Raw genomic sequence first — 72,089 nt, forward strand, 5'->3', positions numbered from 1 at the left:
TTATTTGACCGTAATAGATAAACAGTTAAATTCGTCCGTTTGTCCATTCATTTTTCATGTTTGCGAGCAAAATGGACAAATCTCAATCCACAAAAGTTGCCCTTGTCCTCTGAACATGAACATTCTTTCTTCACCCCTAAAATAGAGTAAAAATCATCTATGCTCCAAGCATAAAATCCTAACTAATGAGTTTAGCTATCGTCCATGGACTACTGTACTATGCAATAAAAAAAGACAACTATACTATGTAATAAAAATAAAGCCCTCGATCCGTTGTAATTTCGACGATATTGGTTCCAAACCCATTAAGAGCATTTCCAATGGAAGATGAAAGTTTTATTTTTTTTACGACACATAGGATTTTAGATCTTCATTTACATTGAATTCATCTCCAACAGTGGGTCCTATTAAGTAGGAAGAGTATCAAAATAAATATGAAGGTCTTGGAGAAAGTCTTATTTAAACCTTGGGAATGACCTCCACGTCATCTTTTTAACCATATTTTAAATTTTTACTTTTAAATAATTTTTTCTGAACCAATAGAAAAGAGGAAATCAATTTTATCATTATCCAGAAAATTAAATTCTCAAAATAAGATAGTCCATGAAAAAAACGGTGCTATTTTTGCCACATACATATGACCCCATAAATAAGGATCTAAATAAAAACTCCACGTAGGAGTTTTAGCACCTACTGTGTCGGAGATGCTCTAGGAATAAACGATGGATTGAACTAAAACTGAATCCAAAAACTGCATCTTCTCGGAAAGTAACTAAAAGCGAAAGCAATTAGGTTGATGGTTGTGATGGTTAGTGCTAGATACTGTTTTGGTGACTATCTACGAAATCGAGAAGGTTTTCTTTTTCATTTGTGTAAATTGCACGTGAGAAATTAAAGCCGAAAAAAATATCTAGTGCAGACTGCCGACCGATGATTTTGGTTTTGGGTTCATGAATTTTGCCATTTAGGGCTTTGGTTGTTGGTCTTAGGAAGAAGATGGGTAATAAAAAAGACTCCTGTACTGTGTAATAAAAAAAAACCCCGGTCTGATTTTGTCACCAACAAAGACTAGCACCGTGTTTTTCCTTAGGCGCTCTCCACCACCATTTTTGAATGTTCAAGTGCTTTAAGCTTCTAATACCTTCAACCTTGAAAGATGCATATGTGCCGATTCTGGCAGAGAATTATTTATTTTATTTTTTTTGTATCACAATTTAAGCAATTTTAAAGAGGACAACTGTCCACACTTAGTTCCATACTTCCCTGTAGCTCCATCTTTACTGTAAGTCTTAAAAGTAAATTGGAATGAACAAGCAGTGCATATATTATAATCAGAGAAAGCCATGATCATGCTTTTCTTACATTTCATACTTTCTTGCAAGTGTGCCCGTTATTGAGCAGCAAAGTATTTACGAAAGTTGTAAAGAAGAAGCTAACATAGGCATATGTTCTTGGAAGAAATGGTTGACCCTTGACACCATATGTTCCCAGTAAGAATATTACCACATGACCATTTGTTCCCTTATATTATTATATGCTCGTACCACTTTCTTTATTTCTTAGGCCATGTAACCCCTACAAGGAACAATTCGTTCCACGATAACGACGAAGTCTCCCAACCCAAAATAATAAATCCCGACAGGACATTTGAATTCACGATAACAACAAACTAAAAGTCTCAAATGGTCCAATGTTTCTCATGTTCCCTCCCATTGTGGAGGTAGGGTTGAAACTCCCTAATTGCCAAACAAACTCCCATTTGTAGGAGTTTGGATGCAGTCTATGGACCGACCATTGTTCTACCCAATCAAAGAGAGAAAACAAACTGAAACTAATCAGAATAATAAAAAATAAAGGGTTTGGAAAGGAAAACCCAACCCGTTAACGGGAACTTGGTTTCCTTTTACTTATCATACTTTTTCTCCCCCCTAATCCTGTAATATTATAGCAGGATGCATCATGTGGCAGTTGATTTTCACTTTGACGGAGAGTGGGGGCAGTCTAAAGCTCTACTAGCACTTGCTGATGTCTTCACGAAAAGTTTGGCTATAGTTCACGAATTGGATTTCTACTAAACAAGCTCAAACTGTTTCCTTCACACACAAAGGGGCTAAACAGTTAACACATACTTAATCTGACACTGTCTTTGTTATGCATGTGTTGTACTATTAACATGTGTGACTCTGCGATTAGTTGTGTTGATTACAGCTGTTTATCTCTTCTGTGTTATCAGTCCTACGTGAACGGTTTATTTCAACTACACAAAAACTGTCGAGTCACAAAGAGTGAGCCTCGCCCTCCAGGATTTGGAGCGAAACTGATTTTTGGGGCTCATTTATGAGTGGGAAATTTCTACGTTGTCTTCATCTACAATTTTTGTATACTTATATAAATAAAAACGCACGAGCAAATCCACTTTTGCATTTTCGGAATATTTTTCCATGCGTTAGTGAGACCTATATCCACGTACCCCACGTCTAGTTATTCCCAAAAGCTTGTGGGTTTAATAGTGGGAAGAATAGAATGATTGCTATAAATGTTGTAAGAGAGAATTAGTAGCAAGTGTCAAGTAAGTTTGAATAAGCAAGTTGTAATCAGGATTTCATGTTTGAAAAAGTTCTAATAAGCACCAAAGTAGAGTGCGACTCTTTTTAAACCTATTGAATCATATCAAAGGAGAAAAAAAATGGAGAATGGGGATGGTGTTCATAAGAAATGGGGTTTTAGTGCAAATAATGAGATTGATTCAGCTTCTGGCATTACGGTTAGAGGGGTTCTAAATACTTTAATCAATTGTAGAAACCCTGAAGATGAAAGACAAACTATTCGTCTTGGTCATGGTGATCCTTCCTCTTTCCCATGTTTTAGAACAACTCAAATAGCAGAAGATGCTATAGTTGATTCACTTCGTTCAGCCAAGTTTAATGGTTATTCACCTGGTGCTGTTAGTATTCTTCCTGCTAGAAGGTACATCATGCATACATCTTCATATTAAGATTTAAGTTTTTTTTTTTTTTCATTTCAGTTTTTTCATATAGAATCCTACTGCATTTTTTAGTTCTTAATTGCGAAAAAATTGGTGCAAACGCATGCTGCATACACTTGACAGGTCTATAGCAGATTATCTATCTCGTGATCTTCCATACAAGCTTTCACCTGACGATGTTTTTCTCACGGTTGGTTGCACACAAGCAATCGAGATTGCAATGATGGTGTTGGCTCGACCTGGTGCTAATATATTGCTACCTAGACCAGGGTATCCGTATTATGAGGCCTGTGCTGTTTTTAGGAAGCTTGATACTGACATTTTGATCTTGTACCAGACAAGGGTTGGGAGGTCGACCTTCAAGCTGTACAAGCTCTTGCTGATGAGAATACCGTCGGAATGGTTATTATCAACCCAGGAAACCCTTGTGGAAGTGTCTACACGTATGAGCATTTGAAGAAGGTGAATAGCTAGTCACCCTATTGACTCTAAATTATGTTGTGGATTATCCTAATTGTTTCCACTGTATTGCATTAGGTTGCTGAGACTGCAAAGAAACTTGGAATTCTTGTGATCGCCGATGAAGTTTATGGTTATCTCACTTTTGCTAGTAAGCCGTTTGTGCCAATGGGTGTTTTTGGGTCCATAGCTCCTGTCCTTACACTTGGGTCTATATAAAAGAGATGGCTAGTACCTGGTTGGCTACTTGGCTGGCTCGTTGTAAGTGATCCCAATGGCGTTCTCAAAGAAACAAAGGTAAGTTCTTACTATAATTTCAGTTTCCCCTTTCAGTTGTCTAATTACTTATTGTTGAAACTCAAAAAGAGTACATATCTCAGGTTGTGGACTCCATTATACACCGCGTCATGTTCTCTGGGGACCCTGCAACTTTTATCCAGGTTTGCATCTTTCTGTATTTGATTCCAAAAGGGCGTTCGTCTAGATGATTGGTCTTGTGACAAGGCCGCCACACTGCTGTACCTTTGCTTATTTTTCTAGTAATTGCGCGTCTTAAACAATGTCATCCATTCTTTCACAGGCTGCCATTCCCCAAATCATTGAAAAAACAACTGACGATTTTTTCAACAATGTAATTACTATCTTAAGGAAATCTGCTGAAATTGTGTATGATCAAATCAAGGATATTGACTGCATTACTTGTCCCCAGAAACCAGAAGGATCCATGTTTGTGATGGTACGTACGTGCGCGCGACGTAGACCCATTACTGATGACAGTTTATTCTTCTGTAAATTTCGAGCCTGCTTTGCTTATAATATTGCTGACTCACTCGGGTAAAGTTCAATTCAATTCTGTTGGAAGACATAAATGATGATACAGAGTTCTGTTTGAAATTAGCTAAAGAGGATTCCCTCATTATTTTGCCAGGTGAGAATTCTACATTACACCAGTATGCAAACACTTGTTGTAAGATTTTATGCGAGCACCCTATTAATTAATTCACATTTTCTTTCTTGTAGGAACTGCGCTTGGACTGAAAAATTGGCTGCGTATAACTTTTGCTATTGAACCAACTTCTCTGCAAGATGGTCTTCTGAGGTTAAAAGCTTTCTGTCAGCGACATGCCAAGAAATAAATATATCTACGTTTATCCAGTAATAGCAATGATCTGTAGTTGCTAGAGATTGTTATCCAATGCAGTATTAGTTACTACAGTATTAGTTATTGATACCTTGACCAGAAGTTGACCGCCCAAGACTTGGTTTGACTTAGCTGGGCTTTGACATATGAGGCGTTAATGAAAGAACCGTGTATAACAAAATTTGATATGGGTGTGTATCATGTATGGATAGCATTCACATTTTCATTTGTCGGCCGGTGTTTTATTTTATATTGGTAATAAGGTAAACTTGAATACCCGGTGTCTAGCTTGCTGAAAAAGTTCCATTGAAGATAAAAACTTGAATACATGGTGGTGGAATATCAATATCAAAAAGTAAAAATCATACTAGAGAAGACATAAGAAGGCTTACAGTTGGGGCAGTTATGAGAAACTTGAGATTTTATTACTATAAGATTAGACCGAAAGTTAAATACTGCCTTAAAAAGTTGTAAACGAGGATTAAAATGTATACTAAATGTACTCTTGAATACTTCCAAAAAAACAAAAAAGTATTCTCGAAGGATATATAAAACTTGAGACCTGAGAGTCTTATCTTAGAAGTGAAAGACCATTTGTTCCAATAATAGTGTCACCAAATGACCATCTGTTCTTAGATTTATTATATGACCTTGATCATCATGATCACTTCTTTTCTTAAGAAATTCCAGATCTTTTGTTTCACATGTGTACAATACATAATATATTTTTACCCTATTTACTGGCACAGCTTTCCTATGTATAGAATTTTTATGCATTAAAAAAAATAGGCTAGAAACCAAAATCGCAGAAAAATTATATGCATGGTGCTCAAGATTTCAATTGGATATGGCACACACATAAACGCCTCTCGCCAACCTACAAAATGAAAAGGTAGAAACGTCAATCTTGCTAGTATTTCGTACAATTGAAAGGTGGTAATCCCGGTAACAATCTTGAGAAATGGAGTACTTGAGTTCTACCCTTCCCACGGAGGAGTAGAATTGAAGTGGAACGTATAGGGTTCTGGACAACATGATTTAGACAAGCTTGAAAACGAACCATGCATGCTTTTTAGCAAAACAAAAATGAGTGGTGGTAGACCTTGACTATCATAAATAAACACCACAGAAGCAAACTTTGTCGAATAAAAGATGATGCCACTTATGATTGTCATTTAACCCCTTCAAACATTGGATTCCCCCACACTTTATTAGAATGCATGACCAAAAAGAACAAACGATATTGACAACTAGTATTTCTTTCCTAAATATTGATATTTCGTTTTGTTTGAGTTAGAGCAAGGACTATGGGAGATTGAGAGGGAGTTCCAATCCAACATACTACGGAAATAACAACCCATACGGCAAGGAACCATGGAAAAACAAGCCATGTTTCTACCCTTTTCATGATAAGAACTGACGAACGAGGTAGAGAAAAAAGAAAAGGCCTCATGGATTCGAAGTATCTAACTAGCCTGAGCAGATAATCATTCTTGAGTCGGATACCAAATATTTTTCTAAAGATAACTATAGCAGTTGCTTTCTGACTCCTCTTAAAAACTGACTTGTGAGGTAACAAGGCAAGGAATTCCCAACATTCATACCTCACCACAGTGCTTGCACTTTCTCAAGTATGTAAGGCTCCATGCTTAGTTGTTTTTAATAATTTCTTTTAGGAAAAAGAAGTAACAGATACAAATACTTTTAAAAGTTTATAGACTTGATAATATCTATAGACAAAATTTAAAGCTAAAAATTTGATTATTTTTGTATTTGTTGGTCTCTAGACTCTCTACTTTATTTCACCTAAAGTACTTACACTCCGCAGTAAACAAAAACCAAAAGAAATCAAAAGGAAAAAGATTCACATTATCCTATCATCTGGTGTCTGTTGTTGTACATTGAATTCAGTCTAACCAGCTAGCTCGGCTTGAAAAATGTTGCAGCAGCATGCAGCCGTGTGCGGACTCGTTCTCATTTTAATGGGTCAGGTCACGTTTTCTGGATAGATACGCATAAATTACCGTTGTAGTCGTAAACGGAAGGTACCATAGTATTTTTAGGACTTGGCAGCAGGTAACGTAATCATTTTGGATTGAATGTTAGGTACATTTAGGCTGTCTTTTCTCCATCGTTTCAATTTTAGGGGTCATCTCATCGTGCTACTTTTAATTAGCATATTCACTCATCTTTTAAGTCGAAACAAATCTTCCAATCCATAATAATGGAAAAAAATTTATTGCTGGCCCCTGCTTAACAACTGGTTTGTTACTCCCAGATCTTACTTATATTGTAATGTGACTAGCCATCTACATTCACAGTTCACAAAGGTGAATTTCACGGAAAAAAAATATTCGCAAATATAATATTTTGTGATACTGCTAGATCAAAAATATTTGAACAACACCCACGTTAATATCACCGTAGAAAACTTCACTCGTGCGCTGCTTTCCAATCTTATAATTTTATATATAATTTGAGTGGAAATTGCTGGCCTCATATTGAAAGTTAGACCAAAAGCTCGAATTCTAGAGCTCCTGGGCCACGACCAATAAGAATCAAGGATTGACGTAGCAAATTATAATGGATAGGTAAATGAGCGCCGAATCATGCTCTTCCTGGGCCACGACCAATAAGAATCAAGGATTGACGTAGCAAAATAGAATGGATAGGTAAATGAGCGCCGAATCATGCTCTTGGCCCCCGACCAATAAGAATCAAGGATTGACGTAACACAGTAGAATGGGTGGGTAAATGAGCGTCGAATCATGCTCTTCATGGGCCACGACCAATAAGAATCAAGGATTGACGTAGCAAAATAGAATGGATAGGTAAATGAGCGCCGAATCATGCTCTTGGCCCCCGACCAATAAGAATCAAGGATTGACGTAGCACAATAGAACGGGTGGGTAAATGAGCGTCGAATCATGCTCCGACCAATAAGAATCGAGGGATTGACGTAGCAAAATAGAATGAGTAGGTAAATGAGCGCCGAATCACTTTCAATATACATAACCTATTTTTTACATAAAACCTATACGCTTACATGGATTAATTACCTTTGGGACAACCAATTTGAACCCGTGCAATGGACGGGCGCACATCTATTTACCATTGTATTCGGCGATTTTCCTTTCACGCTACATTATAAGGTGATGATTACTCCCACGGATTGTGAGTGCCATTAACAGATACCTAACTGCATAAGGTGATGATTACTCCATAAACCATAAACCATAAACAGATACCTAAATTGTAATTTATTTGGAACTGTTGACCATTCAGGCTAATGAATCTGGGAAGCTTTACATAAATATAGTGCTCGATGTGATTAGTTTTTTTTAGTTGATCTGTATAACGGTTACACTCTCAATTTACCCATTGCAGAACAAAAAATATATGTGATGTAGGGAAAGACACCTGTTGGCAGTCACATGGGAGAGGATCAAAAGAGCAACGAAGAAATGCTAACATTTTTCGACATAAGTTAAAACGAAGACGAGGGAGAGGAGACTGATGACAAAACGCCACCGCTGGTTGAAGATAGTGATGGCGAAATTCCGATATTTATCGACCATAGCAATGGTAAAAACGAAGGTGATGAGAGTGATGACGATTTAAGTATTTTATAATTTTTTATGATAGCAACTTTTAATTTGTTACTGTTGCATTTTTTCCTTGGATTAGAACTCGATAGAAACATTAATTAGATTCCAAACTGATAATCTCTCCAAACCAATAAGAATCAAGGATTGACGTAGCACAATAGAACGGGTGGGTAAATGAGCGTCGAATCATGCTCTTGGCCCCCGACCAATAAGAATCGAGGGATTGACGTAGCAAAATAGAATGAGTAGGTAAATGAGCGCCGAATCACTTTCAATATACATAACCTATTTTTTACATAAAAACCTATACGCTTACATGGATTAATTACCTTTGGGACAACCAATTTGAACCCGTGCAACGGACGGGCGCACATCTATTTACCATTGTATTCGGCGATTTTCCTTTCACGCTACATATAAGGTGATGATTACTCCCACGGATTGTGAGTGTCATTAACAGATACCTAACTGCATAAGGTGATGTTTACTCCATAAACCATAAACCATAAACAGATACCTAAATTGTAATTTACTTTGAGTTGTTGACCATTCAGGCTAATGAATCTGGGAAGCTTTACATAAATATAATGCTCGATGTGATTAGTTTTTTTTAGTTGATCTGTATAACGGTTACACTCTCAATTTACCCATTGCAGAACAAAAAATATATGTGATGCAGGGAAAGACACCTGTTGGCAGTCACATGGGAGAGGATCAAAAGAGCAACGAAGAAATGCTAACATTTTTCGACGTAAGTTAAAACGAAGACGAGGGAGAGGAGACTGATGACAAAACGCCACCGCTGGTTGAAGATAGTGATGGCGAAATTACGATATTTATCGACCATAGCAATGGTAAAAACGAAGGTGATGAGAGTGATGACGATTTAACTATTTTATAATTTTTATGATAGCAACTTTTAATTTGTTATTGTTGCATTTTTTCCTTGGATTAGAACTCGATAGAAACATTAATTAGATTCCAAATTGATAATCTCTCCAAACCAAGTTGAATCTGTAAAAAAAAATAATAATTTTTTTTTTATTACGAAAATCTAATCATATCTTGATGAAACTGATAGAAGAGAAAATATTTGTCAATTGGTAACTGAAGATGATTAGTACAATTTCAGAACTGGGAAAAAATTACAAAATTTAAGAAAAATCCCCGAATATAAAAACATTGAATTACTTAATTTATGCATTTATATCATAGTAACAAATTCGGTATGACAGATTTAAACCCGTGCAACGCACGGGCTCAACACTAGTATATATAAAGTTGAAACAAAAAATCTCCCAAGATGCCTAGAGTCACCTTGAAAGGTGCCGCAAGTTTGACAACGCTAAACAGCAAGTGGGTTCCACAGAATATATACAATATCATTGTACTTTCTTCTCTTAAGATATTGTGTTTAGGTCATATGATGATGATCATCATCATAAAAACATCCAAGTGGAGTGTGAAGTTTAATAAACAATCGAAGTCCGAAAGTATAGAATCAACATGGTAAGCTGATAACAGAAAATCCTCATAAATATTGACCAAAGCCATTCCATATTCATTTCATCACTATAAATAAACAAAAAAACCACCTTAATTAGATCCAAAAACTCAATCTCAATCCTTAAACAAACCGAAAAACCCGACTCACATTCATATTCTTCCATAATTATCTAGAAACCGAGAAAATAGTCCTCACATTCACTCCGTTTTAATTTCCGATTAGAGAGCTGAGAAGATATAGTTTCATCCTCTGGAATAATTCAGTTAAGATTAGAGATTAGAGAGCAAATCTCTGTGGTTTATAGAAAAGTTTGATATAAGAATAGTAATCAAGTTTGTTAGAGAACAAGGAAAATCTTTTTTGAGAGAGAGCTAAAACTAAATTCTCATTTTCATATAGAGAGTTTTCTTTTTTTTTTCAAGAAAAAGAAAATATGCTTCCGGAGCTCTAATGGTGGTGGAATTTTTTCTTGTCATTGCTGTTGATTGATGAAGGTTACTCCTCCATTTTCTTTCTCAGGTACTCCCCCGGTCTTTAGATCTATTTGTTGTTGTTCGGATATTCATTCAGACTACTTCGTAATAATCTTGTGTAACATGTATCATATGACAGAAATAACATGCACATATTCACTCAAATCTAAACATATTTGGATGATCAAAGCTATAATTTGTTTTACAAGATATTTTATTCAAGTTTTTGAGTTTTGTTTTTTGTGTTCTTCAATGGAGATTAACGAAAATTTTAATGTTGAAGATAAACGTAAAATTAGGGAAGTAATTAATGGCACACGTTAGTGATATCAGGGAATACAGGCGCACTTTATGGTTCTTTGTTTCTGTTCCTGTGTGCGTGTTCTCATTTTTTGAACGGATCTGGAAATATTTACAAAGTAAATATTTGTGAATGTGTGTTTACCATGAAATTGTTTTTCATTTTCATTCTACCTAACATTCTGGCTACAGTCATGCACGTGATAAACAAATGTTTTAAACTTTTTTTTTTCTTTTTTGAATTTCATATTATTCTTTGGTTGAATTTGTTTGGGGTATATCCTTATAGGCCAAAAGCAATGAAGTTTTAAAAGCCACCTTTTTCTTCTTACTATTGGCTTGTCAATTTAAAGCTGAGAATCTAAACATATCGGATGATCTGATATGTATTGAGTTGATTGAGTTTGCCCTAGGATGCTTTATTTGGTATAATATGCATGTTGATTTTGTATTTAATCTTCCTATATTTTGAAAATGTTTTGTGTAATCTATTGATTTATTACATTTTGCATAATGAATAAAAGCGCTCTCTAGCTGATTTGAAAGTGGGTAAAACACGCGTATAAACTCATCATCATCAACGTAGTGGATTAATCAAAGGCTGTTATTAGTTCATGATGGGTGACGATGAGGGAAGCAGCAGTACAACAGGAAGGGTAACAGGAATTCGACACATAGTAAGGTTAAAGGAAATGCTACATAAATGGCAATCTATTGCTCTTAGTCCGAGAGGAAACAGTCCCCCTCGAGACAATGAACATGGTAGAGGTATTGGAGGAATAGCTCCTGTTGTTAATAAACGACTTCATAACACTTACATTTTGTGTGATTCTGACGAAGAAACCTGTCATAGTCCCGACCCACCAGCAGATGTACCAAAAGGATACCTCGCAGTGTATGTCGGTCCTGAGCTCCGGAGGTTTATTATTCCCACCACTTATCTTGCTCACCCTTTGTTCAAAGTTTTGTTAGAAAAGGTGGAGGAAGAGTTTGGGTTTGAACACAAAGGTGGCCTCACAATCCCTTGTGAGATAGAAACCTTCAAATACCTCCTCAAATGCATGGAAACCAACCAAACTCCTCCCACGACGACAACGGATGGTGAAAATGCTAGTAAGTCATTGTCTTAATCGATTTGTTAACATTAAAGAATTATTTATTTTTTTGTTACAACTTGCCAACATAACCAATCTAACATTTTATTGTTATCCTCGTGCAGATGAGGATGTTGATAGCGTAGAAGAATAAACAATAAGGGGTGGGTTTGTATAGACGGTTAGCTTTTTCTGGTGGGAAGTAAAGGAATCTTTAATTATTATTATTGTAAGCAACAATTGTTTTTCTAAGTATTGTTTTTGCATTATATCCGGTGAGAGCAATTTTTAGTTAGGATTAAAAAATGTTATTTCGAGACGGTTTTTCACCATTACGTGAAATTTGATTGAAAACATTTGTTTATGTTCTTCATCTCTTAATATATTTTTTTCCGTTTCATATTCAAATTTTATTGCATTATCTTGAAACAAGTGATAGGTGGCAGCAATATAGCCGAGTACATTAACAAATCTATTTTTTTTTTTTGGTTTTTGTAAATCAACGTATTTCAATTCATTCAATCAAAATCATGATTACATATTCGCTTACAAGAATAACCAAAACATCAAAATACAAATAAGAACATCAATTACAACTAGATCGTGAAGAGAAAGAGCGATAAACAACAAATATATCGTTGTTTTAAACATCAAATTATATACATAAAGATAACTTTATTTATATAATTTTGAAAATTGGATGATTTATTCTTATTATTTATTTATGTCTATTATACATCATTGGTGACATGATAAGTATATGGTTATAGATATTGTCTGGGAAAAAAAAAGGATATCCAAAAGAATTTTATGTAGAAGGGGGAGATTATATAAGGTATGTCCAGAAATAAAAATATGACCATTTAAAAAATTTAAAAGATAATAGTTATTGTGTGTGTTTAAAAGATATCCAAAAGAATTTATGCTCTAGTTATTGTGTGTGTTTATGATTTGTCTATTACAGTAAAACTTCTTAATTAGACAATAGTTATTTTTGATTTTTTTTTGTTTTGATACGATCAGCTAGGTTAAAAAAAAAAAAACATTAACAAAATCTAAGGGCCTGTTCGGTTCAATAAAAAAAAAAAATTGTTTTTTACTGTTTAAAAACATACTCTTTTTTTCTTGTTTTCATTTTCTAAAAATTTGTTTGGTGGGGTAAAAACTGTTTTTGAAAATTTGTTTGCAGCGATTTTCCCCGATCTCTTAGTTTATTCTAATAAGAAGAAGAAGAAGGAAGAAAAAAGAAAAAGACACAGAAAACTATTATTTGTCTTTTTTTTTTTTTTTTTAAAACAGAAAACAAATGGAAAACTTTTTCTCGTTTTTGGTCTTTTATGTTTTTTAAAACAAAAAACTGTTTTTAAAACTCATACTAAACACATCCTAACTATTTCTGGCCTTTTTCTTTCTTACAAAAACTTGCTGAGACTTGAAAACGGGAGAAAAATCTCCATCTCTTATCTCCTCCAAAAGGCTATAGGAAATGCAAGCTAGTTAGATAGTCTACAGCTCTATTAGTCGCTTTACAACACTGAGACACTTTCCAACCTCGAAAAGCTCTTCTCAACACTTTCATCCTACTTTTATCCTTCTCTGAATTTGCTAAACGCTCCATGAAGGCTTCAACTCAAGGTACACAAGTAACTTATACACAGGCATGCATGGAGTCAATGGAAATATGAACTCTACCAATTCCTCTCTCTTAGCCATCTTACGACCCAACTCCAAGCCAAGCAATTAATTCACAAGAATTGATATAGGTGGACCTCCTACACTAGAAGCAACAACCACATCACCATTAGCTTTTCTGAGTAGAGCACCAAATCAACCAGAATCATCCCTATAAAACCGATTAGAATCATCCCTTGCCATGAACAAGTATCACCTTAGGTAAAATAAAAAAGAAATCCACCTTCCACCTCTGCATAAACGACCTTGCATTTATGTTTTCAACTCCCTTATGGATATAAGAAAATATTTTAAATCAAACATCCTGAACAAGGAGAAAATTAACAACATATGCAGAGGAATACCAAGCGCTGAAAATTCTGCCATTCCTTTCTGTAGAAAATCTAATATCAAAGATTTAATGAAAGAACACAAATATAAACTCAAACAAACTTCTCTTAATTGATGTGTTTCGACTCAGGGCTCAACAACCTATTTATATGATTAACAAACTTGACTCTCAAGCAAAAAGACTTTCCTAACATAATTAAACTCCAACAAAGAAACTTTTAGACAATTCTCACGTAAACATACTCTTAAAACTTGTAATACTTGCAACCCAAGTAAACTTATAAATACCGTACCACTGATTCAACAATATTTGTTGATCCATTCACATCGTGTCAGCTGTACCAGTTGATCCAACCACATTCTGTCAACTCTCATAGTTGATCTACACTACTGGATCAACAACACTTGTTGATCCCTTCTGTCTTCTTCATAGTATCTTGGTTTATTCTTCAACATCCTCCCTTAAACCAAGATAATCTTTGCTAATCATTCCCAATTTTCCACGCAAGTAAATGAAAGTGTTAGACTTCAAAGACTTGGTGAAAATATCAACCACTTGTTCTTCACTTTCAACAAACTCCACAACTATCTCCTTGTTATTGACAAGATCTCTGATGTAATGATACTTAATATCAATGTGTTTACTTCTCCCATGAAGCACATGATTCTTAGTTAGTGAAATTGTCGACTTATTATCACAAATTATTATTGTTGGTGTTATTTGTTCTTGAAACAATGACTTCAGCATCATTCTTAACCATACAACTCGTGTAGCACATTTGCTAGCATCTATATACTCAGCTTCTGTTGTAGATAATGCAACAAATTGTTTCTTCTTAGATGACCAAGAGAAAAAACCAGTTCCCAACTGAAAACCATAACCTGATGGACTTTTTCTACCTTCTGTGTCTCCATCCCAATCACTATCAGTGAAACCAACCAACTTTGGATCTTCTGAGACAGTATAAAAAATTCTCATGCTTGTTGTTCCTTTTACATACTTCAGAATACGTTTTGCATCTTGTAAATGTGATTGTCTAGAAGATTCCATAAACCTACTAACCAAACCAACTGCATACATGATATCAGGTCTTGTAGCAGTCAAATATTTTAAACATCCAACAAAACCTTTAAAGTCTGTTGAATTCACAAGCTCTCTTGATCCATGTTTTGTCAATTTCAGTCTCTCTTCTAGTGGTGTTAAAATTAGATTACAATTATCCATCTTGAAATGCTTCAAAATTAACATCTCTACTTATAACTATCTTTCTAGTTTCTGGGTTATATAGATTGTATCCTTTAGTCACTGAACTGTAACCAACAAGAATACATTTTTCACTCTTATCATACAACTTCTTTCTCAATTCTTTTGGCACATGTGCATATGCAATGCATCCAAAAATTCTTAGATGTCTTACACTTGGTCTTACTTCTCTCCATGCTTCTTCTGGTGTCTTGTTATTCAAACTATTTGTAGGACATCTGTTAAGTAGATACACTGTTGTATCAACTGCATAACCCCAGAAATTCTTTGGTAAATCTTTTGTTCTTCTTATAGTTCTTGCCATCTCCATTATAGTTCTGTTCTTTCTTTCAGCTACACCATTCTGTTGAGGTGTATATCTTGTTGTTAGCTGATGTAGAATACCATGTTCTTCCATGAAACTATCAACAACAGTATATTCTGTTCCTCTATCAGTTCTTAATATCTTGATGTTTTTACCAATTTGTTTCTCAGCATATGCTTTAAAACTTCTAAAAGCATGAAAAGCATCACTCTTTTGTTTAAGCAAATATACCCATGCTTTCCTACTAAAGTCATCAATGAAAGTTATGAAGTAGTTATTACCTCCATGCGATGTAACTTCTAGCTATAGGACCATAGAAATTACTATGAATGATCTCCAACTGTTGTTCAGCTCTTCTTGCTTTGTTTACTGGAAATGGATCTTTATGCTGCTTGCCAAAGATACAATTAATTCTCACATCTTTATTCTGGAATTTGAATGAAAGGTAATCCTGACACCATCTCCTTTTTTGCTAAAATTTGTAAACTGTTAAAGTTCACATGTCCCATCCTCTTATGCCATAACCAAGTATCATTATGCACACTAGTATTGTAACAACTTTCCTTTTGATGCTGAATATTCAAAGGAAATAATATGTGTTTTGGTCATCTGTACTTTAGCAATCAATCTTCTTCATCTATCTCTGATGAAACACAAACCATTGTAAATATTCATAGAGTATCCTCTTTCAGATAGTTGGCCCATACTCAGCAAGTTTTGATGTAATCCTGGTATATAATACACATCCATGATATATGCTTTTGAACAATTCTTAAGAACAATTCCAATTATTCCTTTTCCTATAACTGGAATTGTAGAACTGTTGCCAAACTTTCCTGTTGATCTGACAGACTCATCAAGCTTATCAAACAAATCTTTTCTGCCACACATATGATTGCTGCAATCTGTATCTAAGTACCACTTAAGTTGAGGTTGTTTTGCTGCTGTATGACATGCTAGTAACATGTTTTCAGCCTTCTGCTTCTTTTTCTTCTCTACTTTCAGCAATATTAGCTTTGAAATTTGATTTATAATTATTTTCAGTAGTGTTTCCAGGTTTTGGACACTCTGGGGCAAAGTGCCCAAAATCTCCACAGTTATAACACTGAACTTTTGATTTATCAACTGGTTTTCTTCATTGATAACTTCCTGTATTAGATCTTCCTCCATTATTATATCTTCCTTGAAACCTTCCAGCATTAGGTTTTCCATGGTTTCTTCTCCAGCTAACTTATCTTTGAAGTTCTTCTTCAACTTGTTTTGCAGTAACTTTTTTCTCAAGCAATCTTTGTTCATAGGTTTGTAATGAACCCAAAAACTCATTAAGAGTCATAGTTGCAACTTTGTTGCATTCCTCTATAGCAGTCACCTTTGATTCAAATTTCTCAGGCAAACTTCTTAATATCTTCTCAACAACTGTTGAATCTTCTACAGTATCACCATTAGCCTTCATCTCATTGATAAGATTCAAAGTCTTTGAGAAAAAATATGATATTGTTTCTGTACTTTCCATCTGCAATAATTCATACTTTTTCTTTAGGGTTTGCAATCTAACCTTCTTGACCTTGTCAGACCCTGTGTAGTAGCTAACCAAACCATCCCATGCTGCTTTAGCTTGCTTAATATAGATAACTCTGTCCATGAGAGATTCATGAACACCTTTATGAAGAATATATGTAGCTTTAGAATTATTCTTTCTGTTTTCAGTTAATAGAGTTTGCGCAGCTCCTTCAACTACAGCTCCTTATGCTGGTTCTACATAACCATCTTTCACAATATCCCATACTTCTTGATATGTAAAAATATTCTCTATCTGTAACCTCCAATGTTCAAAAAAATTTCCTTCAAACACTGGCACCTTGATTGAACTTAAACTCGTCATCTTCTTCAACTTAACTTCTCATGCCCACGGCCCTATAATCTGATACCAGTGCTATGATACCAGATGTAGAAAATCTGATATCAAAGACTTAATGAAAGAACACAAAACTAAACTCAACCAAACTTCTCTTAATTGATGTGTTTCCACTCATGACTCATGGCTTAACAAACTTGACTCTCAAGTAAAAAGACTTTCCTAAAATAATTAAACTCTAACAAAGAAACTTCTAAATACTGTACCACTGTGTCAACAATACTTGTTGATCCATTCACATCGTGTCAACTGTACCAGTTGATCCAACCACATTCTATCAACTCTCGTAGTTGATCCACACTACTGGATCAACAACACTTTTTGATCCCTTCTGTCTTCTTCATAGTATCTTGGTTTATTCTTCAACACTTTCCCTCCACAAATAATAAATAAAACCGTTAGGCACCAATTTTTTTTATAACAGTGGCACAAGAGTCACCTCTAAAAAGAATTAGTACACCAGTCAACTTCCCCCTCCCGACTGCTTTCCATATCTTTCATATAGCCCATTTTAAATACGAGACTCTCCAAATGATAGCAGTAAATTGGCAATCATGAAAAATATGATCTTCATCCTCATGCCCACTATCACAAAGGATACATCTAGCATCCTGAGTTACTTTCCATTCAAGAAGTTTACTTCTGGTTTTTAACCTTCTTTAAAAAACTAACCAAGCTATAAAAGCGTGTATGGGAATATGATTCTTGAATCAAAGCAAACTACCAGTCCCATCTAGTCTTAGGATTATGTGTAGAAATACACTTATGAGTTTCTTTTATGGAGAACTGACCTGATACTCCTGGTTTCCAGATGAAGAGATGCTCCCAGCTACACTAATTTCAACACTAGATAATTGAGTTACTGCCTCCGCTTCCTCCTCCTCCATACAGTCTGGAAAATCCCACCATCTCTGATAAAGTAAGCTATTATACTAGAATTTGAGATGCCCAACACTTCCAACACCTGAGGTTCAATCCATTCCCCGACTTTCCCTTTAGGATGCTACGGATATTCAAAAAATTAAGAGAAGAAACATAACCAAACCGCCACTCCAATATGCCATCTAGCAAGATATTTGTGCTCTAAAATTCTCTTCCAACACTGAGAGGAGTCTTACAGAACTTTTAAATACAAAAAACTTGACCCTTGATTAAATTGCACTTCACCCATTCAGTCCGATGGTCACATTCCCAGAAACGAGATCCCAGATATGTCTTAGATAAGCTGTAACATTTGTTAACTCCAAATCTTTAATTCCCAAACCCCATTCATCATAAGGGATTGAGAAATAATTGAATATAACTGGCTAATAAATTTGCACTTTATAAGAGAAAAAAAACTCAAGATATGTATGCAGTCATTGGAAATGTGGTCCATTTTTTGCTCTCCTGACTCTCTGAATCATCTTACTTGTAAACTTATTAGAGAGTCTCTAATACAAGGGGTGAAGGTCTTAAAATAGCATGACACCTAGGTGTTTGAAAGTGAAAAAAGTTTCTGCTGATTTTGGTAATTTCGAGTGTGTGGGTGAGAAACGATTCTAAACCCTAAACAATGTACTGCAAGGGAGTACTTTGATTCGAGAGATCAATCTGTAGAAATCCAACCTAAACCAAGAAATGGCCATTCCAGACTTGTTTCGGTCACAAAGTAAAGGAGAAGGATTGGTATTAGAGAGGGAAGCGAAGAGAGTGTTGAGACCAGAATAGTTGATTCTGGAAGAGTAGTTGTTTGACGACTTGTATCAGAAAGTGAAACGCTAGCAGATTGGGAAGCTAACAAGTGATTTCTAAGTGTTGTATTCTCCTGACCAAACCCCTGTTCTTTGGTGGAAATAGGTGAGACCTATTTATACAAGTCGCAATGAAACTTACCCTGGTATCATAAGAAGGAAACGGTTGAGTAAATGGAAGAAAGCGGTAACAGGTAACGCCTGGAATTGATGTTTCCATAATGAAGGAAACGTTTCACCATTACTTCTTGTATTTTCTAACCTCCTCACTCTTATGACACTTTCTTGTAACGGGCGTAGTGTACGCCGCACGCTGTAAACTGCCAGACCAATACCCTGATGACCATCCCCAGTTTGTGACATGTTTTGATGTCTCGAGTTTTTTGTGTAGCATGTTGATATTTTTTGGAAAGTTGAGCTTGGGAGGCTTGCCGGCTCGGTGGTGACCTTCGACGGTCAAGATTTTGCATCTTGAGATAAAGGTTAGCCGTTGATTATAGTTACCTTCCGTTGGTAGCCAGTGGTGTGGCCACGGTGCTGGCATTGCTTGCGCATACTCTTGGCGTGGCTAATTAGGGTTTGGTGTTGTGACCATAGAATTGGCATAGCTAACTGTGCGTCGTGTCCAAAGTGTTGGCAGCGCAACCAAAGGTTGCCACAAGTGGTTTGGTTTAGTGGAGAGCTTGTACGGCTGAGATTTGCATCTTAGAAGGAAGGATAACCATTGATTTTTGCAAGCTTTCGTTTGGCAGCCAGCGGCATGGAGGCATGGACGGCATGACTTTGACGTGGCCAAATTAGGGCTTTGGCACCATGGCAAAGAGTTGGCACCGTAGCCAAGAGATTGACACAATTCGTTTGGTGGAAAGTTTGTACGGCTGAGATTTGCATCTCAGAGGGAAGGGTAGCCGTTGATTGTTGCAACCCTCCGTTTGGAAGCCAGCGGCATAGAGTCATGGCCGACGTGGCTTTGACATGGTTTAGGCGCGGCCAAGCTAGGATTTTGGTAGGCACGGCCAAAATTAGGGTTTTGGCATAGTTTAGGCGCGGCCAAAATTAGGGCTTGGCATTGGGCCAAAAGTCTCCATGCATTTGGTGGCGAACTTGGACGGCTGATATTTGCATCTTAGAAGGAAGAGTGGCCATTGATTGTTGCAACGCTTCGTTTGGCAGCCAACGGCATGGAGGCATTGACCGGCATGGCTTTGGCGTGGTTTAGGCGCGACCAAGCTAGGATTTTGGCATAGTTTTAGGCGCGTCCAAAATTAGGGTTTTGGCAAAGTTTAGGCGCGGCCAAAATTAGGGCTTGGCATTGGGCCAAAAGTTGCCACGCGTTTGGTGGCGAACTTGGACGACTGAGATTTTCTTCTCAGAAGGAAGGGTGGCCGTAGATTTTTTCAACCCTTCGATTTGCATCCAGCGGCATGGAGGCATGGACGGCGTGGCTTTGGCATGGTTTAGGCGCGGCCAAGCTAGGATTTTGGCATAGTTTTAGGCGCGTCCAAAATTAGGGTTTTGGCATAGTTTAGGCGCGGCCAAAATTAGGGATTGCCATTGGGACAAAAGTTGCCACGCGTTTGGTGGCGAACTTGGACGGCTGAGATTTGCATCTCAGAAGGAAGGGTGGTCGTTGATTGTTGCAACCCTTCGTTTGGAAGCCAGCGGCATGAAGGCATGACCGACATGGCTTTGGTACGGAGGTGTGGCTGGCATGGCATGTCGTTGGCACTATGGTGCGGCTGGCATGCCTTTGGCGCGGAGATGTGGCTGTCATGGCATGCCATTGGCACAGTGGTGCGGCTGGCATGCTTGGCATGCCTTTTGCGCATAGATGTGGATGGCATGTCATGCCATTGGCACGGTGGTGCGGCTGGCATGCCTTTGGCGCGGAGATGTGGCTGGCATGTCATGCCATTGGCACGGTGGTGCTAACGGCATGGTTGGCATGCATTTGGCACGGAGATGTGGCTGACATGCCATGCCATTGGCACGGTGGTGCGGCTGGCATGGATGGCATGACTTTGGCGCGGAGATATGGCTATCAAGGTTTAGCATGTCGAAACCCTAGTTTAAAATATGTGGCACACGTGATTGGCATGTTTGGCTAGAATTCACGGCTGGCATGGTTGGCATGTCATTGGCACGGTGGTGTGGCTGGCATGGTTGGCATGCCTCTGGCACGGAGATGTGGCTGGCATGGCATGCCATTGGAACGGTGGTGCGTCTGGCATGGTTTGCATGACTTTGGCGCGAAAATATGTCTATTAGGGTTTAGCGTGTCGAAACCCTAGTTTAAAATATGTGGCACGCGTGATTGGCACGTTTGGCTAGAATGCACGGCTGGCATATGTAGAGATGATGGCTGTAAGTACCGAGGGATCTGTCGTGGAGCATGGCATATAAAAAAGGTACCCCGATAATTTTACGCAGACATGTTGAATGGTTCAATAAATGTGCTAGTGGCAACATTATTACTCAAGTGTGACTTCACTGTTTGACTAAGGTTGTACGATTTTAACCCTAAGCTAAAAACCACCATCAATATTAAGTCCCCTGCTTAGCGCAGAACATGGGCATTGTTGCGAGGTAAGCATAAGATGGTGACAGCCAAGGGTAAAATCGAAACGGCGAGTCATGAAAAGATGTCAGGAAGATCCGTCTAACCTTTCTCGAGAGTGTTTGAGAATCTGTGATTCTTGCGTTGGCAGCTTTGCGTAAATTCTGCTCGGGGCGCTGCTGGCTAGGCCACGAAATGGTTGAGGCGGTTGCTGGTTGAGATGCAGAATGTTGGCATCGGCCTGGAACGATGGCATCAGCCTGGAATGGTTGTGCACCATCCGGGATATGATTGAGAATGTAGAACGGATCCGTCGGCATAGACTCGACGCTAAGTGGAGCTGCTAGCATTGGATTGTCTTGGAATGAGCCATTAGCATTGGGTCGGCTTGGAATGAGCCGTTAGCATTGGTCTGCTTGGGATGAGCCGTTAGTATTGGATCGGCTCGGATTTGGAGTGGCGCGGACTATTGGCTTTGCAAGGCGCCGGCTTGACGTGCATGTTAGCTTGGACTTGGAGGGCGCGGACTGTTGGCTTGACAAGGCGTGGTGTGGACTATTGGCACCGTGCAGCATGCTATTGCGAGCCTAGTTTCCTATTTCCATGCGTGTCTTCAAGTAGGAAATCCCTTCCTTATTCAATTTCCAAAAGCGTTGCGGCTATAAAAGGGGACGTGATCCTTCCTCTTCATGTCATATCGCTGGTTTTGCTCCCGAGTCTCGGTGCTGGCGGTGGAGTGGTAGAAATAACGCTGGAAAGCGTGTTCCCAGTACGTATCTCCATTTTTATTTAACCCTGACTAGTGTTTTGACAGGAGATTTCACTGAGGCTGAGTCTTCGCCTGTAATGCAGGCCCATATTGTCTTGGCAGCATCTGTTTCTCTTTCTCTTTAGGGTTTCCGCAGTATATATGCCGGTGAAATTGTATCATCTCCCTCTTTTCAGTGTAAAGTTTTCTTCTTGTCGATTTCATATTTCTTTATTATATCAATAAGAAGCGGATCATCCTCGAGCCAGCTAGATTCTTCAGTCAAGCGCGTGAGGCCTAACTCTCGTAACAATTCTCCTACCCGGTTCATCCGAGTCAAGAAGATTAGATCGGTATGATTTCATTGATCAATAGATGTTTCATTGTTTGGTGACGAGTGACAAAAGATTTTCTTTTGTGCAGAGATATTCCGTTGGAGAATGCGTGACTATCGTTGATGAGGATGACTTTGTTTCCCCCCCTTCCTTCGAGTCCGATCCTGCCAACCGCTGGAGATCTAGAAACGCCGATTTGGGCATTTCTTGTCATGAATATCCCAATGCAGGTTTGTCGTTCGAAATCCGCATGAAGTGTTTATCTTCTAACTACCCGAACGTTGGTGGGTTTCTGGTGCAAAAGGAATTCATGACTCTTTACACGAAGATATGGAAAAGATACGGCCACATCGCTACCAGGAGTGTGGTATAACATTTCTCGTCTTCCTTGGTTTCCACAGTGAATTGTCTCATGCCTATGGTCGCTGGAATGGAAAGTATATCCATCCGTGCCGTCGTGGAACCAACTATTCAAAAGTGGGAGAAAATGGTGTCTACCTGTGAATCCTTGAAGTTCAACGTGAGTTGGTTACGGCATCGTCTTGACATCGTGAAGGTCGACAGAGCCGGTATTCTCCCTGATGTTGTTCCTACTTCAAAGGCTATTTTGGAAGAGGGGAAGTCTCTGTCCATGGAGTCACCGAAGGTGGAAGAGTCAATTCATAACTTGAAAAGCATGACAGAAAGGTATCAAAACCGGTTGATGATGATGCTTTCGAGGAACTAAAATCTGTTAGATGGACTTTTATGAGTTATGTAGTTGCGAGACGTTTGGTTTCTTTCTGGGTCTCGAGCGTGTATTTTTTTTTTTTTGAAGAAATAAGAGAATTTTATTGATTTGATTCAATTAAACAAAAGAAAAGAAACTTGATATCTGAGATGTAGGGGTGTAAATAATACCCGAAAATACTCGGCCTTCCTGTATCCGTCCGAGCCCGCCTGTACCCGAAGTAGCCCAAAGCCTGTTATGGCTCGTCATGGACTACCCGGCCCGGCCTGAATTAAATTATTGGGAGGTCTCGGGCTTTGCGATTAATTATGATGCCCGGCCTGATACCCGGCCTGGTGCCCGGCCTGAAAGCCTTCTATGTGCCATTAATCATTTAGTATCCTCTTAAAAAGACTTAAAAGTTACAATTTTATAATTTTCAATTTTGTGTCAAGAAAAATAAAATATATAATTTTTTTTACTTATAATTAACCTTTTCAAAACATTAATGGTAATATATTTTCTTATTAGAAAGTTTATTGTACTCTAATTAATTATTTATTATAGGCTAAAATTAAAAATTTGTCAGTGTAATTTAAATATAAAATAATACTATCACTTACGATATGCGATGTTGGAAAGGAAAGGATATTGTATTTAATACCGTTCATTTGAAAATTTAAACTTAAAAAAAAAAATAGTGGCTTGTCCGGCCCGATCTGGCCTGCCCGTATAAAAAGCGGGCTTTGGGCGGTCTTTGGGTAGCAAATTATCTACTTGTGCCCGGCCTGTCCGGCCTGAATTTGTTTACGGGCTCACAAATATTAAGCCTGGCCTGCCCGGCCTGTCTTGGTTTTTGGGTCGGGCGGCCCGGCCTGCCCGAATTTACACCCCTACTGAGATGTGAAAGGAAGCAGAAAGATGCTTGGCTAGCCGTGCGATGATATGGAGAGGTGTGAGGTGACGATCAGGCGTAGTATGCCTTAAGCCACTTTCCATTGATGACCGCTTCCAGTTTTCCTCCGTCTTCTTTAATGACCTTGTAGTACCCGCTGTTGTACGCTTTCGTGACTATATAAGGCCCTTCCCATTTTGGGGAGAATTTTGGTGCGGACGCGTCTTGATGGATGTGTTTGGAAGTCTTCAGTACCAAATCTCCCACTTGAAAAAACCGAGGCTTCACGACTTTGTTATATTCTCTGGAAACCCTATTTTTGTACGCTTGCGTGTGTTCTTCCTCTCTGGATCTTCTAGAATCCACAGTGTCCATCTCTGCTACCCTGACGCTTAATGCTTCAGCTTCATTCCATCGTACTCCGTTTTCTTCGGAAATCCTAGCAGATGGGATTTTAACTTCTACTGGGAGGATGGCGTCTGCGTCGTAGACAAGGGAGTAGGGAGAGGCGCCAGTGGAACTTCTTGGTGATGTACGATCTTCCCAAAGTGCCATTGGAAATTGTTCGTGTCGTGTCTGAGGATTATCCTATACTGTCCGACTGAGGATTCAGATCAAAGTTTTGTTAGTGCTTTCAGCCTGTCCGTTTCCTTGGGTAAAGTACATGGTGGAGAAAAATTTCTTAATTCCATATTCTTCAAGTAATAACCGTACTTGCTTGTTGGCGAAAGGAGTGCCTTGTCGGTGATGATATGTTTAGGAACGCCAAATCGGCAGATGATGTACTCCTTGATGAACGACGCGATTGTGGCTCTAGTAGTTCCTCGTAAAGGTATGGCGTCGACCCATTTGGTGAAATACTCGGTTGCCATTATTATGTACTCATGATGTTTTGAAGACGGCGGGTTAATCTTTCCAATAATGTCGAGTCCCCAGCTATAAAAGGGCCACGGACTGCTTATTGAGTGCAGAGGAGTCGACGATACATGGATAAGGTTTCTGTGGATTTGACATTTTTGGCATCTCTGAACAAAAACAGCTGCATCATCCTTCATGGTTGGCCAGTAGTATTTCTCGTGTATCTAAAGAAATAACTTCCGTTTTCCTTGATGTTCTCCTTCGTGCATTTCTTTCAGCATGATCGGGATTTCTGCCTCGTTCAAACACCGTAGAAAACTTCTCCAAATCTTTTACGATATAAGATTCCTTCATGGAATATGAATCTCTTAGACCTTTGTTTTACCTTGGCTGCGTCCTTCTTATTGGTGGGGAGTACGCCATCGCGAAGGTAACTGATGTATGGCTCCTACCAGTCCCCGGCGTGGCTAATATTGAAGACTTCCAATTGATGCGGCGGTGCTTGACAATTGGAACAGGTTCTTTGAAGCAACCGAGATTCAACCTCCATTTCTGGCCAGTAGTATCCAAGGTGTTGCAAATGGCGATAGAGTGTTACCACTAGTGTTAGCCCGCAAACTTCACCATGGACGCGGTTGAGTTGTTGTTGCGCCTCTTCCTCTCCGAGGTATCTTCACAAAGAACCGTCTGGGTTCCGATGGTACATCACTCCTCGGAGCATGAAGAAATTTTGTAAAGTTTTGAGACTGACCTTTCCCTTGGAAAGCGAGCTGTTAAGCTCTTGGATAATCGATGTTCTCCAGTCGCCGGGTTCAGCTTCATCGGGTTGCGAAATCCATGTTGAAGTCACGGTTTGTATCTTTACTGTCAGGGTTTCCTCAAGACCTTCGAATTGCAGTTTTGATGCTAGTGTGGCTAGACAATCAGCATTTTTGTTGCCGCTGCGGCCAACATGCGTTGTGGTCGCGTCGGATAAGTAATTTAGCAGCTTTTGTGCCTCGGCTCTATACGAGGCCAATGTTACTTCTTTCAGTGCGTATACTGCATTCACCTAGTTGACGAGTAATTTAGAATCCTCTCTTATTTCCAGACGCGTGGCTCCAGCTTGTTTAGCTAATGACAGTCCGATGAGAAAGGCTTCATATTCTGCTGAATTGCTGGTGCAAGGGAAGTCTAGATTGAAGGAGTGCGAGGAGACTTCACCGGCCGAGGATACTAGAACCACACCTGCTCCTCCGGTGCCGTTGTTAGGGGTGGAGGAGCCGTCGAAAAATAGTATCCACGTTTCTTCTTTGATGAAAGAGATTTACGCAAAATCTCTAGAGAGGTCCTCGTGTAGAGTCGTTGTATTCTCTCCCGGGAATGCTGCTAGCAAATCCGCAACTGCTTTCCTTTTGATAGATCTCGGAGAAGCGCACGTTATGTCAAATTCTGACATTTGGAGGAGTCATTTGGCTGGCCTTCCTATGAGGGACGGTTTTGAGAGGCGGAACTTCACAGGATCGGACTTAGATATCAGCACCACTTTGGAAAACATGTAATTTCTGAATTTCTGGATGGAGTAAATCAGGGCCAAGCACGCCTTTTCTTCTTTGGGATATCTGAGTACGGCATCTCTTAAAGTTCGACAGAAGTAGTATATGGGATGTTCAATCCCTTCGTCATCTTCTTAGGCGAGGAGAGGTCCGACGGCAGTGTCGCTAAAAGCAGTGTAGAGGCACAACGGTCTTCCTTGTATGGGAGACTTCATGATGGCTGGGGAAGACAATATTTGCTGAATCTTCCGAAACGCCTCCTGTTGTAGTGTGGTCCAGACAAAGTTCACTCCTTTCTTCAATAAGGGGGTAAACGTACCAACAAGTTGGGCCAATCCCGGTATAAACCGGCGAATGTAGTTTATTTTACCCATGAAACTCTGGAGTTCTTTCACGGTTCGCGGTGGTGGCATTGTGAGGATGGCTTGGGTTTTGACCGGGTCGACTTTAATTCCCTCGGCGGTTACCTGGAAACCCAGGAACTTAACCGAAGAGACACCAAAAGCACACTTCAATGGATTCATCTTCAGTTTGTACTCGCGACACCTATCAAACACCTGCCGCAGAATCTCCGCATCGGCCTCCCTAGTTTTTGATTTAACCACTATGTCATCTACGTAATCTTCGACTTGGTTGTGCATAATATCGTGAAAGATGGTAGTCATAACGCGTTGGTAGGTGGCGCCAGCATTTTTCAAACCGAAGGGCATCACAATATAGTAAAAGTTTCCGAGGGGAGTTCGAAAAGCCGTCTTACTTGCGTCGTGTTCTTACATCTTTATTTGATTGTAGCTGTTGTACCCGTCCATGAAAGAGAACATACCGTGTCCACTGGTGGCGTCTACCAGCATGCCAATGTTAGGAAGTGGAAAATCATCTTTAGGACAACATTTTTTCAGATCCCTAAAATCGACACAACACCTGATTTGGCCGTTCTTCTTTTTTACCGGAACTACGTTGGCCAACCAAGTAGGATGTTGAATGGGTTTGATGAAACCAGAATCCAGTAGATTTTGAATCTCCATCTTGATTTGTTCTTCCACATCGTGCCTGAACTGTATCGGGGTTTGTTTGACCGGCTTGGATCCAGGTATTAGTTGTAGATGGTGAGTGACCAGCTTCTCGTCCAAGCCAAGCATTTCCTCGTATGTCCATGCGAATACGTCTTGATATTATTTGAGAAGGTCTACCAGCTTCGCGCGTTCGTCTGCGCATAAATTCGAGCCAATTGAGACGGGTCGCGGAGATTCCTCACTCCCAATATTGACAACCTCAAGTTCGTCCATGGTAGAGTTGGTTCCGTCCTGTAACTGTCGTGGTGCATCCGGTACTTGCTCTTGCAGCTCGTTACTGTGTTTGCATTCTGCTAGGTGGAGAGACTGTGTGATAGTATCCCCTGTTAATTGATAACAATGGCGATGATAGACGGTTTTTCCCTTTTTCATCATGACTCATGATAAAAGACCGTTCTCGCTTTGTATGGGAGCGAGCCAAACTCTGGTTTGGCGGGTGTAGGTGTGAGACCAGGTTCCTATGTGAAACGATGCAAGCCTATCGCTTTCTTCAACTGACGCCTACTTTGGCGGTGGAGTATGGTGAGTTTCGTTGGTTGTGCTACGCTGGCTCTTCCTCGGCTCAAACATCTCCATGCCACAGATCGGCGCATAGGGAGATAACGATGCAGAGATGCAGATGACTTCTCCATTTAGCATGGTTTTCAGGCACTGGTGATATGTCGAAGGAATGATTTTTTTGTCGTGGATCCATGGTCTTCCCAGTATCATATGGTAATCCGTCTCCTTTTCGATTACTTCGAACCTTACCTTTGACTGGACCGGTCCTACTGATAAATTCAGGTTAATGTATCCATACGTGCTGGTTTGGTTGCCTTCGAAATCGGTCATCGTAGTGGAATGTCGCACGACTTCGCTTGGCCTCACCCTGGCTGTTCTGAGCGTCTTGAGGGTAACGACATTGGAGGACGCTCCTGTGTCGATGAGGGCCCTTTTGAATTCCACATCCTTGATACGGGCTGTGACGTATAGGGCCCGGTTGTGTCCTTCTTCTGCCATCATGTCGTCGTCAGTAAACGTGACATTGTTGATGGACATCTCCGACATTCTTGACGTTTCCAAACGCAAAGGAACCAGGGATGCGTTTGACGCTATTCGATTGATGAAAATGAACGTCTCCATCCGTTGATCCTTTGAAAGATGTAGGAGTTCACATAAACTTTCCACCAATGTGGCCGCTTCCTGGCCTACTGGTTTCTGATTGGTAGTGAAGATGTTGACTTGGGAATGATCGTCTGGGACGTTAGTCCCCAGTTCTGGATTTTCCGGGACTGGTGGGTCACTAAACTCTGATGTTAAGCTGATAAGGAAGTAGAGTATGCTATTAATCGCATCTTTCATCAGATCCATATTCCTGGTGTGGATCTCCTCAACCCGTGCCAAATCGTCCAGCCTTGGAAATTCTCCGTCGATCGCGTTGTTGGATGTTGCGTTCGGAAAAATTTCCATTCGCCTGAGTGGAACTTGGAGGAACGGATTCAGTCCTAAAACCGAACATATTCCTGAGTTGGAGTTAAAAGCGTAATCTGAAATTGGTATTGCAACCGAGATATTAATCTCCCACTGTGGTCGCCAATTGCTTGAGGATGAAAACAATTTCTGCTGATTTTGGTAATTTCGAGTGTGTGGGTGTGAAACGAGTCTAAACCCTAACCAATGTACTGCAAGGGAGTACTTTGATTCGAGAGATCAATCTGCACAAATCCGACCTAAACCAAGAAATGGTCGTTCTAGACTTTCTTCGGTCACAAAGTGAAGGAGAAGGGTTGGTCTTAGAGAGGGAAGCGAAGAGAGTGTTGAGACCAGAATAGTTGATTATGGAAGAGTAGTTGTTTGACGACTTGTATCAAAAATTGAAACGCTAGCAGATTGGGAAGCTAAGAAGTGATTTCGGAGTGTTGTATTCTCCTGACAAAAAACCCTGTTCTTTGGTGGAAATAGGTGAGACCTATTTATACAAGTCGCAACGAAACGTACCTTGGTCTCGTAAGAAGTGGAAACGATTGAGTAAATTGAAGAAAGCGGTAACGGGTAACGCCTGGAATTGATGTTTCCATAATGAAGGAAATGTTTCACCATTACTTCTTGTATTTATTAACCGCCCCACTCTTATGACACTTTCTTGTAACGGGCATAGTGTACGCCGCACGCTGTAAACCTCCAGAACAATACCCTTATGAGCATCCCCCAGTTTGTGACATGTTTTGATGTCTCGAGTGTTTTATGTATCATGTTGCTATTGTTTGGCAAGTTGAGCTTGGGAGGCTTGCCGGCTCGGTGCTGACCTTCGACGGTCGAGATTTTGCATCTTAAGAGGAATTAGCCGTTGATTGTGGTTACCTTCCATTGGTAGCCAGTGGCGTGGCCACGGTGCTGGCATTGCTTGCGCATGCTCTTGGCGTGGCTAATTAGGGTTTGGTGCAGTGACCATAGAATTGGTATAGCTAAGTGTGCGTCGTGGCCAAAGAGTTGGCAGCGTAGCCAAAGGTTGCCACAAGTCGTTTGTTTTAGTGGCGAGCTTGTACGGTTGATATTTGCATCTCAGAAGGAAGGATAGCCGTTGATTGTTGCAACCTTCCGTTTGGAAGCCAGCGGTATGGAGGCATGGACGGGATGGCTTTGGCGTGGCCAAATTAGGGCTTTGGCACCGTGGCCAAATTAGGGTTTTGGCACCGTGGCCAAGAGATTTCCACGAGTCGTTTGGTGGAAAGTTTATACGGCTAAGATTTTCATCTCAGAGGGAAGGATAGCCGTTGATTGTGGCAACCTTCCATTTGGTATCCAGCGGCATGGAGGCATGGCCGGCGTGGCTTTAGCATGGTTTAGGCGCGGCCAAGCTAGGATTTTGGCATAGTTTTACGCGCAACCAAAATTAGGGTTTTGGCATAATTTAGGCGCGGCCAAAATTAGGGCTTGGCATTGGGCCAAAAGTTTCCACGCGTTTGGTGGCGAACTTGGACGACTGATATTTGCATCTCATAAGGAAGGGTGGTCGTTGATTGTTGCAACCCTTCGTTTGGCAGCCAGCGGCATGGAGGCATAGCCGGCGTGGCTTTCGCATGGTTTAAGAGCGGCCAATCTAGGATTTTGGCATAGTTTTAGGCGCGGCCAAAATTAGAGTTTTGGCATAGTTTAGGCGCGGCCAAAATTAGGGCTTGGCATTGGGCCATGAATTGCCAAGCGTTTGGTGGCGAACTTGGACAGCTGAGATTTGCATCTCAGAAGGAAGGATGGTCGTTGATTGTTGAAACCCTTCGTTTGGAAGCCAGCGGCATGGAGGCATGGACGACATGGCTTTTGTGCAGAGGTGTGGCTGGCGTGGCATGCCATTTGCACTATGGTGTGGCTGGCATGGTTGGTATGCTTTTGGCGCGGAGATGTGGCTGGCATGGCATGTTATTGGAACGGTGGTGTGGCTGGCATGGTTGGCATGCCTTTGGCGTGGAGATGTAGCTGTAATGGAATGTCATTGGCACGGTGGTGCGGCTGGCATGGTTGGCATGCCTTTGGCGCGGAGATGTGGCTGTAATGGCATGCCATTGGCACGGTGGTGCAGCCGGCATGGTTGGCATGCCTTTGGTGCGGAGATGTGGCTGGCATGGCATGCCATTGGCAAGGTCGTGCGGCTGGCATGGTTGGCATGCTTTTGGCGCAGAGATGTGGCTGGCATGGCATGCAATTGGAACGGTGGTGCGGCTGGCATGGTTGGCATGCCTTTGGCGCGGAGATGTGGCTGGCATGGGACGCCATTGGCACCGTGGTGCGGCTGGCATGGTTTGCATGCCTTTGGCGCGGAGATGTGGCTGGCATGGCATGCCATTGGCACGGTGGTGCGGCTGGCATGGTTGGCATGCCTTTGGCACAGAGATGTGGCTGGCATGGCATGCCATTGGCACGGTGGTGCATCTGGCATGGTTGGCATGGCTTTGGCGCGGAGATGTGGCTGGCATGGTTGGCATGGCTTTGGCGCGGAGATGTGGATGGCATGGCATGTCATTGGCACGGTGGTGCGGCTGGCATGGCTTTAGCGCGGAGATATGGCTGGCATGGCATGCCATTGGAACGGTGGTGCGGCTGGCATGGTTGGCGTGCCTTTGGCGCAGAGATATGGCTATTAGGGTTTAGCGTGTCGAAACCCTAGTTTAAAATATGTGGCACGCGTAATTGGCACATTTGGCTAGCATGCACGGCTGGCATGTGCAGAGATGATGTCAGCCAGTACCGAGGGCTCTATCGTGGATTATGGCATATAAAAAAGGTACTCCGGTAATTTTATGCAGACATGGTTAATGGTTGAATAAATGTGCTAGTGGCAACATTATTACTCAAATGTGACGTCACTGTTTGACTAAGGTTGTACGATTTTAACCCTAAGCTAAAAACCACCATCAACACTAGGATTTAAGACTTTTTTCAATAAGTTTTCATCTCCAATACAAGGGTATATATTATAAAAAAAAAATGATGACATGGATAAGTGGCGGTTTAAAAAGAAGGTCTAGATTATATTTTCTTCATGACCTTGGGTCTCTTATATCCACATCAACATTTGTCTCTAGATTTAAAAAGGAAGGATCCATTCACACTTTTATTCTCACAATATCTCACCAACGTGATTTTTGCGAATAAAAACCAAACCGTAACGGATTTGAAGATAACATTTTTGGCATATGTTTCTCTTACCAAGTTATCATGCTTACCAAAAATGAGTACATTCTGAAATATAAAACCTCACATTCTGGCGAACTTAATTTCAATGGTTGAAAATCCGTTGATTCTCAACAGTTCATTTTCAAAACAGTATATGATGGTGTCATACGTTTCAGAATGTACTCATTTTTGGTAAGTAGCTTATTATAGGGGCTCCAAGTTTTTGGTTTTAAGGGCTCCCATAGATTCAAGTGTCCCAATTGTGGATAAGAGATTATTTCACTCCATAACAAAAATACAAAAATATTCTTTAATTATATTTATTACTACCTTATTAACCTTGAATAATTAACCTAAATCCAAAAACGAAACCTAAGCCTAATCAATATTGTTTATTCTTCTCCTCTTTTTCTCCTTCTCTATTTGTTTTTCAACGACGATTATTCATCGATTCTCCGCAAGTAATTACTTCAATTAGGTAAGAATCGAAAAACCGACCTTTTTTGTTGCTTTTGATCGCATAAATAGGTTGGATTTTGATCAAATTGTGGATTTTGGAATAGTTTCAGAATTACATACAGTTGGAAAATATTGGTTTTTCCAACCATAACTCAATTATACGGTTGGGAAAATATGAGTTCCCAACCGTATTTGAACCTGGGTTTTTCTATGGTTGGGAGTTCCAACCGTATATGGCAGTTATGGTTGGGAAAATATGAACTCCCAACCGTATTTTAACCTGGTTTTTTTTTCTTTTTTACGTCTGGGAGTCCCAACCATACGTTAATTTTTTTTTTTGAATTGATTTTGATTTTGATTTTCAAGCCCTAACTATAAATTAGGCTAACTTAATCATTAACCATACTTTATCTAGTTAATATAATTATTAGCACTAACTAATGGAGGATATTACCATTGAGGGGTGTACATCGGTCCAGGCAGGCTAGCCCAAGCCCGATTATAGCACAGGATGGGCCGGACGGGCTTGTAGTCCTTACTAGCCATTAAATTTAACAGGCCAGGTCGGGCCGGGCAATAGCAAAAATTTAATGCCCATGGCCCGTCCATACCCGTGAAACAATACAGGCCAGGCCGGGCAGGCCACGGGCACAAGAGATAATTCAAAATTTCAAAAAGTATATAGGTTTGTTTTTTTGGTTTGGTGAATGATGATATATCTGTAACTCGTTCAAATGATAGTTCAAGCAATTCATATTCATTACCGTGAAATGTAATTCAAAATTTTCTCTAACCCCAATAAATTGTCCAAATTTGAAGTTTAAGTCTTGAGAAATCCATCACACTAGCAGAAAACTTTATTTCAGGCTATCAGCAATGAGTCAGGCCGGGCAGCGGGCAAGCAAAAAGGCCGGACTCCAATATTTGACCAAAAGCCGGTCGGGTCCACCCACTTATACTTATCGGGCAGGCCGGGCAAGCCCATGGAAGGATGTCAGACGGCCATGGGCTCCTTCGGACCCAGACGGTACATGGCAGGTCGCAGACTTCCGGGCATTCCGTACACCTCAACCATTAAAAAAATTAATAGGTTAAGGGGTTTTATTGATTACTATTTCATGATTGTCTATTTTGTCATCTTGTGAGCCCTAAAAACCAAAAGTTTTGAGCCCCTATAATAAAATTCTTTGGTAAGCATGTATAACTTGGTAAGAGAAACATTTTCTCAAAATATTAGCTTCAAATCCGTTACAGTTTGATTTTTAATCGCAAAAATCACATCCAACGTGTGAGATAGTGTGAGAATAAAAATGTCAGGATCCCTCCTCAAATTTAAATAAAATTTGTTAAATAAGACTTTGGGGGCCATAGATGAACTTTAATTAAATTTTTTATTTGTATCTTTCTTTATCATTTAGCAATGACCCATAGAGAAAAAGGTGCTAATAAAAGTTATAAAACCTCCAATTATGATGACCTAGGCCTCTTGCATCCGAGATGTTCTTAGCAATGAGACATCTTTTGGGTTACATACCCCAAAATACAAGTGCAATACTGTATTACTAAAAAAACTTATCGTAAGCAACATTTATTGAAATAATTTTACTGTCCTGAATGCCAATCCAATGTTGACACTAGAAGTGCTTTTGTATCGTCCGTAAACCACAAATTCACGTAGAGTCGACTCTGAAAATAACCTTATCGACGACAATATGGAATGGGTGGAATGTTTGTCACAATCAACTGTCTTCACGGCATGCCATCCCCCATCCACACCTTAGAAGACAATGCATGTCAAAATCATAAACATCTAGAATAAGCCGCATACATTGGCATAACCTATGACCCGTACATAGTATATTCGTCGTATCCTTTGTACTGCACTACCTTCGTACCTGTTGCACGGTTCTATATCTCTCCCTCGTTTACGTAAACCTATCTTGGAAAATCAACTCTCAGAGTTGAATTTTGCAGGAGTTCTAGTAATGGGAAACAAAACCAGTAAGCAAAATGTTGATAGGACGAAGCAGAAGTAGTTATAAGCGTTTGCGAGAGCCTACACCGTTAGTACCTAAAGGATACCAGGTATGTGGTCACCTGGAGGTGTGAAGTGTGTCCTGCCAGCACATTTATGGCATAAAAGAACACTCAAAAGGTCAATTTTCTGTTGAAAAGAACTGGCCGGCCATGTAGCAAATGTCCAACCAAAATTCTCCATATCGATCAAAACAAAAAACTAGTGAACTAAAGACATCCACATGTGACCGTTTCTTGGTTTCTGAAAGAAAATATTATCTTACTTGGACACCTAATTTGACTTATATTCAGTTCGTTTAAGACGGAAATCCATTCAAAAGAGATAATGTCTTGAGTGTTGTTCATACCATCATTTATCAGTTCCCCTTGAAGATAGTCACCCACTCACCGACTTGTTATCATAGTCTCCATCTGCTAAAAAATGGTAGATTTCATTTACCAGTACTTCGCGTTGGCAAGTATTGGGGGCTTGTTAGCTTGCATATCCTTCTTCTACTTTCTATGGATCTCAGTTATAAGGCCAAGATATATGAAAACCAGACATCATGATTCCAACGATATGAAACTAACCCCGATACCACCACCTGAAGTTGGAGGCGCGTGGCCAATAATAGGTCATCTTCCTCAACTGGCAGGATCTACACCTCTGTTCAAAATCCTTGGCGACATGGCTGACAAGTATGGAAGTATTTTCATGGTCTGGTTCGGTATGTACCCAACGCTAGTTGTGAGTAGTTGGGAGATGTCTAAAGAATGCTTCACCATCAACGACAAGTTCCTTGCTAGTCGCCCACCTACTGCTTCTGGCAAGTACCTTGGTTATGACTTTGCCATGCTTGGTTTCGCCTTTTATGGTCCTTACTGGCGTGAGTTGCGTAAGATCTCTACTCTCCAATTACTCTCCCATAAGCGTCTCGAGTTGCTCAAGCATGTCACGAATTCAGAGATCGAAAACTGTATAAAAAAATTATACCAAGGTTGGAATAAAAACCAGAACCAAAACCAAATCAAACAGGAAGGTGCAACTTCTGGATCCTTTAAAGTCGACATGACTCGGGTGTTTGGAGATCTAACCTTGAATACAGTGTTAAAGTTGGTTGTAGGAAAGGCTCTCTACACTGAGGATGACAATGAAAAAGAGAGAGAAGAGAGTCAAAAACTGCATGAGACCATCTCAGAATTCTTCAGACTAGCAGGAGTTACCGTTGCATCTGATGCTCTTCCGTTCCTTGGGAGGCTGGATGTGGATGGACAAAAGAAACAGATGAAGAGGATAGCCAAGGAGATGGACTTGATTGCTGAAAAATGGCTTGAAGAGCATCGAGAAAGAAAGAGACCGCGGACACTATTACACGCAGCAGCAGACAGCAGTAATGATGAGAACGACTTCATGGATGTGTTGATATCAGTTCTTGATGAAGCGAAGGATAATCTCTTCTATGATTACAGTCGGGACACTGTCATTAAAGCCACCTATCTGGTACGTTAACTCTTTTGCATCGTTTGGCGGACCGCTTTATCCTGAATATTAAACGAAAAATCAATTTTTATTACCAAAAATATAGTGCTGCTCCACTGTAACGACAGCCTGCAGTGTCCAGCGATTTAAAACTCATACACAACTATTAAGAAAATACAATTATTCTCTGCTACCAGGAAACTAGAGCAACACGAGTTCGCCTATCCGAAAACAAATGGATGGATGTTTAGAAAGGTCCAACAGGAATTCTCCATATCAACAAAGCAACGGAACACTATTTTAACACCTTTCTATTTCTACTTGGTTTGCTGATCTTGCAGGCACTTACCTTAGCTGCCTCAGACACAACATCAGTGTCAATGACATGGGCTCTCTCACTACTACTCACCAATCCTAGTGTCTTACAGAAGGCCCAGGAAGAACTTGACACCGTAGTCGGCAAGGATCGAAACATACAGGACCATGACATCAATGACTTGGTCTACCTCCAAGCAATTATCAAGGAAACACTGCGGCTGTACCCTGCAGGCCCACTTTCTGTACCCCACGAGGCTATTGAAGACTGCAATATAGGTGGGTATAAAGTGAAAGCAGGCACACGCTTGTTGGTTAACCTGTGGAAACTGCATCGTGATCCACGAGTGTGGTCAAACCCGTTGGAGTTTAAGCCAGAGAGGTTTCTTTCAGAGCTCGATGGTGGTACTGGTGGTGAAGCAGCAAATCTGGACTTTAAGGGTCAAAATTTTGAGTACACACCGTTCGGATCAGGACGAAGGATGTGCCCAGGGCTCAATTTAGCCATCCAGACACTTCATATGTCACTAGCTTGCCTACTTCATGCATTCGACTTCGACATATCAACTGGACTGGTAATAGACATGGCTGAAGGTTCGGGTTTAACCATGCCCAAAGTAACCCCACTAGAAGTTCACCTTTACCCACGTCTTCCCAGCACACTTTACTAGATTTACCAAAGATGGAAGCTATAACCAGAAGTGATTTCCCAATGTCTTACCGACTGACAGTAACTTCCTACAATTGTCTTTAAGAATGTTTTCTGCGTTTCGTTGTTTGTGATGGCTCTTTATTTGCTACATAAACTTCATGGACCTGGTATTTCCGATAACTTAATGGCATTATTATCTTAATATGGTTAAACATCATAACTGCCTTGACCACCAATTCTATGTCAGCCACAAAAAGATATAAGATGCAGCTAGATTGTTTTGAGGCTCATTGCTTATAGGGTTCTCAAACATAACTAAGTAGAAAGAAAATATATAACGATTTTTTGAAAAATGCAGCAATATTCCTAACATAAGACATTGGAAAGTTCATCTCTTCACCAATTTCGAAAGATAATAATGCAAATTCTAACCCCTATATATATATATGGAAAAAGACTGCAAAAATTTCGGAGAAAGGAAAAAGAAAATTGCAAGAGCAAGTCAGGAAGTAGTACCTTGGAAAGTTGAACAGGCCAACACGGCTGGTACTCCTATCAGTTTGTCAAAAGAGCCAGAAAACCTTCAAAACAGAAGCAGAGATGGACATAGCAATCCAATTCCCTTTATCAGGATCCACACCACATTTCTAAATCAGAGCAATTCAACGAACTGTTACCGGACTCGGTACACATTTGATTCAGTTGGATACTTGTAGTCATCCCCATTTTAACCAGGTAAACACATGAAACATGCAAAATATGTCCACACTTCTGAGATTGTCTTTCATAGAATAGATTGCTTAACCTGAAATTTACAAATTGACCCAAACAATATAAAACATTAAACAGATTGGTTATCTGCAGAGCAATTTGAATTGGACGACTTCTGAAGCACGTGCTGATAATGTACGACGCATGCTATTCATGGAACCATGGAAAACAAGTTCACCAAAATCTAACACAGTTGTGCTCACTTGATTTACATTTACATCTCAAGATCCTTCTGAAAGACATGAATCGAAACCAATAGGCCAATGACAATTAAGGGATAAATGAGGTAACTATAATGGAAATGGAAATTAGGCATAATCACAAAGTTTACTAATGGAATCCAGTATTCCATGTCAAGCAGCTCACTTGTCTTCTCTACTTAGATGTAATAAAAAACAACAAGGAATCGAACTGGTTGCTGCTTGCAACATCGTTAACAGTTTTGTTTGTTACGTTTGTAATTACCTTTAACTTGCAATCATAGGATTACACAAGCATTATCAACAATTATGGATCAATTTCATGCTCAAATCCCATAGTTTCTTGGCTAATTCAGTATCTCTAGCGTGTGAGTTTAGTACTGAAATGCTGTTGTCCACAAAATACTCTCCACTTATACTGTTAACATTCGGATGTAGTGCAGCATAGCATGTCGTTGATGCTCCCTATGAAACCATGATCCATAACAGCACAAATATAAACTACACTGTAATTAATATCGCTAGACATGTTTTTATATGAGGAAAACAACTGCTTAACATAATAGATGCACAATACCAACCTGCTTAACATTTTTCACCAAAATTTTTTCAATCATAGACCCGAAAGCCTTAGTTAACCAACCTACAAAAGCGCATTTATCAATATCACTTGCTTGAAACCTAAAAACTAGAAAACAGACACACAGAAGTATAGAAAGTTCGAATCGAACATCACAGATAAGAGAAGTACAGTGGGTATAAATCTCTTAGTAACAATTGAATACATTGGAACTCTTTATGTGCAAAGCAACTTAGGAATTCTCTATTCCGAATTCAGTATACATCACAACGAGCATGGTCATACAACATACTTGGTCTGAACGCAAGTGCTATCAAATTAGTACTTGATCAAGTTCATAATTATAGCATTATACCTATTAAGAGTCTTAGGAACTAATTTGCCAAGTGCATTCACAAACCAAAGGGAGCTTTCCATTATTCCCAAACAAGGTCAAATTTCATTAATTTAAACAAGAAACTGAAAGAGTGATTTACCAGAAACTACGCTACTATTATGCCAAAGGTTTGTCACAATTGCTCCTGGATGAAGTGAATTTGCAGTTATTTCCACCCCGTCTTCCTGTTAATCGATGAAGAGACTTCCAATTGATTGTAGTTTCTATTAAAAATTTCTAAACATGTTTATGAGTAAGATAAGAATTTAGAGAGGTTAACATCTGTGAGAAACAAGTACCTTCAGGCATCTACTTATCTCATTAGCATGCAATATATTTGCAAGTTTTGACTGCCCATATGCCCCAAACTATTGGACCTGCAAGTTAGAGGTCCAACATTTTGCAGTTTTAATTCTATTCCTAAGTATATATATTATAAACCTAACAAGACAGAATGAATCAGTAACACACTAATTCACTAGCTCTTAAAACTCCATCAATTCCAAAAATAAAAATAAATTTCTACCTTAGTTTTTATGTCGTCAAACAGTAACGAAATACATAATATAAGGGAGTTACATACCACGATTCATCATTAAGCCTATCGAAGCGGATCCCTTCTCTGTATGCCAACTTGTAACCTTCAGAAGAAACATTGACAATTTTTCCTTCAATGTTACTTTGAGATGCAGTCCATTTCATAGTCTCCAGCAAAAGATCAGTCAAAAGGAAATGACCTGCAAGAAAATAACGATATAAAAATTATATGTTTTCTGCATATAAGTGATTCAGAGAAAAAGACAATGCACAACGGCCTCCCCGGTGTCAATTTCTATGAACAATTTCTTTTCAGTCAGCCGAAATTCACAGCATACCTAAATAATTTGTTGCAAACTGAAGCTCTATCTTGTCAGGGGAAAGCTTGTAGGGACATATAGTGCCCGCATTATTACTGTTAGAAAGAAGATAAAGAACACACTATCACTTATTAAGACAGCTAAAACAGGTAATCAACACACGCCGCATAAGCTTCGGATTTAGCAAACGTAAAACCGAAGCTGTTGAAGAATAGTGAGAACAAAACAAATCAGATTCTCACATAAGTATCTTCAGTGGAAGACTCAAGACCTTGAATTCTGCAACAAATTTTCTCACTGATGCCATGGAACTAAGATCTAACTCCAATACATATACTTTGGCAGAAGGTGTTTCCTTTACTAGTGTTTCTTTTACAGCCATACCTGAAACCAAATTCCTCACTGCAATGACTACTTGAACTCCGCCCATCGCAAGTACACGCGCAGTCTCAGCGCCAATACCGTTTGATGATCCTGCCATCAATAAAAGCTAGTCAAGTAGCAGTTACAATTCACTTCTTGCATTCATTGGGTTCAGCAAAATCCCTATCTGCCACAAAAGCTACATTTTATACTCTTACACAGATCATCCCCAAAATTGATCCTTCAATTTCAGCACAATAACCATCAAAATTCCTGATTTTCATGGAACTAACTTAAACCCAAAATCAAATCCACCCCCATTAAAGCTGATCTGATCCCGTTGATTACAGAATCAATCCCACTAACACTGGAAGTAGAAAAATAAAATTCCACTGCAAACCCACGTCCAAAAACAAATAAATTTTACTTGCATTTACCCTAATACCCAAACTAAGACAGAATTCAGCAATTGAATCATTAACAATCAAAACCCTATCAAGCAATTTCATTCAAATAAAGTAAAGAAGAAGAAGATAAACAGTGAGCTGTACCTACCAGTAACAATGGCAGTAAGACCAGAGGCATCAATTCCATGAGTTACTTCTTCAGCTGTATTATATGCTGAAAACCCAGATTGACCTCCTTTTCTGCTCAACAACCACATCAATATATCTTTGTCTCCAAAATTTTCAGAAGCTAAATCAGGGAGTCAGTTGAAGATTATAAGTTTTGTTTCTGCAATTTATTTTACTAAGGGCACCGCGGCTCACATAGTAAATAATTTTATATATTTATTGCGATCTTAATCGTGTCGATTGTCAGTGGTTATTAAACAAAATGATAATTGATTGTAATATTTTTTCTTTTAATTGTCGCATGTTATAATAGAGTTTATTTTAATATTAAAAACAATCAACCACGGTTTATACTTTATAATGTTACACGTTTTGCGGCGTTAAGGAATTAACATAGTATGTTATTATTTATGAATACCTATCACCACCAGAAAATCGTATGATACGTTTTTTTTTCTCGTCACCACCCAGCGGAAGAGTCAAGAGTTGACTAACTTGACTCTAGCTCCCTTAAAATTCTAATAAACATATAAAAATCTTTAATTTTATCCTTTAAATAATTTTATATATTGTGATCTTAATTCGTGTCGATTGTCAGCGGTTATTAAACAAAATGATAATTGATTGTAGTATTTTTTTCTTTTAATTGTCACATATTTTAATAGAGTTTATTTTAATATTAAAACAATCAACCACGTTTTATACTTTATAATTTTACACGTTTTGCGGCGTTAAGGAATTAACATAGTATGTTATTATTCATGGATACCTATCACCATCAGAAAACCGTATGATACCATTTTTTTCTCCGTCACCACCCAGTGGAAGAGTCAAGGGTTGACTAACTTGGCTCTAGCATTCTTAAAATTCTAATAAACACATAAGAGTCTTTAATTTTATCCTTTAAATAGTATTTTTTCCATCTATATTAAGGGTATAGTCCACCATATTTTACATGTTCTTTTTTTTTTTTTTTTAAAGTAGCCCCTTCAATGTCAATTTCTGATTGCGTCATTCCGACACCACTACCACCATCCCCTGTAGTTTGTTGGACGTAATTCTAATTTTCAATCACAGATGTCATTTATGAAGTTTAGATTAAACAAAAGGTCGTCGATTTATTTGTTTCATTATATTTTTTTTCCGTTTAATATTCTCTTTTATACTGCAGTCAATTTTATTTTAACATTAAAACTTCATGATTTATACGCTACAATATCAACGATAGCAATGGTACCATTTGGCTGATCCAACAATGATCATCAACATTTTGTCCTATATGATTTGATGTCATCCATGGAATATACGGTACATGCATTTATCAATCGTGCTAAAAACAGCCAACCATATTTTTCATAATGCGATGTTATCCGTGTTGTGACGACACAGAACTAATATTTTCCACCACAACTCACCAGCACTCGCCGACACTACTTTTTCCAGCACCACCATTAGGGGGAGGAGCCAGGATTTTGAGGAAGGAGGAGCAAAAAATTTGGCAAGTTGGATACAGGTGTAAAATTGAATTTGGAGCACATTCTATGATAAAGAGACCAAAAATATTTACAATTGGGTTTGGCTCCGCCCCTGACCACCACACGTTTCCACCTCCATGACTTCATAAGAACCGCCACCGCTTCCACCATCCACTATCTCCACAAATGTATATTGATATCATTTTTATCAAAATTATTTATTAATGAAAATACATATTTATAAAATTAATTAAGGGATATTTATAATTAAAAAATTAATAATCATTTATTATGAGCAATTAGTAAAACATTAATTGATAAAACACTTTATAATGAAAAAAATCAACGTAGATCATTCACTATGAGCAATTAGTGAGACACTAATTAATGAAGCACTAATTAATAAAGCAATTAGTTGAACCGACCAATACCTTAGATTTATCTCCCTCCTATACAAATCTCGGCCGCTATTATCTAGCCTAACTTATCCAAGCTTTATTTTGTATTCTAGATATATTGTCCGCCAAACTGATGAGGGCGTGTTCGGTAGGGGATAAGTAACACAAGTCTATAGTGTGGGATTTATTTACAACTACTCTTTGCTTGGTTACTAGGTTTTATCACATTTCGTAAGTGTTATCCTATAAAGCACATTTATAATTTCAGGTACTAATTGTTGTATTGTGTATTAGCATCCTTAGTCCTTATCGTCGTTATCATGTGTAATATCTTAAGTTGTAATCTAGTTGGAGTCTGTAATTTTGTTTGTTTCTTGGTTACACTTTTAGTAGATTTAATAATAACATTGTTAGTCTTATCTGTCAGGGCAAGAGATTATAAAGTGTTTTCAGAGTACTTCTAGTTACCCCTGTAATAGCATTTTAGTACTATTAGCTTTAATCCTTCAAGGGCAAGGATTGGATTTTACTTCAAGACTAAATCAAAGTTAAAAATTCATTGAAGTTATGGATCAATCTGAAAATCAAAGGAGTAGACGAATATTACTTGGGAAGCTCACCACAACATCAAGATACAAAACACATGACTAGCAATTTCAATCAATTGCATCGAACAGTTCTACCGCCATCTGAGATCCTAAAAAACATAGTTTTTCTTATGGAAAATTACTTTTTCGATAATAATAATAATAATAATAATAATAATAAAAGACGCGTTTATTCGTTTGGTAAAACTAATATGCCGATATGACATCCTATCTTTCCAGAAAACATAAAAATCAACATGATTCCGACACGTCAGCCAAAACACCCTCCTTTATATAAACAAGTAATGGCAACCGCAAGAAGAAATTTAGCTTATATAAAGACAACTCTCTTTATTGATGTTTAGAAAATATCTCAAAACTAAACACAAGCTCTAATCTTGCTCATATGATCAACCACAACTGTGGTGATCATATATATATAGAACTATGAATTCCTTTTCCTAGTCCTATTACCTTATTACATGTCTTTCCTTTTCTTAGAACTAGATGACTTCTAATTCCCTTAGGATTACATCAATTTCCTTTTCTTATCCTAACCAACTTGTTAGATATTTCTATATTGAAGATTAACCAACATTCTCCCCGTTAAGCTTCAACCTTACCCGTGACATATCTTGTACTCCAATCAGTTGTCTCATTTCTTCAAACTTGATCCGAGCTAATGCCTTTGTCAATATATCTGCTTTCTGCTCAGTTCCTGGTATGTGTTCAACGTTGATGATCTCCTTCTCGATACATTCTCGTATGAAATAATACCTTTTGTGAATGTGTTTCGTCTTCCCAAGAAACACTGGATTTTTAGTGAGTGCAATTGCAGACTTATTATCAATCTTGATGAGAACTTTTTCAGGTTCTCTTCCTTTGATTTCACCAAACAGTTCTTGAAGCCATATTGATTGTTTAGCTGCTTCTGTTGCGGCCATGAACTCAGCTTCACAGGATGAGAGGGCTACAGTGTCTTTCTTCTGTGAACACCATGTAATAGGTGCTTCACCTAGATAAAATATATGACCAGTTGTACCTTTTCCATCATCTTGGTCAATATTATGACTGTTGTCACCATACCCCAACAATTCCTCTTGATCCTCCTCGACCATACTTCAATCCACAGCTGATTGTTCCTCTTAGATATCTCAATATCTGCTTTATTACATCACCATGAGATTTGCGTGGACTCTGCATATAACGGCTTGCTACTCCCACAGAGAAAGCCAAGTCTGGTCTTGTGTGTAACAAGTATCTAAGGCATCCAACATTTCTTATATAACTCGTTGGATCAATCTCAGCTTCTTCTTGTGCCTTTGAAACTTTAAGTCCAAACTCCATTGGTACCTTAGTTGGATTACAAGTTTCAAGTCCTGCTTCTTTCAGAATTCTCCTTGCATAAGCTTCTTGTTTAATCTGAATCCCATCTACTCCTTGATGGACTTCTATGCCAAGGTAATAATTGAGTTTTCCGAGGTCTGACATCTCAAACTTTGATGACATTTCTCTCTTAAACTCATTGATCACCTTAAGGGAGTTGCCAGTCAAAAATAGATCATCTACATAGACTGCAATCACAAGAAGCGTTCCCTTTTCTTCTCTTCTGTATACTGATGTTTCTTTAGAGTACTTAACAAATTTGATTTCTCTTAAGATTTGATCTAACTTTGTATTCCAGGCTCGAGGAGCTTGTCTTAGACCATATAGAGCTTTTGATAACTTGTAAACCTTATGCTCTTGTCCTTTTACTTCAAAACCTTCTGGTTGTTCAACATACACATCTTCTCGCAATTCACCATGTAAGAATGTTGTCTTAACGTCTAAGTGGTGAATTTCCCATGAGTTTGATGCTGCTTCTGCTATTAAGAGACGAATTGTATCTAGTCTAGCAACTGGTGCGAAAACTTCATCAAAGTCTATGCCTGATTCTTGAACGTATCCCTTAGCTACAAGGCTTTCCTTATATTTGTTGACAGTACCATCAGCATTCCGTTTTATTTTGAAGATCCACTTAAGACCAATCACTTTTACCTCACCTGGCTTATCAACTAGAAACCAAGTCTTGTTTTTGTTGATTGAAATAATTTCTTCTCTACATGCTTGTGTCCATTTAGTCGAGACCTTTGCTTCCTGAAAATTCCTTGGTTCATCATTAACAGAAAGTAGCATAATCTCATATTCTTCTGCAGCTTGAAGAACATAATCCTCCAGATACTGTGGCTTTTGTATCTGTCTTGTTGATTTTCGCAGTGGAATGGGTTGAGTTATTTCATCGATCTCTTCTTCTTCTTCTACTTATTCGTTATTCTCAGTGTTTACATTATTCTCTTCTTCTTCTTGATTAACATCATTGTTTCCATTGGTATTGATGATTATGGGTCCTTCGCCTTCATCAATTACTTGAACCCATCTCATATGAAACATTCCTGGATCTCTACTTGGTCCATCATTATTTTCTTTCCAGTTACAGTTTTCCTTTTCATCGAATACCACATCTCGACTCACTATCACTCTTTTCGTTGTTGGATTGAATAATCTGTAAGCTTTGGATCCAGGCTCAATTCCTAGATTCACAAGAGTCTGAGATCGATCATCCAGTTTCTTAAGAGTTGCAGAATCAACTTTTGTGTACGCTTTGCAACTGAACACTCTTAAATGATCTATGTTTGGTTTTCTCTTTCGCAAGCTTTCATATGGAGTCATGTCTTTCAGAGCTTTCGTAGGTATCCTGTTTATTAGGTATGTGGAGTGTCGTACAGCTTCTCCCTGTAGATAATTAGTTACCTGCATAGCATTTAAAGAACTTCTTCTCATCTCCATTAGAGTCCTGTTTCTCCTCTCCACCACTCCGTTTTGTTGTGGTGTATATGGTGCTGTGAGTTGCCTTTTGATTCCATTTGACTCACAGAACTTGTTGAACTCTAAGGAAGTGAACTCTCCTCCTCTATCAGTTCTAAGCATTTTGACCTCCTCTTTTAACTCTTTTTCTATCAGATTTCTGAAAGCTTTGAATCTGTCAAATGCTTCACTCTTTTCTTTCATAAGAATAGACCACATATATCTTGAGAATTCATCTATAATAAAAAAATATGTATCTGTTATTTGCAAGGGTTTGTGGTGTAATAGGACCACATAAATCAGCATGAAGAAGCTCTAATGGCTTTGAGGATCTGAATGTTGTTGCTTTTGGGAAACCTTGACGAGTTTTTTTCCCAACTAAACATGATTGACAAATTTTTGCGTCATCATTTATCTGTGGTAGTCCTCGAACCATCTTGTTCTGAGACATTGCCTTTAAGGTTCTGAAACTTATGTGTCCTAACCTTGCGTGCCACTTCCATGTATGATCTTCCAGTCTCATATTCAGACACAATGGTCTTCCAATCATGAGACTTATCTTGTAGTTCTGTGAGCGTGAGACTCTAACTAAAAGTCTTCCACTTGAGTCATGAAATGTTAGATAATCTTGTCGCATTCTAACATCACATCCAACTTCTGTAGCTTGTCCTAAACTTAGAATGTTGCTTTGTAAGTTTGGGATGAAGTAGATGTTTGTGACAAGCTTCTGTTCTCCGGTCTTGCTCTGAAATTGAATTGATCCTTTCCCTTCAATTTCTACAGAAGATCTATCCCCAAACTTCACTTGTCCTTTGATTTTCTCATTGAGTTCAGAAAAGTAGTGTCTCTTACCAGTCATGTGATTGCTGGCTCCATTATCTAAATACCAGATTCCTTCTTCTCCATCCTTTGATTCGTAGTTCTTTGGTATTAGTTTCCCTTCGTTTAAGAATACAACTTCGTGCATGAAAAGAGCTGTATTTGCTTCCCTTGTTTCATTCTTGTTTGTTTCTTCCATCTTTTGTATTCTTTCAGGGCATACAGAGGAGAAGTGTCCTGGTTTATCACATCTGTAACAAATAATGTTTGATCTATCCTTCTTTTCTTTCCCTTGGTTTTGATCATTCTGACTTGTTGTTCTATCTTGTGAGTTAAACCTTCCTCCCCTTCCTCGGCCTCTGTTTCCTCTACCACCTCTTCGACGACCTCTTCCTCTTGTCGCAGAGTTTTGTTGGTAAGAGTTTGTGTACAAGAGTTTTCCTTGAGTTTCTCCATTGTTTTCTTCATCAAGGATTCTTTCTTCATATGCTTTCAATCTTCCAATTATATCTTCATAGCTAGTCTTCTTTAAATCTAAGACTTGTTCGAGAGAAGCTATGATATGAATATACTTGGATCTTGGTAAACTATTGAGAAACTTCTTTACCATTTTATCTTCATCAATGGCTTGTCCAAGTGACGCGGCTTTTGAGGCTATCTCTGATAGCTTTCCTGCAAAGCTATCAATAGTATCAGTGTCTTTCATCTTCACTCTTTCAAATTCATACATTAAGGTTTGCAGACGAGCTTCTTTAACTCGATCAGCTCCGAGATTACGTGCCTTTATTGCATCCCAAATTTTCTTTGAAGTTTCCTGTTCACCAACTTGTAGAACAAGACATTCTGGTATTGCTTGAAAGAGTAATCCAATGGCAACATTGTTTTTGTCTTGGTCCAATGTACCAGGATCAATTGTTTCCCAAACTTTGTAGATTTTCATCAGTACCTTCATTCTCATGTCCCATACTGTGTAGTTTGTGGCGTTGAGGATTGGAACTTGTATTGATGGTGGCGTGAACTGTTTTGCACCCACAATGGTGGTTTCGTTTTCCATGGCTCAGAAACCTGGCTCTGATACCAATTAATGGCAACTGCAAGATGAAACTTAGCTTATATAAAGACAACTCTCTTTATTGATGTTTAGAAAATCTCTCAAAACTAAACACAAGCTCTAATCTTGCTCATATGATCAACCACAACTTTGGTGATCATATATATATAGAACTATGAATTCCTTTTCCTAGTCCTATTACCTTATTATATGTCTTTCCTTTTCTTAGAACTAGATGACTTCTAATTCCCTTAGGATTACATCAGTTGCCTTTTCTTATCCTAACCAACTTGTTAGAGATTTCTATATTGAAGATTAACCAACAACAAGTACAAGTGTCGATTGATTCACATTTGGCTTCTTGGTCTTTGAAAGAAAACTATATCACACCTGACACATGAATCTAACTAACATTAGAAAGAGATAATGTTTGAGTGTTGTTCAAACCATTTTATAGCAGTTCCCATTGAAGATAGTCACCCACTGATCACCTTCTTGTTATCATCGTCTCCGTCTGCTAAATATGGTAGATTTCATTTCCCAGTACCTCCTTTTAACTAGTATTATAGGCTTGTTGGCTTGTTTTTCCTTCTTCTACTATCTATGGATCTCAGTTATGAAGCCAAGAAATATGAAAATCGTAAATGAAGATTCCAACTATACAAAACCAACACTGATACCACCTCCCGAAGTTGGAGGTGCATGGACATAATAGGTCATCTTCTACAAATGGCAGGATCTACGCCTCTGTTCAAAACACTCCGCGACATGGCTGATAAGTATGGAAGTATTTTCATGGTCCGGTTCAGGATGCACCCGACGCTAGTTGTGAGTAGTTGGGAGCTGTCTAAAGAATGCTTCACCGTCAACGACAAGTTCCTTGCTAGTCGTCCACCTACTGCTTCTGGCAAGTACCTTGGTTATGACTTTTCCATGTTTGTTTTCGCCTTTTTATGGTCCTTACTGGCGTGATATGCATGTAAGCACATGGATTTGGACAGAAGCCGAAGTTACCAGAATGGGGGCTTCGGGGATGCCCAGCTGAAGACACCATTGACGATGATGTGTCAAGCCTAGATCACCGTTAATGATGATGTGGCACGGGTAGGCTTCTCTCAGAAGATGATTAGTGGTTGCCTAAATAACCCCAGCTGTAATAGTACATGTGTATGTCTAATGATAGAAGACTTGCCAAAAAAGGTATTAGGTACACGTGTATGGTACCTTCATACCAGGCTTTGCCTATAAAAGGAGCGCAATCCTCCAAAGAGACAGAGATTTTCAAAGAATTTTACCGTGTATTGGGATTATTCTCCTCATAACCCTATGATAGTTTAAGGGTGTTTACATTTGGCGACTTCACTGGCACTAATCCTCAATACCACTGCACAGACCTAGAATCATGAATTCGGTACGTCACAGAATCGTGTGTATGGAACTAAGACATATTTACTAATCGATCATCTAATCACCAAATCGAGTCAGGTAACTTCACTAGAACACCAACGAAAAGGGCAGGGGTTAGACCCCATGTGTACTGCAGTAGAACCCGAAGTAGGGTCTCCATTTAGGGTTGAAGAAGGAGGAGATCCGGAGGATAGAGCTGTACGTGAAGAATACAGGAAGATCATTTCCAAAAAATTTCAAGAAATCAAGTTCACCGAGCATCAACGGGAAATGGCCTGCATGCATATGTTAAATATCTTTTCCGGGGAAAACCCACACAAGTACATCGAGAAACATTTTTCTAAGCAAATCACCTTTTCGGAGGAAGATAAAAATGATTGAAATCGGATATTTACGACCTCTTTATATTACAGTGGCGGTAGGAGAAAATATCCTATATAGAGCCTTCGTGGACATCGGGGCTTCCTTGAACTTAATTTCCCAAAGTACTATTCGTCAACTACGCATACCTCCGATAGCGATCAGACGGTTTTCCACCAGAGTACGGGATTTCAGTGGTGAAAGATAAAAAACAATTGGAACGATGAATATAGAAATTACGGTTGGACCCATCAGAGCCATCGAACTCTTTTATGTCACCGGGGAAGATCTAACCTGTCACATAATCTTGGGGCAGCCGTGGTTACAAAAACATTGAATAGTATCATCAGCAGATCACCAATGCATTAAATTTCTGCATGAAGGCAAACAATGGCGTGCCGCGGCTACCCAAAACCCGTTCAGACAAGCAGAAAAGGACATTTTCCCCGAAGCAGCCTTTTATGAACAAGAAAATACAATGACCTTCGAAGATGATCTCGGAAATTATAAGAAGAATAAGGGTGAAGCATGCAAATGTAAAATACATTTTAAGAGTAGTATCCAACCAGATGAGAGGAAGGTCTACCGTTATGTCAAAGAAGAAGTCGCAGCAACTGAATAAGAATAGATAATGCACACGATGGATGATTTAACTATCAACGAACCCGAACATGCTTGGGAGCGTCGAACCACTGTTTCCAACCAATGCTCAGAACCGACGATCCCCCTAAATGTAGGAACCCCAGACGACCCAAAGATACTCCATATAGGAAACAACTTAACAAAGGAAGAGCGGGAATAATGGGAGAATCTACTTGTGGAATTTAAAGATGTGTTTGCCTGGACGTATGAAGACATTCCCGGATTAAACCCAACCCTTATCATGTGTGAGCTCAAAGTTTCACCATCATGCAAACCAGTAAAACAGCCTCGAAAATTCTCCCACGAAATTAAAGTGCAAATTAAAGAGGAAGTCTCCAAATTACTAGAAGTTGGGTACATCAAACCTATACACCATCTGACATGGTTAGCCAACATCGTGCCAGTAGAAAATAAGAATGTAAAGATCCGATGTTGCGTGAACTTCAGGGACCTCAAATGAGCATGCCCTAAAGATGACTTTTCTCTCCCTCTCATCGATTTCCTGGTCGATTCAACTGATGATCATGAAATGTTTTCCTTGATGGACGGATATTGTGGATACAACCAGACCCGAATGAAAGAGTTTGATGCTCCCAAAACATCATTCGCTACACCTGTCGGAAATTTCTGTTATGTCGTCATGCCTTTCAATTTAGAAAACGCTGGCGCAACGTATCAACGATCCATGACTCTCATCTTTCATGACCTGAATCATAGAGAAATGGAGGTGTACATAGACGATATAGTTGTCAAAGCTAAGAAGAGGGCCTATCACGTGCCAAATCTCAGACGTGTGCTTTCCCGATGCCGAAATTATGGCCCCAAAACGAACCCGGCAAAATGTACTTTCGGAATAACTTGGGGAAAAATCCTTGGCTTCAAGGTTACCAAGTCTGGAATCAAAATGGATGAAGACAAAGAAAAAGCCATACTAACAATGGCAGCATCTCTAAACAAAGACGAATTACAAGAACTAATAGGAAAAGTATCATATGTAAGACGCTTCATCCCAGTGTTAGGTACCAGCATCGCAAATCTCCTTCCACTACTCAAAAAAGACTCCAAATGGGTATGGGGCGAGGAGCAACAAATACCGCTCGATAAAATCAAGGAATGCTTAACCCATCCACATGTGATGCGACCGCCAGTCCCAGGGGAACATCTATACTTATACGTGGCAAACACAGACAAAGCAATTGGTACAGTGCTAGTGCAAGACATGGGAAACAACAACCTATCTCCAATATAATACATTAGAAGGGCACTTCGGGATATGGAACTGCGATACCCGCTGCGGAAAAATCATTCCTCCCATTGGTACTAGCAGCATAAAAGTTGAGACACTACATGATCGCACATCAGACATACATGGTCGCCTCAGCCAACCCAATTGCTTACTTCCCAACAACAATTATCCCATCAGGAAGAATGGCTCGGTGGTCTGTACAACTATTCGAATTCTCTCTTCAGCCAGCAAAACCAAGGGGAGTCCGAGGGCAAGCTATTGCAGACCTATTGGTAGCTTTCCCAGGATGTGATGTACCTCTACTCCACACAGACATACCAGAGGAAGTAGCATCAGCAGAAGAAACGAAACCATGGCTCTTATACTTGGACGGATCCTCATGTTGGAAAAAATTGGGTTTCACAAAGGATGAATGAATCAGAGAAGAAAGTGTTGCACTCCAAAACTTTCAAGGCTTGTATAAATTTCTTTTAGACAAATATTTCTACCCTCCCAATAACAATTGGCGATTACAACAGGTATGCGAAATATTGCCTTCAGGATACAATGAAAGCCCTGCAACGAAAACTGAATTCAAGGTTTGTACCCCTTGATTCAATCAAGAACACACAAAGAGATTTCTGATTTCTGATGATGCTTTTTGAAACAGAGAAAACAGATTGATTTTTCTTATATGTTAAACGAAACTGGGAGAAGCTATTTATAAAGGGTTTTGCACCTGTTGGGAATAGGTTTTTATTCGCCAACAGGTTTCTATTCACGAAACGTCAGGTTCCTTCATCAACAGACATCAATGGTGTCTTTTGGATTCGAAATTTTCGAACAGGCTTTTATCGGCCAAATAAAACCGTCAGTTCAAAAATTCTTCCGGGGGCGTTGCCCCCCAGGACCCCCCTTTGGTTAGCGGCGTTGAAAATATTCCAACATTCTCCCCCTATTTTCAAAAACCATAAAACAAAGTTAAAACTTTTAAATCAGAGTGACTGCATCACCGAAGTGACTGCCTACGTACCCGAGTGGGATCAAGCCAACGTAGTTCAAGCACAATTGAGACTAAGCATCATCGTTGAAATCAACACATAAATGATAGGTATCTTTTGGATTTGAACCTTCACTTAGTGTAAGAAACTCAAAGCCTTATCGAGGTTCTATGGTGAAACCAGTCTTGAACCAAGTACCCCTTATGATAAAACCGGAGTCTCCACACATATTGATTTCATAAAATCATGTGTTCTGTAGCCAAGCACGTTAATGGCCATGTGCTTATATCCTTGTTCATGAGTCTTCTTTAGAGAACGGTCTTCTTCTCTTAGGAAACGGCCTTATTTCCATACTCATATAGGTAAGTCTCGAAGGTGTTTCTGCGATACACCTTTTACTAATCATAGACTCATTAAGGATTTACATCCATCCTATTTTCTTGCAGAAACCAGCACTAATAAGAAATGGGAAGTTTTTATATTGTGCTCCATAATCTACTTCCATAACTTGTTGGTACCACATTGAACCTTGTTTATCCTTTTCAAAACATAGGTTGGGTTTCTGCTATGGGAGATCAAACTTCCTTCACAGACCTTAGTCCCATTTCTTTCCTTTTTATTGAAACCACTGAACTTGGTAGACTTTTCGTAAATGGGTCTGCCAAATTCCTCTTTGATTCAATAAAGTTAACCGTAACTACTCCCCTCTTGAGTAGTTGCCTAACCATGTAGTGTCTAAGACTTGCATGTCTAGACTTTCCATTATAAGTCTTATTAGAGACATTATAGATTGTAGCTTGATTATCACAATTAATCAAGACCGCCGGAGTTGGCTTCTTCCAAAAAGGAATTTCCATAAGTAGGTTTCTAAGCCAATCTGCCTCCTTACATGCATCAGTTAAAGCTATCAATTCTGACAACATTGTTGAATCAGAAATACAAGTCTGCTTCTTGGAACTCCAAGACACAGCAGCACCCCCTAATGTAAAAATCCATCCAGAAGTTGACTTGGAATTTGATTCTACATTGTTCCAGTTAGCATCGCTGTACCCCTCTAGTGCAGCGGGATAGCCTTGGTAATGCAAACCAAAATTTATTGTTCCTTTCAAGTAAGCCATAACTCTTGAAACTGCTTTCCAGTGTTCATATCCTGGATTACTTGAGAAACGACATAATATTCCCACGGCTTGGGCTATGTCCGGTCTTGTGCAATGCATAGCGTACATAAGACTCCCAATAACACTAGAATACTCAAGTTGAGCATGAGTACGGCCGGTGTTCTTCATTAACTTGATAGTATGGTCTAAAGGAGTAGGTGCTGGATTGTCATCAAAGTGACCATATTTCTTGAGAAATTTCTCAATATAATGAGATTGAGTTAAAACCAACTCATCTCCCTTTCTTAGGATCTTAATTCCCAAGATTACATCAGCCTCTCCTAAATCCTTCATATCAAAGTTAGAACTAAGAAACTTCTTTGTTTCTTCCACAACAGATATGTCAGACCCAAAGATTAACATATCATCAACATACAAACAGAGAATCACACAACCAGAACTATCATGCTTACTATAGATACATTTGTCCGCATATCACACCACAAAACCATATGACAAAACTACTTTAAAACTTCTCATGCCATTGCATAGGGGCTTGCTTCAAACCATAGAGAGATTTCACTAACTTGCAAACTTTCTTCTCTTGGCCTGGTAATATGAAACCTTCAGGTTGTTCCATATATATCTCTTCTTCTAAATCCCCATTTAGAAAAGCAGTTTTGACATCCATTTGATGCACAACCAACTTATGAATAGAAGCAAGTGCAATCAAGCAACGAATGGATGAGATGCGGGCAACAGGAGCATATGTATCAAAGTAATCAATACCATGTCTTTGTTTATAACCCTTGGCAACTAGCCTTGCCTTAAACTTATCAACTTCACCATCAGCTCTCAACTTTCTCTTGAATATCCATTTACTTCCTATTGCTTTAGCACCAGGAGGTAAATTTACTAATACCCAAGTCCCGTTAGTCAAAAGCGAATGCTTTTCATCATTGATGGCTTCTTTCCAGAAATTTGCATCTCTAGAACTCATGGCTTCAGCATAAGTTTTAGGGTCATCATCAGTATGCATAACATACTGGTTAACACTAAGAATTCTATTCTTATTTGCCTCTACAAGGTAATAAATAAAGTTTGGATCAGGCTTTTTCTCAATCCTTCCTCTCTTACTCCTTCTAGGTTCGATATCTTCAGTAGGCACTGAAATATCATTGTCATGAGTAGGAGAGGGATTTTCATCATTGTTATCAATCTCCATAGGTTCTAGATCAGGTAACAATGGATTCTCCATGGGTTGCATTTGAGAACTGTTCCTATTTAAGTTCTCAAAGAATTCCACATCTACAGATTCTATAATCTCAAAAGTGTCAAGGTTTATAAATCTGTAGGTGATACTATTAAGAGAGTATCCCACAAAAGCACATTTATAAGCCCTGTTTCCCAACTTTGGTCTTTTGGGATCAGGCTTTCGAACATATGCTAAACAACCCCAGACTTTAAGTCTTCTCAAGTTTGGTTTCCTCTTAAACCACAACTCATAAGGAGAAACACTCTTCTTTTTCAAAGGAATTCTATTCAAAATATAACATGCAGACAACATAGCTTCACCCCACAAAGAATTAGGCAAACCAGAACTTATAAGCATGCAATTAACCATATCAATCAAAGTTCTATTTTTCCTTTCAGCCATACCATTTTGTTGAGGTGTGTAAGGTGCAGTACGTTGATGAACTAAACCATGCTCTTGACAAAAGGAATTAAATTCAGTAGGAAAGTATTCACCACCACGATCAGAACGTAAAATCTTAATTTTGTGCTCTAATTGTGTCTCTACTTCTGCTTTATAAATCCTAAATTTATCAAAGACTTCATCCTTAGATTTCATTAAATATGTATAAGCATATCTAGTACTATCTTCTATAAAAGTGACATAATACTTATTTCCACCACGAGTGGCAGAACCATGCAAATCACCCACATCACTATGTACTAATTCAAGTAAGGAAGAATTTCGTACTACAGACTTATGGGAAATTCTAGTTATCTTTGCTTGCACACATATTTCACATTTAGAAGCATGATCAAAATTGCAATCAGAAATCAAGCCTAATCGATTCATGTTTCTAAGAGAACCATAATTCACATGCCCTAATCTACCATGCCATAAATTAACAGAGTCAACAATATAAGCAGAACCATTATTTATTAAATTAAGCTTAATCATCCCATTACAAGCATATCCTTGTCCAACAAACACACCATTTTTGGACAACACAAACTTATTAGACTCATAGGTCGTCTTGAATCCAGCCTTCATAACAAGGTCGCCGGAAACAAGGTTCTTCACGATGTCAGGGACATGTAAAACATTAGTAAGAGTCACAGTCTTTCCCGAAGTAAACGAGAGTTCAACAGTGCCTTTCCCAATAACTTTGCTGCGTTGACCGTTTGCGGAGACAACATCGTTTCCTTCTCCACTAACCGGTTCGTATGTCTTGTAAAGATTTCTATCCTTACAGATATGGATGGTTGCACCATTGTCGTACCACCATCCACCCCCAGTTTCAGCAACAGCATTGGCGGCTTGCACCACGATCACAAGTTTGTCATCGACCATATTTGCCTCCTTTTTCTGGTTCTGCTGTTGTTTCTTTTTGAGACGACAGTCACGAGCAAAATGGCGCGGGTTTGTCACAAAGAAGTAGCAAGGGCCGACAGCGCCCTTCTTCTACTCTTCTTGTTGGGATGCTTCTTAAACTGAGTATCATTCTTAGGTTTCAAGGAAATTCGGTTTTTTAGATTCTTCTACGCTATTCACCTAGAATGGTTTTCAGAATGTGGACTATCCTTAGTTCTCGCTTACGAGAGTCCTCTTCTATGCGAAGATGACGTTGTAAGGCCTCTAAATCATAGTCAGTCTCAGCATGCTTAGTTTCTTCTTATACCATTCCAAAGGGGGAGACGAGAAATAATCCCAACAAACAAACGCAAACAAGATCAATTCCAGCATCCTTAAGATGATTAACTATGAGTAAAAGTTCACTGACCTGGCAATGATTGACTTACTGTCAACCATCTTAAAATCCATGAAATTGCAAATCAGGAATTTCTTGTTGCTTGCTTCAGAAATCTTGTATTTGTTGTCAAGCGCAGTCCACAATCCCTTTGCAGTCCCAATACTCCGATGTGCATTGTACACATGTTTGTTCAGAGCATTCAAAATATGACCACGACACATGAAATCATCTTCCTGACGCTGCTTTCGTCTAGCCTTCAATTCCTCAGTGTCATTGTCAGTTGCAGCAGGAATTTCCTCCAATCCATCTTCAAGTATGTACCACAACTTGATGGTGATCAGGAAAAACTTCACAGTCTCTTGCCAACGGGTAAAACCTTCACCATCAAAACGTTCCAATCGAGTAAAGGTTTGGTTCATCACTTGCAGAGATTGAGCAGTAGCATTCGAATTCGAAGATTCACCCTCCATTGCCAGAAATTATTTGTCTAAAAACTGTTGGAAAAAATTGGGTTTCACAAAGGATGAATGATAGACGCATTTATGTGTCTAATATATCTCAATTGTATATAGTGTTAGCACCCATTTTTGTACTTATTTGGTTATTTTATATATTTGTAGGTGTTTTCAGAAGAATAAGGATTTGCGGCGAAATTGGCTGAAAATGCGGCGTTTGAACCTCCATTGATAGTGTACCGGAAGTACCCCAGAAATACCCCGGAGGAACCCCGAAAAAAGTGCGGAAAATGCCCCAGAGGAAACTTGCTATATGGACCCTTGATTTTGGATAAGGGGTAACCTAATTACTAAGGGGTGACCCATTTCCAAGCAGCTGCTAAAGGGACACCAGGTCTGGTTAAGGGGACACCACATTCAAAGTTCAAATAATGGAATTTGGCGGGAAAACTAAGTTCACGTCTGATAATTCTCTGTTGGATTTCTGGGCAGTTTTGAGGGAGATTAAATCCCTGAAATCAATTGGGCTAGGCCTGTTAAGAATAAACAGATCGTATGCAAGTGATTTTATCGATCAACTTGGGCTGGAATGGCTGGGAGAAGCGATCAAAGTCCAAACAGAATACGTGTTCTCTGTGAAGTTTTCAAATATATTTTTAGAGATTCTGGGAGAGTTTTACGTTGAAGTAAAGTGTATCTAGACTTGTTTAAGGATTAGGAGAAGTTTGGAGCGTAAGAAATTGCCAGAAGACGCGTACAAAGCAACAGAAAAGAGATTTCTCTCTCAACTGCACGTGAAGAAAAAAGGGAGATAAACTCGGATTTAATCGAGTTATTTGGACCCTATTGGTATATAAAGGCTGGTGGGAAGTGAGAGAAAGTTTTATCAAGAAGTTTGGGGAAGTTTAGAGACCACAGAGACGCAGCAGAGAGGCTGGAAGACGAAGAACAGGAAGCTGCAGGAAAGCTTCCTGCTGCTGCTCGAGGAGGAAGAAGAAGACGAAGAACGGACCCTCCAGGACCGTCGTTCTTCAACAGTGCTAGCAGCAGTACACCTGCGTCGTTTTTCAACAGCAGAATACCAGCGTCGCTTATCAACAGCAGCACTAAGGTATCGTTCTTTTATGCACGCTTAAAGAGGGTCGTAGTTTCACTGTATTATATTTTTCGCTCTTTTAATCATATTTTGAGCATCAAGTATGTATTTTGAGAACATGATTATCATGAGTAGCTAAACCCCAATACTGGGATGATGGAGGAAGTTGCACTCCAAAACTTTCAAGGCTTGTATAAATTTCTTTTAGACAAATATTTCTACCCTCCCAATAACAATTGGCGATTACAACAAGTATGCGAAATATTGCCTTCAGGATACAATGAAAGCCCTGCAACGAAAACTGAATTCAAGGTTTGTACCCCTTGATTCAATCAAGAACACACAAAGAGATTTCTGATTTCTGATGATGCTTTTTGAAACAGAGAAAACAGATTGATTTTTCTTATATGTTAAACGAAACTGGGAGAAGCTATTTATAAAGGGCGATGCCCCCCAGGACCCCCCTTTGGTTAGCGGCGTTGAAAATATTCCAACACCTCACACGGGTCCAATGGCGGCGCAGGAATAGTTTTGGTTACTCCGACCGATGAGTTAATATCCAAAGCATTCATGCTAGATTTTTCCGTGTACAAACAATATTGTAGAGTACGAAAGCTTCCTTATTGGCCTCAAAATTGCTAAAGTTCTCAACTTCAAACACTTATAAGTAAAAGGTGATTCACGCCTATTAATAAAACAAATGCTGGGAGAATTCAGTGTCAAGGAACCCGCTAGCTCTAGCTGCATATAGAGATAAAGCTCAAAGATTGATAAATGAGTTTGACAAGGTCTCACTCACACACATAGGAAGAACCTATAATAGACATGCCGACGCATTAGATATCTTGGCTTCTAGTTTACAAATGTTACATTCAACCGAACAAACCATTACAGTAACAAAGAACTCGATGTCGTCAACCTAGTTCGAGAGCATCGTCTTCGAGGATGAGAACGACTGGAGATGCCCAATCCTGAAGGACCTTAAACAACAACCCGAAGATCGTCAGTTGTCATGGAAAACTTTAAGTAAATACAAAACTATCGATGGAAGTCTATACTTCATCACTACGGCAGGAATCATATATGCAAATATGTTGGAACCGAGGAAGCAAAAAAACTATTTCATGAGATTCACGAACGCACCTGCGGTCTTGGACTCGAAATCCCTTTGCAGCAATGAATTCAACGAGCAGGGTTTTACTGGCTAGACATGATGCAACAGGCTCAGACACTACAAGACAATTGTATAACTTGTCAAGGAGCTCCTCTATACGAAGAAGACTGCATGGTTGAGGAAGAAGATTGGCGAATCCCTTACATCGACTACCTCACAATGGGAACATTGCCAGATGACAAGAAATTAGCAAAAAAGCTAGAGAGGAGGTCTAAACAGTTTTTCGTTATAGATGGTCAACTTTTTCGAAGAGGATTCAACCAAAAATATCTGAAATGCATCGACAAGGAACATGCCACTCGTGTAATGGAGATAAGTCATGATGGGGAACATCAAGGAAAGGCAAGACTATTCATTCAAATTCATGATGTAGGATATTATTGGCCCACAATGGAAAGCAACATCACGGAATACGTACAAAAGTGTGAGCAATGTCAGCTTCATGGGTACTATCAGCAAGGTAGAAGATGCTATCATACCAGCAGAGGTGATTGTGGCTTCGGCTAGAATACTATCAGCAAGCTGGGTCGACTTGGATAGGCAGCGCATCCGATCACTTGAAAATAGTTGACATGATAGATGAACGCCGAGTCACAGCTGAAAAACGATCTCAACAATCTCGAGATCGTCTAGCAAGATCCTACAGCAACATGTTAAAGAAAGAAACTTTGAAAAATGAGATCTGGTACTCGCTATAGCCCCACATGTTCTGAGAGAAGACAGTGGGGGAAAATTTGCTCCCAACTGGGAAGGGCATTTCCGAATCCGCAAAGTAGGAGGGTATGGATACTACGAACTCGAGCACACGGATGGCTCCAAAATCAAAGGGAAGCGAAATCCCAAAATAAATGGTATTTGGCTGAAAAAATTTCATGCTTAAGTGATATTTACCAGCACATGTATGCAATGTCCAACAAAAGGATGTTACTTCCGTATACCTTCTACTTTAATATATCTTGTTTTCTGAATAGAACAATGACTCTTCCGATGACGCAAGTCATTCTCTGTTTTGATCAATTCAAAACCAGCACATTATGATCCGAATGCGTATTAGGAATCGATTCTCCACAAAAAGGCATCCGGATAAAACCCCAAAACTGCCGGTTAAGAATCCATTCTGAAAACATGACCCCACAAAAGGTAGACAAACAAGTACCGGATGGGAGGAATACAATACACAATCTATTTACAAAAGTAAAGCAAACATCATCGAAAAGGGGGACATACGGACATAAAATATATGCCCTCCCCACTCCTTTTCTTCCCATACCAAAGTACGAGATATCTTCGGGGTTTTTTCATCCCGATAAACTAAAAAAGCTTAACCTGACACGGCATATACGAAATTTGCTTCAAGAACAAACCAAATAACATACAACTCCATGATAAGATACACAATCACATTCGATGAAGGGACTATACATAAACAAAAGTCTGATGCCATAGCCAAAACAAAGTCTGGTAATCGCACTCCAATGTACAAGATGCTTTCGGGAAAATGCTTAACCCGATAAGAGAAAAGTCCTAACCCGGTAAGGCATATATAGAATTTGGCTCAGCAAACTAACAACATACAACCTCACAATGATTACACGATCACATCTGATTGGAGGATTATCTAAACATGCAACGGATAAAACAAAATCTGATAAATTGCATTTATAGTCATCATTACAAATGCAATAATACAAAATACGAAATGTCAACATCAAGAGAAAGCTAGCCATAGTTACATATCCGAAACAAGGAACCTGAAAATTACATATACGCATATCATACGAAATGATAACAGAATATTAAGATAACAAACGCAGCTCTCCCCGAGTTTGCTCCAATGCAGTCTTCACTGTATCCATCCCGCGGAGTGTAGATAGCACCCGAAAGAATGTTACCAAACGCTGAGTTTTGTAATAACGGTAATAAACAAAAAACAGAGGAGGCAGCAAGAGGCCCTCTTCCCGAGCCTCATCCATCTGGCGTTCGGAATTAACCACAAGGGCATTCCAATGATCATGTTGGTCCCGAGTTGGTTGAAGACAATGGGAAGAACCCGAGAAAGTTGGTCAAGTCGAACAATTTCCAGAATTAAACAAGTACGAGACATTGCTAATGAAAGAAAGAGACTAACTAAAACAAGGAAACCAAATCCATTTATAGGAAAGAAAAGATCAGAATTCAGAAGACAATTAATTGCAGTCATTAATAAGTCTAATTATGGCTGATAATAAAGGAAGAGACAATAAGCTAACAACTCCAACAGAACTCCGCGATTAGGCATCACGGCATCGGGCAATGGCTTAATCCACCTTCGCCAGAAAAGCTCGAGCCTCATCCAAAGACCGACGTGCTGTAACACATTCGACATCTACTTCAAGGAAAATCCGATGAGTACGCTCCAACACCTCCGAGGAAACATTGGCCTGAAGTGCCATTCCATAAGTTTCCGACTGCTCCACCCATTGAGCGCAAAGTCGAGCCCGCACAACCTGACGATGAGCCAATAGACACTCCACTTCCTCTCGGACCAATTGCAAACGACGAATCTCTTTCGATGAACTATTTCTAATTACCAAGCCCGGAGCTGTTCCCAGAAATATCGAATGACCTTCTGGATGATGTGCCACGATGAAGTCAGAGTGGAAAAAATCAAGAAAGGGGGGAAGAGATGACAATAATAGAAGCGAAGGATTAATGCTAGCTACATGAGAAAATGAAGAGAATTTATACTGAAAGCATTTACTGCTGAGAGAGAACATGAAGCCGGCAAAAGGGGCGGTCAAATCAATAGAAAGAATCGGACACGTAGAAGAAGGATGATCCCACCATAGAGATTCACACAAAATTGAGATGATATCCTAACATCATTATCAGAGGCGACATACCACAAAATGAAAGCGCGGAGCAGATGGATCAAAATCCACACCAATGGGTTTTTGGCTTTGAGGAATGAAACACGAAGAGACAAAACACATAATCATGGATTACAAGTGAACATCTGGCAAACTGCCAAGGGGCTAGCGTAACTACCCCAATGATAATAATAATAAGGGGCCCCGATAACACCAGAATAAAGGCAATCAAAAGGAACATCAACCGATGGAATATCGTGACCAACAATTGCCAATTAGACTCTATGTTGGTAACTATCCCAAATAAAACAAGAAGGAAGAAAGAGTAAGAGCAAAGGGGCTCCAGCCGATGTATATCCAGACCCGAAATCATGATCAAGAAGAGGCTTCAAGAGGACGAGAAGACGAAAGTAATAAAACATGTCAGAGTAATAATTCTGAAAACACACTTTCGCATGAACTGTGATTCATTTCCAAGCAGGCAAATCCTGACAAAATAGTCAAAGGGGCTAATGTAAGCATATGGATTTGGCCAGACGCTGAAGATATTATAATAAGTGATGCCCAGCCGAAGCCACCATTGACGATGATGTGTCAAGCCAAGATCACCATTAATGATGACGTTGCACGGGTAGGCTTCCCTCAAAAAATTATTAATGGTTGCCTAAATAACCCCAGCTATAATAGTACTACGTGTACGGCTAATGACAAACGACTTGCCACAAAAGGTATTAGGGTACACGTGTATGCTACCTTCATATCAGGCTTTGCCTACAAAAGGAGAGCAATCCTCCAGAGAGATAAAAAGCTTTTCAGAGAATTGTACTATGTATTGGGATTAATCTCCTCGTGACCCTTTGATAATTTAAGGGTGTTTACAATGTGTAAGATCTCCACTCTCCAATTACTCTCCCATAAGCAAGTCATGAATTCAGAGATTGAAAGCTTTATAAAAAACTATACCGAAGTTGGATGAAAAGCCAAAGCCAAAACCAAAACCAAAACCAAATCAAGCATAAAGATGCAACTTCTCCATCAGTAAAATTTGATATGACTCGGGTGTTTGGAGATCTAACCTTGAATATAGTGTTAAAGTTGGTTGTGGGAAGGTCTCTCCACACTGAGGATGACAATGAAAATGAGAAAGAAGAGAGTCAAAAGCTTCACAAGACCATCTCAGAATTCTTCAGACTAGCAGGAGTTACCGTTGCATCTGATGCTCTTCCGTACCCTGGGAGGCTGGATGTAGATGGGAAAAAGAAACACAAGAAGAGGATAGCTAAGGAGATGGATGTCTCTCAGATGGATGAATTAACAAGAGAGTATCCAACATCGAAAGGAAGACATATTGAGGAGTAGAAAAACCCAATCTTAAAGCGTAACCAGATTAGTTGAAACCTTAGTAATTATTATTGATAGGTGATTTATAGTTTTAGTATTGTTAGAGCACTGCTCGGTCTAACTCGCAAGCGCTGCTATCTCAAGCTTGTTTTTCAATGTTAGTGATAAAAACTATAAGTCTTGATTTCTAGTCCACTTATAGATGTCTCGGACTAGGATAAATGGTTTAGTTGAGCATTAGACTTCACGACTTTCATCATTTGAAGACGAAGAACTACTAAAGAGAGCTTGTGGAACTTCATCAACAAAAGGTATGTGGAGAGTGAAACTCATCTATCACTTGGAAAGTCTATTTCTATTCTATCTCCTATATTGAGACATAAGTCGGAGTGCTATATAGTTTTCTATTATGCACATTTGATATTTCGAGCTGAGTTTAAGTCGCTTACATATTTCTCAAAATATGTGTTGGTAAGCTTTCGCTTCGACCAAGTACATTTTATATTCTTGACAAAAGTCAAAAGATGATCATGTGAAAATTGTCGAGTAACATATTACATGGTTTGTGTGATACAATCATTTGGTGTAGACTTGTAATGTTTTGTTATAATCCTTTCAATAACTTGAAAATTGCTTTGATGCTAATACTATGTGAAAACTGCTATTTTCATCCTCTAAGAAAGTTTCAATGATTGAATTAAGAGTTTAGAACACTAAACCAACATTGGATTTTGAACATGTTATGCGCTCTTGCATATATGTAATCCATGTCCGGGAACCATAGTATGCATACCTGTTGGTTTGTGAATTACAGGAACCTAAGTACATGTACCCATATGCGTACGGGCGTAAGGTTCATGTCCGGGAAATTCTGCTGGGTTTGGAGGTATGCATATATACCCTTTCCCATACTGGCGAAAACCAAACTTGATCCGGCTACTTAAGTATGCATACCCGTTGGCATACTTGAGTGGTTAAACTTCTAAAATCGGTTGTGTACATGAACTAATACATTTATATAATAAGGAATGCAATCTTTGCAAACTGTGGCTATAATGTTCATGAATTTATTCGAGTGAATCAAACCGATTTTACTTCAATTGTGTTCTTGTATACCTATATGAGAATATAGCAATTGAACAACTCTTTAACTAGTTTTATTTGAGTCATTTGAACTAGTTGTGGTTAAGATGAACAAGGTTGATATGAGAGTGTTCATATGGCTAACTTCGGTTAACTACTGTTGAGCCAACATAGTGTACACGTTTAGGTATGGTTACTCAAACATGTAAACACCCTCAAGCTTGTCAACCTTATTAGACTACTCAAGAGATGAATTAACCACTAATGACTCGATTAGTTTAACACGAACTTTAATTAATAAGAATTAATCTAAAAACGATCTAAATACGAAACTAGTACCGTTAGATAGAACTCAAGAGGTTATGCGAAATGAACTACTTGAACGTGTCATTCGGACACAGGACAAAGAAGATTTCATCACAATAGTCATTTTGCTGTCAAATCGCCTGGATGCCCTTATCCATTTCTGGGCGCCTTAATAATTATTGTTGGTCTTATCCCCTTCACCCCGAGAAGATAAGCTCTCTCTTTTGTGAGATGATTCTGAAGTCGAATCAAAAAGAAACTTAGGGTAAACATTAGGAATTGATTACTGGTGGTGTTGATGATGTTATTTGAACTCGGGAGAAGAAGGGGTGATGTTGTTCAATTAAATTAGGGTTCTGTTCTTGAGTTGGAAGAGAGATTAAGAGGAGTTTTGAGTTTCTGTTGGGCGAAGATCGAATGGGTTGGTGTTTAATTGAAGTTTTGAAGTTTTGAAGTTGTTCTGATTTAGAATCGAAAACAGGTAATTTAGGGTTTTGTTATTAATTGAAAACTGTTTATGAAATTGATGTTTTGTTGATCGATTTAGAGTGGGTTTGTTGTTAATTGATGAATAGTCACATGTATTAGGTTTAATTGCAGTTTTTGTAGAAGGTTGAATCAGAAGTTAGGGTTCTTGTAAATTAGGGTGTTTGAATCGGAATCAGCAGATGAAGGAGATGATTTGGTAGAGGTGATTGAAGTTGGGTCTTGATTTAAGGTTCTGCAAAGAAGAAATAGAAACTAGGGTTTGAGTTTCTAATTGAGAATTAACTGAAATGGTATTAGGAGTAGGAAGAAGATTTATGGAATTGGAAAACTAAAGGATGAATTGATATTGCTGAAGTTCTGAGGATTAATGTTTGACTATGGAGATCCATAGGTTGTAGAGGTGGTGTTGCTACTGGTGCTGCATGTAATTACGGAGGATTAGAGTTAGTAATGGAATTGTGCTGGTCATAATGAGGCAGAGATGTCGTTGTTAGATGAATGTGTACAACTTGCAGTTTTATTAAGTTGCAGATGAAGCTATTGATTTGCCAGGAACTCAACTAGGTTAGTGGTGATATAATTGGTTGTTCTGGCGAAGCAAATGATAATGGAATTGAAGTACAAAGATGTTTGAGATTTCAAGTAAAATCATATAAGAGTGGTAAACTGAATTGGTAATACAAATATGAATGGAGTGGACTAATATGGATAGGTTACTGATCTGTGACAGATTTAGTAGTGTTGCTGGTATGAACAAAGTAATGGGAGTAATGTTATTGAGGATCACTCGTAAGTAGAGCTTTAGTATGTGAGATTAAAACATTGTTGAGCTATAGAGAATGAAGCTAAGAAGATGATGACGTTGAGGGTATTGCAGTTGAGTTGTAATTGTAGGAGTGAAGAATCTGATGATATTAGAGATTGTATTTTAATGATGAAAGATGCAGGAATTGAGCTTTTAGAGTTACTGTTGAACTGAATTGGAGATGATATTGTTGTTAACAGGATTAATAGTGAAGACACTGAGGTGAAGATGATTGAGACTAAATTGAAGTTAAGATAACATAAATATGAAGATTATGTCAACTGTGATGAATATAGATGGTGACAGAACTAGAATTGTTTGAGAATCAAGAATTAGAAATTGGGATTGTTATTTGATTAAGCTGTAGGGTTGTAATTGAATGTTAGAAATGCATTTTTTTTGTATGAATCTTTGTTGTGTTTTTTTGTATAGAATAGAAGTTTTTGGTTTAGGCATTTGGCATATTAGTCATCCCAGTCAGTCTAGCTGACTTATCTGACTGAGTTGAATCAGTTTGACTCAGTGAAACTTGACATGACCAGACTTGACTCAGTTGATTATTTGACCAGAACCTTGACCTTGACTGGACGTTGACTTTTTGTTGACCCGTAACTGTTAGAGACCGTTAGTTGACCGAGTGGACTGGGCCTGGTGTATTGGGCCGAGTTTAGTGGGCTTGGGCTTAGTGCCATGTATTCTTAGTTTGATGTTTTGGACCCTTTATGGTCCGAATTGACCTTTGGTTCCTTCAACAAAGTTGTAGACATTCTTAAGACATATCTAATAGACTATACAACCAATTTAATTGAATTAATAAACCATAACTATGTTACTGATAGGTAAGAAAAGTTGTAGAACCATAAACGAGCTTAAAACCATTAGATAGTTCACTTAACCTATAATTAGAGATTTGTATGAGATTATGATATGAGACTTTTGATTAATCGTTAGAGTTCTTGTGTGCTTAATAGTTAGTCGTTATTAGCAACGATCGATCTAAAGAATGAACAAGTAGACTATGGATCGCAAGGTAGGCGAGGCTTGTCATCAAAATAGGTGGGAATCGATAACGAACTCTCTTGTAGTCATTATTGTTTTACAAATCTATCTTTTCTGAAATGCATGCATATCTTTGTTACTATATGATATGTGTATGTATGTATTATTTGTGTGTAATACAAAAAAGTTTTCTTTTATATTTTGGGACGGGATTGGATCTTTAGAAACAACTAATATCTGTGTTTTGGGAGTATTTTCCTTATTTTCAAAAAGTGATTATTTCCATTGACTGGAAAGCGGTTACATTCTTTACTTGTTGTTAGCATGAAAGGAAGAGGGTTTTCCTTTTTATTGGTGTATAGAATGGGTTCCTTCACCGCACTTTATACCTAGTTTTTAAGCACTTATATAGGCCCGGAGGGTTTCCTTAAGTGGTTGCTGAGGTGTCCAATATTAAATAGGCTCGGAGGGTATCCTTAAGTGGTTACGGAGGAGTCCAATATTACCATAGAAGGCGTAAAAGCAGCCTATGGAATAATTTTCATAGAAGGAACTATTCTGTATGCATGAATGTTTACTGATCTTTTAAATTACTTTGGAAATGTTATTATTATTATTTTATTTTATTTTATTTTCCTTCCCAGTTATTATTATTATTTTTATTATTATTTTATTATTTTTTTGTCTATTATTATTATTATTTAATAATAATAATAATAGATTATAATTTTTATTTACATGGGGTTGGTTGGGAACCTAGCAACAAGTTGCGCCCCAACTCCTTTTTGAATAGCTAAACCTATCCTATGAAAAAGAAAACTGCCTATCTTAGAATTAGCATCATAATTGGTCAAGCAATTTCTTAACCGGGTCAAAAAAGTAATAAAATCATCTCCTAATTCACCTAAAGTAGAAAAGGCTAAAACCCCAAAACTACAGCCATGAGATGTGCAAGTGTCCAAGTATTTGGCACACTTGCGATGGATATCCATAGAAATAGCATGTCCCGGAACAAAGCTGCGAAGTCCACCACCTGTGAAGGGCGAAACCCCTGTAACGTCAAGGCAAGTGTCTTGACTGTTCTCCCAGTTGTATACAAGAATGTCAACTGGTTTTAAACTATTACCATCCGCCAAAAATCCCAAAGAAGCCTCTTTTCTAGCATCTACACCATCCTTGTTGCATATGTCCATGGCTACATCACGAACCAGATCATGTCTGAATTTGGGGCCGACTTCATTCGCACAATGGATGGCATGATCACCAAATGTATCCATACTATGACTGCAACATGGGCACACACTATTCTCAGGAAAAAGGGGAACGCCAAGACGGTATTGGATTACAGCCCTAAATTGTCTCGGTCCAATAGTTTGATTGAGCCCAGCAATAGGAATTGCCTTTAAAAAATCCATCGCATGAGCCATCTTGTTGCTCTGCCAAAGAACTGCATCTCTTGCAGACATTGCAAACCTGGTAGGTAATTCTTTCTTAACAACATGAAAGTAACGAACTGCCAATGATCTCATGGGGTGTGGGGCAATGTCTTTGATGCTGAAAGTAGAAGAAGTAAGGCCACAAGATTGCATATACATGTTGAGGGCTGATGTAAACTGATGGCTGGGAGCAGAAATGTCTGTAGAATGTAAGATAGTACCTTGTAAGATCTGAGTTTGGACACAAGATGCAAGATAACAATACAGACTTGTATCTTACATGGTGTAAACTCCCAACCCGCCATCCTTAATGGGTAGTGTAGCTAGCCGTCGCTGAAGAGGACCGAACCCAGGACCATCCCCTGTGACTAAATATTGTAAGTACTGAAACAAGTGGTGATCAAAGTAATTGGCAGCAGCATGTAGGACTCGAGGGTCAGTGGTGCGCATGGTAAAGTAGAGTTTGGACACACCAGTACAGTTGCGTAGAAGTAAAAGCTCAGATTGCGGATCTTGTAACTTCCTCACATAGTCCATAAGTTGTATAGTTTTATTGACTCTGGACATTACCAAATCACTGCAATAGTGAGTATCCAGGATAACAGGTCCACCAAGTAACTTAACACCTCCCTTGGATCTGCCAATATTACTCGGAAACACCCCATCTATAAAACTCCTAGGGTCTGACGAAGGCCAAAATACCTCAGATTTATTGATGTTCAAAAATAAACCACTGGCACCACCATCATTTTGTATTATACTGAGTGCCTTAGAAACCTCCATTGTGTCCCCAATTATAGTACCATCATCAAGGTACCAGGCATGTAAGTCAAGAGAGAATTGAGAATCAATTTTACAGACAAGAGGATGTAATTTTAAATAAAAAATCAGAGGACCAAGGGGGTCCCCTTGCTGAACCCCTTGAGCAGAAGATAAAATAGAATCACTGTAATACAGTCTTGCTGGTTTAGCATAACAGAACTCAACCCATTTTGATATACTGGGACATTTACTCCTCACTTCTCTAATAAGACATGTCTTGTTAACTAAGTTGAAGGCATTCATAAAATCTACAAGTAACATAGTTAGGTTAGATTGAGTACCTTTCAATTCAAGAAGTCTTTTTGATGAATGCATGATTCCTTCTCCTCACTGAACTTGTTGCAAGCTTAGAGGACAACCGTCTCCATATGGTACCAATTGCAATTGGCCTGATACCCCCATCAGGTTTAAGGAGTGGTGTAAGAGGAGCACTAGCAATATACTCCCCTAAAACAGAAGGACATTTACCAGAGAGCTATAAGTTTACAACACCTGAAATTGAATTGAGAAAATCTTCAAAAACTGCAGCTACTGACCCACTTAGAGCATCCAAAAGGTGTTGTGATCTAAGTCCATCTCTGCCACATGAAGTACCCTTGGGGAAGCTCCGGATGGCAGTCAAAACATCTTTAACATCAACAGACACAGGTGCAACATCAATATTATCTGGAGGTATTATGGGAGGAGGAGCATAAGGGTGTTTCAGTTGAAGCTCATGTAGTGTGTCAGGATTATATGGTGCCACACCATTAGAAGAGAGGATCCTAATTGCATCTTTATAGTGCCCATACCTTAGTTTCTTTTTGAAAGCTTCAATGTCAGGCTTTTGCTTCTTCTTGCTAAGTTTCCTACTACTTTGAATCTCCTTGTTAGTCTCCAATAATTGTTGTACCAATGTGATGCATCCATTTGGTTCTCTCCACTTAGCCAGGGCCTGGTTGATTGAAGCTGTTTGTAGCCTTCTCCTAGTGCCTGATATCTCCTTCATAGAGCTTTTTGGTACACAAATATTGAGGGTGCATGTGGGGAGCAGAAGCAACTTCAACCATGAAGCTAAATCATTAGGTTGGAACAAAACTTTATCAAGAGAAGCCTTTAAAGTTCTAGAAAAGTTGAGCCTGCATAGTGGTGGAATGCTTGATATAGCAGCAATCTGTTTCTGAAACACCAAGTCCAGCAAATTAACAGAAAGACACAAAGAATTATCAACACTACTTGTAGGTATGTCCAAGTTGGTATTGGTGTCACATGTAGCGGAAGTAGGTTTGTCAACACCATATAAAAGGAAATCAGCACTTCTACCGTTAAATGGACCTTTTATAACAATACTACCTCCATGATCACGACACGGTCGTTTCCATGAGTACCAACGCATAGAAGGAAAGCATAGCCACATCTGCAGTTGTTTCAAAAATCGTTCCCAAGACCTGTAAACATAAGCCATAGCATGAATTCTTTCCCTACATATAGAAATACCATTCTCAATAGATAAATGCCTATCCTTTATATGCTTAAGAATAGAGGTCTTAGCATAACCTCTCCCACTTAAACCATCCTGACAATCTTCAAAGTGCTTGTAAGGGCAGTGACATGCTGCATCACCAACAAATTCATTGTCATTAGATGGAGGTTGCACATAAGGACTTGCAGAAGCCTCTGTAGAAGAAGAATCCAAAGAACCAACTCCTGAATAGTTAGGCATACTTGCTGATGGAGTAATACTACCAGATGATGATATGGTTGTCGGCATTTCACAATAGCCACACAAACCAGTTCACAAAAGAGAGAAATAAAATGGCAATTAGGATTCAAGGAATGGGAAATTCAGATTTCAAATTAGGTAAATAAACCTAATCGAAAACTTAAAATACCATTCGTTAAAACACTAATTATAACAAAACCCAAACCTTCACACCCCAAAACTTCAAAGTTGCAATACTGAGGATCGAGAGCTTGCACCACAAATGATTAAGAGCTACTTGATTAACTTCTTGCAAACTTGAATTTCACTGAAAAACCTCTTCTAATCAAAACGAACATCAAACAAATTAACCCCATGACAAGAAGAGAAGAAAGAAAAAAACCAATAAAACCCCCAAATTTCTAATGACGAAAGAATCCTCTACAATATGAAAAGTTCAAGATTTCAGAAACTCTAATAGAACCAAAAGAGAAGATAGACAGAAATCGCAATATCCAAACTCTCTCTCACGTTTCAGAAAACCCAATCTTCAACCTCTTCTAATCAAATCGAACATCAAACAAATCAACCCCAGGACAAGAAGAAAAGAAAGAAGAAAACCAATAAAACCCCCAAATTTCTAACGACGAAAGAATCCTCTACAAGAATTAAATCCCTAATTCGAAAAGAATTAAAGAACTGAGGAAGGAGAACTAGTTGATTTACTAGTAGCCAAAACCATGAAACCCACCACGAAATCACCTTCAAAAACACCAATTATCAATCTGAACAAAGAAACCCCTCTTTTACAGAAACACCACTTACAATCAAAACAAAACCTAATCAATACAAC

The 72,089-nt window shown here is 39.0% G+C and overlaps 4 protein-coding genes and 1 pseudogene across 4 annotated transcripts; 3 read left to right on the forward strand and 2 right to left on the reverse strand.

The window, feature by feature from the left end:
- The first annotated feature begins 2,686 nt into the window (after positions 1-2,686).
- Positions 2,687-4,581, forward strand: LOC113341716 (annotated as a pseudogene).
- A 5,256-nt stretch (positions 4,582-9,837) lies between these two features.
- On the forward strand, positions 9,838-11,976 carry LOC113341727 (auxin-responsive protein SAUR40-like). Its single transcript, XM_026586489.1, has 3 exons — positions 9,838-10,220; positions 10,999-11,587; positions 11,694-11,976. The coding sequence occupies exons 2-3, from the start codon at positions 11,089-11,091 to the stop codon at positions 11,720-11,722; spliced, it is 528 nt and encodes a 175-aa protein (XP_026442274.1). The 5' UTR covers positions 9,838-10,220; positions 10,999-11,088; the 3' UTR covers positions 11,723-11,976.
- A 2,831-nt stretch (positions 11,977-14,807) lies between these two features.
- On the reverse strand, positions 14,808-16,328 carry LOC113341757. The gene is made up of 3 exons (XM_026586514.1): positions 15,818-16,328; positions 15,440-15,527; positions 14,808-15,255 (listed from the first exon to the last, which is right to left on the reverse strand). Exons 1-3 carry the CDS (start codon positions 16,326-16,328, stop codon positions 14,808-14,810), a joined length of 1,047 nt encoding a protein of 348 aa, XP_026442299.1.
- An 18,391-nt stretch (positions 16,329-34,719) lies between these two features.
- Positions 34,720-37,305, forward strand: LOC113341780 (cytochrome P450 CYP82D47-like). Its single transcript, XM_026586529.1, has 2 exons — positions 34,720-36,142; positions 36,463-37,305. The coding sequence occupies exons 1-2, from the start codon at positions 35,084-35,086 to the stop codon at positions 37,105-37,107; spliced, it is 1,704 nt and encodes a 567-aa protein (XP_026442314.1). The 5' UTR covers positions 34,720-35,083; the 3' UTR covers positions 37,108-37,305.
- On the reverse strand, positions 36,046-40,956 carry LOC113341781 (short-chain dehydrogenase TIC 32, chloroplastic-like). Its single transcript, XM_026586530.1, has 10 exons — positions 40,791-40,956; positions 40,115-40,346; positions 39,891-39,967; positions 39,577-39,752; positions 39,315-39,383; positions 39,116-39,200; positions 38,641-38,702; positions 38,325-38,524; positions 37,605-37,893; positions 36,046-36,183 (listed from the first exon to the last, which is right to left on the reverse strand). Exons 1-8 carry the CDS (start codon positions 40,897-40,899, stop codon positions 38,360-38,362), a joined length of 975 nt encoding a protein of 324 aa, XP_026442315.1. The 5' UTR covers positions 40,900-40,956; the 3' UTR covers positions 36,046-36,183; positions 37,605-37,893; positions 38,325-38,359.
- Between the last annotated feature and the right edge of the window lie 31,133 nt (positions 40,957-72,089).

The sequence above is a fragment of the Papaver somniferum genome, unplaced genomic scaffold (genome assembly GCF_003573695.1).
Source record: "Papaver somniferum cultivar HN1 unplaced genomic scaffold, ASM357369v1 unplaced-scaffold_31, whole genome shotgun sequence".
In the NCBI taxonomy this organism is placed as follows: Eukaryota; Viridiplantae; Streptophyta; class Magnoliopsida; order Ranunculales; family Papaveraceae; genus Papaver; species Papaver somniferum.

Bases quoted from the DNA above. Each gene is read 5' to 3' on its own strand.
- LOC113341781 (XM_026586530.1), bottom strand. From the start codon at position 40,899: ATGTGGTTGTTGAGCAGAAAAGGAGGTCAATCTGGGTTTTCAGCATAT. The intron at 40,347-40,790 runs GTAGGTACAGCT...TATTGATGGCAG, and splicing joins TCTTACTGCCATTGTTACTG to GATCATCAAACGGTATTGGC. The intron at 39,201-39,314 runs GTACTTGTTTCT...ATCGATTAACAG, and splicing joins AGATAAGTAGATGCCTGAAG to GAAGACGGGGTGGAAATAAC.
- LOC113341757 (XM_026586514.1), bottom strand. From the start codon at position 16,328: ATGGAGGAAGATCTAATACAGGAAGTTATCAATGAAGAAAACCAGTTG. The intron at 15,528-15,817 runs GTTTGTGTTTCA...ATCCATTTCCAG, and splicing joins CTCTATGAATATTTACAATG to TAAACAAAGCAAGAAGAGCT. The intron at 15,256-15,439 runs GTAATAACTACT...TGTTGTTGATAG, and splicing joins AGAAGTTACATCGCATGGAG to TTTCATGGAAGAACATGGTA.
- LOC113341780 (XM_026586529.1), top strand. From the start codon at position 35,084: ATGGTAGATTTCATTTACCAGTACTTCGCGTTGGCAAGTATTGGGGGC. The intron at 36,143-36,462 runs GTACGTTAACTC...CTGATCTTGCAG, and splicing joins TCATTAAAGCCACCTATCTG to GCACTTACCTTAGCTGCCTC.
- LOC113341727 (XM_026586489.1), top strand. From the start codon at position 11,089: ATGATGGGTGACGATGAGGGAAGCAGCAGTACAACAGGAAGGGTAACA. The intron at 11,588-11,693 runs GTAAGTCATTGT...ATCCTCGTGCAG, and splicing joins AACGGATGGTGAAAATGCTA to ATGAGGATGTTGATAGCGTA.